The 72089-nt window shown below is 44.3% G+C and overlaps 1 protein-coding gene and 1 pseudogene across 1 annotated transcript; both read left to right on the plus strand.

Moving 5' to 3' along the window:
* Window positions 1–26433: 26433 nt before the first annotated feature.
* LOC115850089 (nuclear RNA export factor 3-like) lies at window positions 26434–47519 on the plus strand. The gene is made up of 21 exons (XM_060292573.1): window positions 26434–26490; window positions 36780–37005; window positions 40528–40684; window positions 40905–41058; window positions 41682–41765; window positions 41873–41977; window positions 42102–42182; window positions 42289–42358; window positions 42513–42601; window positions 42724–42831; window positions 42996–43105; window positions 43983–44019; window positions 44384–44452; window positions 44538–44593; window positions 44737–44844; window positions 44950–45008; window positions 45117–45232; window positions 45328–45370; window positions 46002–46074; window positions 46613–46769; window positions 47493–47519. The coding sequence occupies exons 1-21, from the start codon at window positions 26434–26436 to the stop codon at window positions 47517–47519; spliced, it is 1986 nt and encodes a 661-aa protein (XP_060148556.1).
* A 15546-nt stretch (window positions 47520–63065) lies between these two features.
* On the plus strand, window positions 63066–71048 carry LOC132594447 (nuclear RNA export factor 2-like; annotated as a pseudogene).
* The last annotated feature ends 1041 nt before the right edge of the window (window positions 71049–72089 follow it).

Raw genomic sequence — 72089 nt, forward strand, 5'->3', positions numbered from 1 at the left:
CTCTGTGAATCTGTTTCTGTTTTGTAGATATGTTCATTTGTGTCGTGTTTTAGATTTCACATATAAGTGATATCATATGGCATTTGTCTTTCTCTTTCTGACTTACTTTGCTTAATATGATAATCTCTAGGTCCATCCATGTTGCCACAAATGGCATTATTTCATTCTTTTTTATGGCTGAGTAGTATTCCATTGTATGTGTACCATATCTTCTTTATCCATTCATCTGTTGATGGACATTTAGGTTGTTTCCATGTCTTGGCTATTGTAAATAGTGCTGCAGTGAATATTGGGGTGCATGTATCTTTTCAAATTAGAGTTTTGTCTGGCTATATGCCCAGGAGTGGGATTGCTGGATCATATGGCAACTCTATTTTTAGGTTTTTGAGGAACCTCCATACAGTTTTCTGTAGTGATTGCACCAATTTACATTCCCACCAACAGTGTAGGAGGGTTCCCTTTTCTCCACACCCTCTTCAGCATTTATTATTTGTACTACCATTTCTTTGATACACAATTATCCACTCTTCCATTCACTAATAACTAAATATATATTGAGCTCAAAACCCATACTATTCCATTAGAGGCATCTCATTAACTCTAAAGTGGAGATAAGAGGGAAATATGGGAAAATTCAATGGTTAAATCTGAGATGATATGGCTCCTGCATATTAACTTTGAAACTTTCAAGGAACTGAAGGTTTTTAAAAGAATCCTTCCTTGGGACCCTCATCTCCATGCAGCCACAAGCCTTTCTGTCTCCATCTCGGTCCCTGTCTCTGTCTATGTCTCTCGCTCTCTCTTTTCCTCTTTAAAATCAAACTTCCAGAGTTTTCTGCATTCCTTATTAACATCAGAAAGTTTTCTGCTTTCCCTGTAAACATTCCTCATTCGCACTGTCTCCTTGTCTCACTGTAGATCAATTCTGCCCCCATGATTACAATGAACATGCTCATGTTGTTGATACAATGAACAACACCAAGGTCACAAGCTACTTTTTGTCACTAAGTCCAGATATTTTATATAAATATATTAATATATGAATACTACTACTTTTAATGATGCCCAATGTAAATGTGCTTGTATAGACTGCTCCTATCACATAACAAATCTTTGACAGTTTCCCAAGCTCTGGAGCAGGAGGTGCTGGGTACAAATCCAAGCTGTCCTGCTCCCTAACTGTGCAGTCCTGGGCCAAGTCCTTGTTCTCCCTGTTTCTCAGTTTTTCATCTATAAAATGAGGATTGGTGGGACTTCCCTGGTGGTCCAATGGTTAAGACTTTGCCTTCCAATGCAGGGGGTATGGATTCGATCCTTGGTCGGGGAGCTAAGATTCCACATGCCTCGTGGCCAAAAAACCAAAACATAAAACAGAAGCAATATTGTAACAAATTCAATAAAGACTTTAAAAATGGTCCACATCAAAAAAATCTTTAAAAAAATGGGGATTAGCAACAATATAATCAATACATAAAAATCAATAGCACCTAGGGCTTCCCTGGTGGCGCAGTGGTTGAGAGTCCACCTGCCGATGCAGGGGACGCGGGTTCGTGCCCTGGTCCGGGAAGATCCCACATGCCGCGGAGCGACTGGGCCCGTGAGCCATGGCTGCTGAGCCTGCGCGTCCGGAGCCTGTGCTCCGCAACGGAAGAGGCCACAACAGTGAGAGGCCCGTGTACCGCAAAAAAAAAAAAAAAAAAAAAAAAAAAATCAATAGCAACTAAGAGAAATTTAGTCATATTAATCTTTAAAATATATCTTTTTTGGCATTACTGTCCCCATAGACATGAAAAAATAGGATACAGTCTGATGTTTATTCAATGACATTTGGGATATGTAGTTAGTGAGTGTATTAGTTTCCTTAGGGCTGCTGTAACTAATTATGTACCAGGAACTTCGTGGCTTAGAACAACAAAAATTCATTATCTCATAGTTTTAGAGACCAGAAATCTGAAATCAAGGTGTTGGCAGGGCCAAGCTTCCTCTGAAGCTTCCAGAGGAGAATTCTTCTTTTCCTCTTCCAGCTTCTGGTGGCTCCTGGCTTCCCTTGGTTTGTGGCAGCATAACTCCAGTCTCTGCCTCTCTCTTCACATGGCCTTCTCCCCTGTGTGTGTGAAATCTCCCTCCTTTCTCTTATAAGGACACTAGTCATTGGGTTTAGGGACCATCCTAAATCCAATCATCTCTCGAGATCTTTAACTTATTTATATTTGCAAAGACCCTATTTCCAACTAAGGTATGGGGGTGTTATGATTTGGAAATATTGGGGGTCACACAATTTAACCCACTACAGTGAGATAAGTTACAAAATTAAATGTAAGATGAGATCTTATGCTTTGTATGTAAATATATAAATGTATGCATACATGTATAAATATATAATACCTGCATAAGAATAATTCTGGAGGAATATAATGCAGATGAAAACATTAGAAGAGCTTTTCTTTCAGTGCTGGGCTTTGAGGTATTATTATTTTGTTTACCTTTCTATATCACCTATTTTAAACTATAATGAATACGTATTGCTGTTGCAATTACATAAAATATTAAAATGGCTGGAGAAACATAAGCATTTTCTGCCCCAAGCACAGGAAAAACCATTCACTTTAGAATAGGAACATCCCAGAGACACAGGAAGGGAGCAAGATCTGGAGGAGCCCCTTCCACAATGTAACAGGACACAGGTCCTCAAATTCCAAACCACACTGATTAAAATCAATATTTTAAACTTTTGCCTAGTTAACTGAGAACAAAACCATGGGACCTTAATTAGTGTTATTTTGCTGTGCCCTGATGAACAGTAAGGTTGAGTGTCTCATGAGATGAGAAGCGCTAGTGTACACTAGTTAGATGTGGGGTTCAGCTGCCACACAGAATCCGTTCATATCCTTAGTCTTGTGACTGGCTAGCACTGCCATCACTGTGCCTCAGTTCCGTGATGGTTAGTCGGGCAACAGGAGCTCCTCCTCATAGGTTGTGATGAGGATTAAATGAGCAAGTACAGGTTTAGCACTTGCCACAGTGTGGGGAACTGAGGGAGTCAGCAGTTATAATTAAAATTCTTATGATTATCATATATAAATTGGCCATTAGTGTTTCTACTGCCATTTTTATTATTATGTGCATTTATATTGATTGGCATGAATTGACCTTCATAATATGATATTTATATTAAAAAGTCATTTTACAAAAGTTTAAGGATATTATCTCATTTACATTCTTAAATTCAGTAACATTTGCAAAGTAAAATTTCTGAGAAAATATATGAAGAAATGGTAACAGTGCTTATTCATAAGTAGTAGGCTTTAAGGGTTTCAAACAATTTTTCCCGTCTCCTGCACTTTCTATTTTTATTTACAACAAAAGTGTCTTAGTTGGGCTTCCCTGGTGGCGCAGTGATTGGGAGTCCGCCTGCCGATGCAGGGGACACGGGTTCGTGCCCCGGTCCGGGAGGATCCCAGGTGCCGCGGAGCGGCTGGGCCCGTGGGCCATGGCCGCTGAGCCTGCGCGTCCGGAACCTGCACGTCCGGAACCTGCGCGTCCGGAGCCTGCGCGTCCGGAGCCTGTGCTTCGCAACGGGAGAGGCCATGGCAGTGAGAGGCCCACGTACCGCAAAAAAAAAAAAAAAAAAGAAAGAAAAAGTGTGTTAGTTTGGGAAGTGAAAAAATAAAAAACAACAACTCCAGCCCAGGAAACTGGTCAGCGTCAGAATGAGGAACATCCCTAAGCCAAGGGAATTAGGTAATCGCATGGTTCCAGAAGTAGTTCATGAGTATACCACATGACAGTCCCAACTGTGCAGCTTCAGGGACATAACAGATGCCTAGCGGAGGGGCAAGTATGTCTCTCAAATAAACCTTACATTCAGCAGTGAGACAATGTCTCCACTTCCCAGGATTTTAGTGAAGGTCAAGAGATGAAAGTAAATTTCACAGCATGCTTCTTTCTGTTCCCTCCAAATAAAGCCCCTTGAATTGAAAGCATTTTCATCAGTTTTGCCACCCATTTAGCAAAGCAGTAAGTGCCACAGGGGAGGGAAAGGGTGAGGAACTGCATGAGATCACCCAGCACTCGGCCCCACAGTTTCCAGAGGGGAGAATTCAGGGGAAGTTTAGTCACAGGATCATTCAGGTAAGTCCCCAGGAACAATCAACACAGGTGAATGAAAACACCTTTGAAGTACTTCCTTGTGCAAATAAAAATAATAAAAGGAAAGGAAAATATACACATGGCCAACACTTGTAATACAAATTCAGCTCAAGTTCTAAACAGCCTGCCTCCCTAAACCAACTGAAGGATCTGGGTGTTAATCTGGACACAGGAAAACTAACTCCCTGCAATCAGTCTTCTTTCATCCGGTTGGCTCATATTAGGTTCTAGATGTACAGGCCTAGATAAACAACAGTGTGAATGAAAGACAGAAAATTAGGCCTGGACAAAGGGAAGAAGTTTCATGTTCAGGAGACACTGCATCATTGTTTTGGGCTACCTGGCACCTGGGAACTCTAAGATTTTGACACCGCGGATAAAAAAGTGACTGAAAATAGTATGTGGTGGATAATAGTATTCTATAGGTGCCACCTACAGCATATAAAGTGAGACAATGGGTGTGTCCATTTTAGAAACTCTAGAAAGAGAATTCACATGGCAAGGAAGCATAAATGGCAGGCCACACTGTTGAGAGGTGAATGTGGATTTGTCCTCCTTATGTTTCTTCCTTTCTCCTTTTCCATTAGGGAGCCAGGCATCTATGAGTAAAACATGCAACAAAGCAACACTATACTTCACTTGAGGAGAAAATGTAAAGAAAGATTTCAAGAGTAAAACCCCCCATATCTTGATAACGGTTACCTCTGGGAAATCATAGAAGGGTGCACCAGTGACTTTCACCTCTACATGTAATGTTTTATTTCTTAATGTGAGTATACTGAAGTCTGATATACTATTTTCTTTTTTTTTTAAAGAAGGTGTTTTAAAAAATTTTTATTTATTTTTAAATTTTTCTTACAGTTCTAGAGGTCAAGATCATGGTGCTAGCATGGTTGTTTCTGGTGTGGTAAGAGATCCCCGGTGTCTGTTTTTGTTTTGTTTTGGCTGCACTGCACAGCTTGTGGGATCTTAGTTCCCCGATCAGGGATTGAACCTGGGCCACAGAAGTGAAAGTGCAGAGTCCTAACCATTGGCCACCAGGGAATTCCCTGATATACTATTTTCTATACTATCTCTATGCCTGAAATATTTCCTACCAGCCGCTGTTTTCATGAGCTTTATTTTGTTATTTTTTATCTTTTTGGCTGTGCCGCACAACATGCAGGATCTTAGTTCCCCAACCAGGGATCGAAACCATGCCCCTTGCAGTGGAAGCACAGAGTCCTAATCACTGGACTACCCAGGAATTCCTCCATACGCTTTAATTTTGATTTTGAAGATGATCCATACTAATTTAGAAAAAGTGAAAACTATAGCCAAACCCAGATATTAATAAACAATTTGCCATCTACCACTCATTAAGTTTTTTTAAAAAAATATCATGTTTGGGGCTTCCCTGGTGGCGCAGTGGTTGAGAGTCCGCCTGCCGATGCAGGGGACACGGGTTTGTGCCCCGGTCTGGGAAGATCCCACATGCCGCAGAGCGGCTGGGTCCGTGAGCCATGGCCGCTGAGCCTGCGCGTCCGGAGCCTGTGCTCCGCAACAGGAGAGGCTGCAACAGTGAGAGGCCCACGTACTGCAAAAAAAAAAAAAAAATCATGTTTGTGCATTTCCTCCCTATATTAGATTTCTAGGGCTTTCATAACAAAATACCACAGACTGGGTGGCTTAAACAACAGAAATTTATTTTCTCAAAGTTCTGGAGGCTAGAAGCCCAAGGTAAAAGTTTCAGTAGGTTTGGTTTCTCCTGAGGCCTCCCTCCTTGGCTGACAGATGCCCACTTTCTTGCTGTATCCTTACGTGGTCATTCCCAGGTCTGTGTTTTCTGTGTCCTAATCTCCTCCTTTAAGGAGACCAGCTATATTGGTTTAGGGCCCTTCCATATGAACTTATTTTACCTTAATAACCTTTTTAAAGGCCATATCTCCTCAAACAGCCACATTCTGAGGTACTAGGGGTTAGGATTTCAACATGAATTTTGGGGAGATACAATTCAGTCCATAACTCTCTCCTTATAGTCTCCATGTATGCATAAGTAATGCATAGACATTACATTTGGGTCTCATCTATCTGGAGACTCAACATTTGCTAAAGATCATGAAACCAGTAATTAAATGTGCCCAAGTTTTCCCCCCACTCTAACCATTGGGCTATGCAATGTTTTTCTGTTAGGGCTGAGACCAGACAGGGAAAATGATTATCCATGGTCCTGTAGGCAAAAACCAATCTGATATTTGGGACTCAAGTCTCCTGTTTTCAGTCTATTGTACAGCAGACCCATCCTTACACTCCGTTATTGTCCTTTCTCCTTTCTGGGGATTAATGGGAGGCTGCTACTCCAATGTCAAAATGAAAGGTAATAAAGATCAGCACCCATCAAATAAAAAGTAATGATATCTGATAAGGGGTTAATATCCAAAATATTTAAGCAACTCATACAACTCAACAGCAAAAATATCCCAAACGACCTGATTTAAAAAAAAGGATCTGAAAAGAAAATTTTCCAAATAAGACATAGAGAAGGTAACAAGTACATGAAAAGATGCTTAGCATCATTAATTATTAAGGAAATGCAAATCAAAACCACAATGATATATCACCTCACACCTGTCAGAATGGCGATTATCAAAAAGACAAGTAATAACAAGTACCGGCGAGGGTGGGAGAAAAGGGAACCCTTGGGCGCTGTTGATGGGAATGTTAATTGGTGCACATACTATGGAAAACATCATGGAAGTTCCTCCAAAAATTAAAAATAGAATTATCACATGTTCCAGCAATTCCACTTTCTTGGGATATTTATCCCAAGAGAACGAACACACTGACTTAAAAAGATATCTGCACTACCATGTTAACCTGCAGTATTATTTACAATACCCAAGACATAGAAACAATCTAAGTGTCCATCGATGGGTGAATGGATAAAGAAACTGTTTATATACAACGGAAAATTACTCAGCTTTAAAAAAGGACGAAATCTTGCCATTTGGGACAAAATTGATAGACCGTGAGGGCATCATGCTGAATGAAATAAATCAGATAGAGAAATACAGATACCATAAGAACTCTGTTATATATGGAATGTGAAAAACAAAAAATGAAAACGAAAAGCAAGCAAACCAACAAACCTGAGCTCATGGATATAGAGAACAGATTGGTGGTTGCCTGAGGTTGGGGGTGGGGATGGGCGAAATGGTTGAAGGGGGTCAAAAGGTACAAACTTTCAGTTGTGAAATAAGTAAGTCAGGGGATGTAATGTACAACATGAAGACTACAGTTAAAAATACTGTATTGCATATTTGAAAGTTGCTAAAGAGAATGGATCTTGAAAGTCCCTATCACAAGAAAAGAAATTGTAACTATGTTCAGTTGATGGATGTTAACTAGACTTATGTTGTGATCATTTCACGATATATATATATATATATATAAATATAAATATTGAATCATTATATTGTACATACACACAAAATAATGAGGGGATGATTTGCTTCTTCCTCACCATAATTAGCTAACTCATCTACAAAGAAATGGCACAGAAGCTAATCAATCATATAAATATGTATACATTTCTTTTCCTGCTACTGCAAATCCCAATGATCTCTATGAATTGTTCATGTGTAAGTCATCTCTTTTGTTGGGGGAGAACACAGGAGAAACCATACATACATTTGTTGAAGTTTTACATTAGTGTGTGTTAGATATCATCTATTGGGTTTTTTTTGAAGTATAATTGATTTACATTATTATGTTAGTTTCAGGTGTACATCAAAGTGATTCCGTTATATATATATATATATATATATATATATATATATTCTTTTTCTTTACATTCTTTTCCATTACAGGTTATTACAAGATATTGAATATAGTTCCCTGTGCTATACAGTAGGTCTTTGTTGTTTATCTATTTTATATAGAGTAGTGTGTATCTGTATCTGTTAATGCCAAACTCCTACTTGCTTTCTCCCCCCGCTTCCCCTTTGGTAACCACCAGTCTGTTCTCTATGTCTGTGAGTCTGTTTCTGTTTCATAGATAAGTTCATTTGTGTCATATTTTAGATTCCACATATAAGTGATGTTATGTGATATTTGTCTTTGTCTGACTTCACTTACTATGATAATCTCTAGATCATCCATGTTGCTGTAAATGGTGTTAATTTATTCTTTTTTTATGGCTGAGTAGTATTCCACTGTATATATACCACATTTTTTAACACCTTTATTAGATTATAATTGCTCTACAATGGTGTGTTAGTTTCTGCTTTATAACAAAGTGAATCAGCTATACATGTACATATATCCCCATATCACCTCTCTCGTGTCTCCCTCCCACCCTCCCTATCCCACCCCACTAAGTGGTCACAAAGCACTGAGCTGATCTCCCTGTGCTATGAGCCTGCTTCCCACTAGCTATCGGTTTTACGTTTGGTAGTGTATATATGTCCGTGCCACTCTCTCACTTCATCCCAGCTTCCCCTTCCCCTTCCCCATATCCTCAAGTCCATTCTCTAGTAGGTCTGTGTCTTTATTCCCGTCTTGCCCTTAGGTTCTTCATGACAAGAAGGAAATAAAAACAAATAATAATAAAACAACAACAAAACGAACAAAACATTAAAAACTAGTAATAATTTTATTTTCCTGGGGTCTCAGCTGTCAGTATCCTTGCCCCTACCATGAGTCACAGCCACCCTCCACCTCCCTACGAGGCCCTCCAAAACCTCTAGGTAGGTGTCTGGTCCCTCTGTGGGCACTGTAGGGGCAGCTCAGACTCTGACCTGGCCCATCTCCTGTGTGTACTAGTCCCCAAAGCCCACAGCTGCTAGAACTAGACTGGTTTCAGTTTGGGGAACACTCATTGTCCATTCAGATATTCCATAGATGCAGGGTTTACCAAGCTGATCATGGGGATTTAATCTGTGGTTTGTGCAGCTTCATGGAAAGATTTTTGTTCCTCTTCCTTAATCACCCTGCCCCTGGGGCTCAGCTGTGTTTTTTGCCCCACCTCTGCCTGTGGGCTACCCACATTATTCTGCTCCCGAGGCTTCCCTGGAGCACTCAGGTCTGCCCCGGCAAGGGCAGGGTGTGGAGATGGCACAACTGCCTGGGTCGCAGGGGCCCCGGTGGCGACAGCTGCGTGAGAAAGCCAGCGGCCACGTGTGCGAGAGATCCAGCCCTAGTGGGAGCCTTTCCTAGTGCCTGGCAGCAGGTGTGAGAAGGCCCGCCCTGGTGGGAGCTTTTCCTAGCACCTGGGGGGGAGGGGTCGGTGCGTGGAGAAAGAGGCTGCAATGGTGACTCCACCCCCTGCGCGTCATTCAACAGTGGAGCCTTGCTTCTATGGCAGTCTGGGTTTCCTCCACAAGCATTCCCGGTTGTGGATTTCCTCCCTCCCATCCCCTCAGGCTGTCTCCTCACAGGCAACAGCAGTCCTCCCCACAGTTTGCTCTCCAATCCCCAGGTTCCAGCTCTCAGACCCCATGTACGGTGGACACACATCCCAGTCTGGGGCGCACAGGGCTGTGGCACGGACCATCTGTGTAAGTCTCACTCTGTCCTGTCTTCCATAGACCGGCTGTTTCACCCTTCTCCAGCAGCCTCAGATGCTCCCCCTTCTGTCCCAACTGATTTCCCCATTGGTGAGGGGGCTTCCTCGGATGCAGGAACCTCCCCTCTGCTTTAGCTCCCACCCCCCTAGGGGTGCAGATCCCATCCTGCCTCCTCTCCTCTTCTTTTTCCCTTCTTTCTTTCATCTTACCCAGTTATGCAGGGATCTCTCTTGTCCTTTCCAGTGTCCAAGGTCTTTTGCTAGTGTTCAGCTGATGTTCTGTGAGAATTGTTTAATCTGTAGATGTATTCTTGATGCATTTGTGGGGAGAGATGAACTCCACATCCCCCTACTCCTCTGCCATCTTGGTTTCCTTCATGATTACTGTTTTTGATACCATATTTTACACTTAAGTGTTTTGTGTAGCCCTTAACTGCTTATTGTGGATACAGATGATTTTAATACTTTTGTCTTTTAACCTCCCTACTAACTTTGTGTGTGTGGATGATTTCCTACCTTTACTGTATGTTTGCCTTTGCCAGTGAGCTTTTCCATTCCATAATTTTCTTGTTTCTAGTCGTGACCTTTTCTTTTTCACCTAGAGATGTTCCTTTAACATTTGTTATAAAGGTGGTTTGGTGGTACTGAATTATTTCAGCTTTTGCTTATCTGTAAAACTTTTGATTTCTTCATTAAATCTGAATGAGTGCCTTGCTGGGTAGAGTATTCTTGGTTGTAGGCTTTCCCTTTCATCACTTTAAATATATTGCACCACTCCCTTCTGGCCTGCAGAGTTTCTGCTGAAAAATCAGCTGATAGCCTTATGGGAGTTCCCTTGTATGTTACTTGTGACTTTTCCCTTGCTGCTTTTAGTCTTCTCTCTTTATCTTCAATTTCCGTCATTTTGATTACAATGTGTCTTGTTGTGTTCCTCTTTGGGTTAATCCTGTATGGGCCTCTTTGGGCTTCCAGGACTTGGGTGACTATTTCCTTTCCCAGATTAGGGAGGTTTTCGGCTACTATCTCTTCAAATAGTTTCTTGGGACCTTTCTCTTTCTCTTCTCCTTCTGAAACCCCTATAATGTAAATGTTAGTGTGCTTGATGTTGTCCCAGAGGTCTCTTAAACTGTCCTCATTTCTTTTCATTCTCTTTTCTTTTTTATGTTTTTCAGCAGTGATTTCCACAACTCTGTCTTCCTGCTCACTGATCCGTTTATCTGAATCATTTAGTCTACTTTTGAGTCCTTCTAGTGTATTTTTCATTTCATTTATTATATTCTTCATCTCTGTTTGGTTGTTCTTTATATTTTTCTAACACTTTATTAAAACCTTCTAACTTCTCACTCTGTGCATCCATTCTCCTCCCAAGTTCTTTGATCATCTTTACAATCATTACTCTGAACTCTTTCTCAGGTAGATTGCCTATCTCCACTTCATTTAGTTCTTCCAGGGTTTTAACTTTATCCTTTGTCTGGAACATATTCCTCTGCAGCCTCATTTTGTCTAAGTTGCTATTTGTATTTTTATGTATCTGGTAGGTTAGTTATGTTTCTCAGCCTTGGAGAATTCACCCTCTGTAGGAGGCATCCTATGTGTCCCAGCAGTGCACTCCCCTCTCATCACCCAACGTATATGCTCTAGGGGTTCCCCCTAAGAGGGATGTATGGGTCCTTTTGTTGTGGTGGGCTGACTTTGTGGGTGGCCTGGTAGGCCTGGTTGGCCCTAGTCTGGTTGGTTGCCAGGTCCTGCCTTGTACTGATGCTGCTGGCTGCTGTTTAGCAGGGTCCGATCATGAGGTGGCTCACTGAGGAATCCTAGGGGGCCCCAGGGCTAGTGCTGGCTCACTGGTGGGTGAAGCCAGTGTCCCAAAGCCTCTGGGGCTATTGCTCACCCATTGGCAGGTGAAGCTAGATCCTGGGGTTAGTGCCACACTAGTGGCAGGCAGAGGTGGTTTCTGGAGTCTGGCTGCAGGGCCCAGGGATCCCAGAACTTGTTTCAGATCATTGATGGGGAGGGTGGTTCCTGACACAGTTGGGTATGGGGTCCGGGGTGTCCTGAAGGTTGCGTAGGCCTGTTAGCATGCAGGGTCAGGGCCCAGCTGGTACTGGGGTAGGGTCTGGCCTGCATGGTGGGATTGTAGTTTTCTTACTTCTGCTGTCTACCCCCTGGTGGTTGAGGATGGTCTAGAGGTTTGTGTAGGCTTCCTGGTGGGAGGGTCTGATGCCTGTCCACTGCTCAGTGGAGCTTGATCTTGGCACTCTGGTGGGCTAGGCTGTGTCTAGGGGTGTGTCCAGAGGTGGCTATGGGCTCTTTATCCTTTAGGCAGCCTGTCTGCTGATGGATGGCACTGTGTCCTGACCCAGTTGGATATTTGGCCTGAGGTGTCCCCGCACTGTAGCCTATAGGCTGTTGGTTGACACCAGGTCTTGGAACTAATGAGCCAATGTATCAGCTGCCAGGAGTGTTCACAGGGTTGAATATTCCCCAGTATGTCTGACACCATGTCCATGTCCCCAGGGTGAGCCACAGCCACTCCCCCCCCCCCACCTCTACAGGAGACTCTCCAAGCCCAGCAGGTAGGTCTGGCCTAGGCTCCTATCAAATCAATGCTTTTGTCCTGGCCCCGGCACGTGTGAGATTGTGTGCGTCCTTTAAGACTGAAACCTCTATTTCTGCCAGCCCTGTGGGGCTCCTGCAATTAAGTCCCATTGGCTTACAAAGACAAATTCTGGGGACTTGTCTTCCTGGTGCCAGACCCACAGGATGGGGAGCCAGACGTGGGGCTCAGAACTCTCACTCCTGTGGGAGAACCTCTGCAGTATAATTATTCTCCAGTTTGTGGGTCACCCACCCATGGGGTATGGGATTTGATTATATTGTGAATACGCCCCTCCTACCCATCTTGTTGTGGTTCCTTATGTCTTTAGTTGTAGAAGATCTTTTCTGGTAGGTTCCATTTTTTTTCATTGATGTTTTTTCTGCAGATAGTTGTGATTTCGGTGTGCTTATGAGAGGAGGTGAGCTCAGGGTCTTTCTACTCCACCATCTTGGGTGCTCTCCTCCACCCTGGGTTGTTTCTATGTCTTGCCTATTGTAAATAATGAACAATGTACTATGGACATTGGGGTACATGTATCTTTTCAAATTAGTGTTTTATTTTTTCTGGATATATATCTAGGAGTAGAATTGCTGTATCATATAGTAGTTCTATTTTTAGTTTTTAAGGAACTTCCATATTATGGACCATAGTGGCTACACCAATTTATATTCCCAGCAACAGTGTATGAGGGCTCCCTTTTCTTATTGGTTTGTTAATTTCTCCTCACAACAGACCTGCGAGGTAAGTATCAATGTACCATTTTATAGATGACCCACTATAGTGTCACACACATCTACTTAGAGGCTGTTGTGTAATCCCACTGCTCCTTGAAGAATTCATGTGTATAAAAAGAATGAAAGGACATATAGGTAGCTTTCACTTCCTGCTTACTCCTGCATCTGCATCTCATTTCTTTATTAAATATGAATTATGTGTCTACTGTGTACCAGGCATGGTCAGTCCAATTCCACATCTGCATCCCATACCTTCCCCCTCCTGATCAGTAGATCTGGGTAACTGGAAACATCCACAGGCAGCAAGGTGGATGCTAGTGCGCACACCATGCGGTGGTGAGGTATGACCTCAAAGGGACTCCATTCCAAACAAGTTTAGTCCAAGCTTCACCCTGAGTCCAGGAAACCTGGCATCTAAACAGGGAATAATGCTGTTGAGAGGAGAGAGGTTGTACTTGGGAAACCGAGGCAACTCATAACCCACACCTTTGTTCTCTTGAAGAGCCCTAAGAGGCTACTACATTCTCCTGACAAGATTTCCCTCCCAGAAGGACAGTGAATGTCAAGGTAATAACACTGTGTGGTTTCAGTCTTGGTTCTGTCATGGGTGCAAGCTAGAGGGTTATTTTCTCTTAGCTCTTGGCCAGGTTGCATGATAGATTTCGAGAGTGATTTTGTGTCTGTCTTATCTCTAGGAGGGTGGTCCCTCCCATTTAGTTATCTGAGGGGCCCATCAGAGGTGACATGGAGTTTCTGCTTCATTTAGGACCTTGTCTCCCAGTGGCGGGGGCCTGGACCCAGATCCACAGGAGACAGAAAGCATAGAGACCAAGTTCTCAAAGACAAGCCCAGACCGGGACCCTGATCTGCACATCTAAGTCTCCTGATTTAGTGGGTAGTTTTCACAGATTTCTCACAAGATGGACCTCCCCTCTGGGTTGCTCTTATGCCTGACATGTCCACCAACAGAGGTCTGGATGATCACCTATGGTCCATCTACATCTGGTGGATTATGCAGTTATAGAAGCAATGAGGACTCCCTCTCTGTACTGCTACAGAGTCATCTCCAGGATATATTGTTCAGTGAAAAACCAAGGTGCACAAAATTGTGTAGAGCTGCTGCTGTCTAATACAGTAGCCACTAGCCATACTTAACTATTTACAATTTAATTAGATTAAATTAAATAATTTAAAAGTTAGTTCCTCAGTCACAGTAGACACATTTTAGGAGCTCAGCCTCTTAAGTAGCCAGTGGCTACTGTGTGGGACACACAGATACACAGCATTTTCATTTCTGCAGAAATTTCTATTGCACAGCACTGGAGTATAATATGCCACCTTTTATGTATGAAAAGGGGAGAAAACTAATATACATGTTATAATTGATTATATTTTTTGGAAAGGTTAAAACAAAACTGATATGAATGATTTCTTATAGGTGACAGAAGAGCAGCCCAGGATGGAAGGACATGATACATAGTTTCATAACAAATATAATACATATTTACCAGCTCCATGAACTTAAAGGACAAGAAACAAGAACAACCCAGTAGCAATGAGCAACTCTTGTCCCAGACTGAATGTTATAAAAACATTTCCCACTAAAAGGAACCAGGTTTCCTTAGAGAAATGGCTGATACCAGGTCTGGATAGGGATTGTACCAGATGAGTCTAGACCAGATTCCATTACCAGAAAGTATGTCAAGGACACAAAAGACACAAACAATGGGGGTTACAGAGACTGAGGAAGGAAGAATTTGAACACCAAAAACATTAATGACTGCAATGTATTAAAACATGAAATATATGAACATCTATGAAAGAACAAATAAAACCAACTCGCTGTTCACCTTTGGAGGATCCCAGGGAAACAAATCACTATTTTTGAAAGTGGAAATACTGTAAAAGAATTAAACATTCATCGTTCCCTTCTGTGTGGACCAGACCTCAAGGTAACCTTGTGGTTAAGGAGGGGAAGTTTGTTTTATAGAAGAATCCTAGCTAATAAATTATAAAATTAAAACATCATCCTTTACAACCACTAATGAAATGTAGATCTAGGCCATAATTTTTAGGGGGCTACAAAAGCCATGAGTTAAAAGGCAGATGGGAAATTTCATAATGGGTGGACCAGGCTGATAGCACCTGGACCCAGTGATCAGTCTCAAGGGCACAGGAGGAGAGACAGCCTGACATGATGAGGCTCCTGACGTAGGGCTATAAGAAGTACACCACTTCTCAGGTACTCTTTCCACAAATCTGAATCCGAACAAGCCTCTATATGTACAGTAATTACCAATTTAAAGGAAATAGGATGGGCCAGAGGAACAGAACAAACAGCACAATAGAGATACAATCAGCATAATTCAGAATGCAAACTTTCACATGAAAAAGATCCAGTTGAAGTAAATAAATGGAGATTAAAAGAAGAGGAGGGTATTTGGATGTAAAGAGACTTAAGATTTTAGAGAAATTAAACTTTAAACCACATAATATTCCACCACATGCCTACAAGAACAAAAACAACTAAGAAAGACGGAAAATAGCAAGTGTTGGCAAGGCTATGGAGCAGAAGAACTCTCACACACTGCTGGTTGGAATTTTTTTTTTAATTATTATTTTTTTACATCTTTATTGGAGTATAATTGCTTTACAATGGTGTGGTAGTTTCTGCTTTACAAGAAAGTGAATCAGTTATACATATACATCTGTCCCCATATCTCTTTACTCTTGCATCTCCCTCCCTCCCACCCTCCCTATCCCACCCCTCTAGGTGGTCAAAAAGCACCGAGCTGATCTCCCTGTGCTATGCGGCTGCTTCCCACCAGCTATCTATTTTACGTTTGGTACTGTATATATATCCATGTCACTCTCTCTCTTTGTCACATCTTACCGTTCCCCCACCCCATATCCTCAACTCCATTCTCTAGTAGGTCTGTGTCTTTATTCCTGTCTTACTCCTAGGTTCTTCATGACATTTTTCTTTCTTAAATTCCATATATATGTGTTAGCATATGGTATTTGTCTTTCTCTTTCTGACTTACTTCACTCTGTATGACAGACTCTAGGTCTATCCACCTCATTACAAATAGCTCAATTTCGTTTCTTTTTATGACTGAGTAATATTCCATTGTATATATGTGCCACATCTTCTTTATCCATTCATCCGATGATGGACACTTAGGTTGTTTCCACCTCCGGGCTATTGTAAATAGAGCTGCAATGAACATTGTGGTACATGACTCTGTTTGAATTACGGTTTGCTCAGGGTATATGCCCAGTAGTGGGATTGCTGGGTCATATGGTAGTTCTATTTGTAGTTTTTTAAGGAACCTCCATACTGTTCTCCATAGTGGCTGTACCAATTCACATTCCCACCAGCAGTGCAAGAGTGTTCCCTTTTCTCCACACCCTCTCCAGCAATTATGGTTTCTAGATTTTTTGATGATGGCCATTCTGACTGGTGTGAGATGATATCTCATTGTAGTTTTGATTTGCATTTCTCTAATGATTAATGACGTTGAGCATTCTGTCATGTGTTTGTTGGCAGTCTGTATATCTTCTTTGGAGAAATGTCTATTTAGGTCTTCTGCCCATTTTTGGATTGGGTTGTTTGTTTTTTATAATTGAGCTGCATGAGCTGCTTTTAAATTTTGGAGATTAATCCTTTGTCAGTTGCTTCATTTGCCAATATTTTCTCCCATTCTGAGGGTTGTCTTTTGGTCTTGTTTATGGTTTCCTTTGCTGTGCAAAAGCTTTGAAGTTTCATTAGGTCCCATTTGTTTATTTTTGTTTTTACTTTCATTTCTCTAGGAGGTGGGTCAAAAAGGATCTTGCTGTGATTTATATAATAGAGTGTTCTGCTTATGTTTTCCTCTAAGAGTTTGATAGTTTCTGGCCTTACATTTAGGTCTTTAATCCATTTTGAGCTTATTTTTGTGTATGGTGTTAGGGAGTGATCTAATATCATACTTTTACATGTACCTGTCCAGTTTTCCCAGCACCACTTATTGAAGAGGCGCTCCTTTCTCCACTGTACATTCCTGCCTCCTTTATCAAAGATAAGGTGACGATATGTGTGTGGGTGTATCTCTGGGCTTTCTATACTGTTCCATTGATCTATATTTCTGTTTTTGTGTCAGTACCATACTGTCTTGATTACTGTAGCTGTGTATAGTCTGAAGTCAGGGTGCCTAGTTCCTCCAGCTCCGTTTTTCGTTCTCAAGATTGCTCTGGCTATCGGGGTCTTTTGAGTTTCCATAGACATTGTGAAATTTTTGCTTCTAGTTCTGTGAAAAATGCCAGTGGTAGTTTGATAGGGATTGCATTGAATCTGTAGATTGCTTTGGGTAGTAGAGTCATTTTCACAATGTTGATTCTTCCAATCCAAGAACATGGTATATCTCTCCATCTGTTTGTATCATCTTTAATTTCTTTCATCAGTGTCTTATAATTTTCTGCATACAGGTCTTTTGTCTCCTTAGGTAGGTTTATTCCTAGATATTTTATTCTTTTTGTGGCAGTGGTAAATGGGAGTGTTTTCTTGATTTCACTTTCAGATTTTTCATCATTACTGTATAGGAATGCCAGAGATTTCTGTGCATTCATTTTGTATCCTGCTACTTTACCAAATTCACTGATTAGCTCTAGTAGTTTTCTGGTAGCATCTTTAGGATTCTCTATGTATGGTATCATGTCATCTGCAAACAGTGACAGCTTTACTTCTTTTCTGATTTGGATTCCTTTTATTTCCTTTTCTTCTCTGATTGCTGTGGCTAAAACTTGCAAAACTATCTTGAATAAGAGTGGTGAGAGTGGGCAACCTTGTCTTGTTCTTGATCTTAGTGGAAATGCTTTCAGTTTTTCACCATTGAGGACGATGTTGGCTGTGGCTTTGTCATATATGGCCTTTATTACGTTGAGGAAGGTTCCCTCTATGCCTACTTTCTGGAGGGTTTTTATTATAAATGGGTGTTGAATTTTGTCGAAAGCTTTCTCTGCATCTATTGAGATGACCATATGGTCTTTCTCCTTCAGTTTGTTAATATGGTGTATCACATTGATTGATTTGTGTATATTGAAGAATCCTTGCATTCCTGGAATAAACCCCACTTGATTATGGGGTATGATGCTTTTAACGTGTTGCTCGATTCTGTTTGCTAGTATTTTGTTGAGGATTTTTGCATCTATGTTTGTCAGTGATATTGGCCTGTAGTTTTCTTTCTTTGTGACATCCTTGTCTGCTTTTGGTATCAGGGTGATGGTGGCCTCGTAGAATGAGTCGGGGAGTGTTCCTTCCTCTGCTATATAGTGGGAGAGTTTGAGAAGGATAGGTGTTAGCTCTTCTCTAAATGTTTGATAGAATTCGCCTGTGAAGCCATCTGGTCCTGGGCTTTTGTTTGTTGGAAGATTTTTAATCACAGTTTCAATTTCAGTGCTTGCGATTGGTCTGTTCATATTTTCTATTTCTTCCTGATTCAGTCTTGGCAGGTTGTGCATTTCTAAGAATTTGTCCATTTTTTCCAGGTTGTCCATTTTATTGGTATAGAGTTGCTTGTAGTAATCTCTCATGATCTTTTGTATTTCTGCAGTGTCAGTTGTTACCTCTTCTTTTTCCTTTCTAATTCTATTGATTTGAGTCTTCTCCCTCTTTTTCCTGATGAGTCTGGCTAATGGTTTATCAATTTTGTTTATCTTCTCAATGAACCAGCTTTTAGTTTTATTGATCTTTGCTATCATTTCCTTCATTTATTTCTGATCTGATCTTTATGATTTCTTTCCTTCTGCTAACTTTGGGGTTTTTTGTTCTTCTTTCTCTCATTGCCTTAGGTGCAAGGTTAGGCTGTTTATTGGAGATGTTGCCTGTTTCTTAAGGTAGGATTGTATTGCTATAAACTTCCCTCTTAAAACTGCTTTTGCTGCATCCCATAGGTTTTGGGTCATCATGTCTCCGTTGTCATTTGTTTCTAGGTATTTTTTGATTTCCTCTTTGATTTTTTCAGTGATCACTTCGTTATTAAGTAGTGTGTTGTTTAGTCTCCATGTGTTTGTATTTTTTACAGATCTTTCCTGTACTTGATATCTATTCTCATGCCATTGTGGCCGGAAAAGATACTTGATGCAATTTCAATTTTCTTAAATTTACCAAGGCTTGATTTGTGACCCGTGATATGATCTATCCTGGAGAATGTTCCATGAGCACTTGAGAAAAATGTGTATTCTGTTGTTTTTGGATGGAATGTCCTATAAATATCAATTAAGTCCATCTTGTTTAATGTATCATTTAAAGCTTGTGTTTCCTTATTTATTTTCATTTTGGATGATCTGTCCATTGGTGAAAGTGGGGTGTTAAAGTCACCTACTATGAATGTGTTACTGTTGATTTCCCCTTTTATGGCTGTTAGTATTTGCTTTATATATTGAGGTGCTCCTATGTTGGGTGCATAAATATTTACAATTGTTATATCTTCCTCTTTGATCAATCCCTTGATCATTATGTAGTGTCCTTTTTCTCTTCTAATGGTCTTTATTTTAAAGTCTGTTTTATCTAATATGAGAATTGCTACTCCAGCTTTCTTTTGGTTTCCATTTGCATGGAATATCTTTCCATCCCCTTACTTTCAGTCTGTATGTGTCTCTAGGTCTGAAGTGGGTCTCTTGTAGGCAGCATATATATGGGTCTTACTTTTGTATTCATTCGTCCAGTCTGTGTCTTTTGGTTGGAGCATTTAATCCATTTACATTTAAGGTAATTATTGATATGTATGTTCCTATTCCCATTTTCTTAATTGTTTTGGGTTCGTTATTGTAGATCTTTTCCTTCTCTTGTGTTTCTTGCCTAGAGAAGTTCCTTTAGCATTTGTTGTAAAGCTGGTTTGGTGGTGCTGAACTCTCTCAGTTTTTGCTTGTCTGTAAAGGTTTTAATTTCTCCATCAAATTTGAATGAGATCAATGCTGGGTAGAGGAATCTTGGTTGTAGGTTTCTCTCCTTCATCACTTTAAATATGTCCTGCCAGTCCCTTCTGGCTTGCAGAGTTCCTGCTGAAAGATCAGCTGTTAACCTTATGGGGAATCACTTGTGTGTTATTTGTTGTTTTTCTCTTGCTGCTTTTTTTTTTATTTTTTTTTTTGCGACCTTGCTGCTTTTAGTATGTTTTCTTTGTATTTAATTTTTGACAGTTTGATTAATATGTTTCTTGGTGTGTTTCTCCTCGGATTTATTCTGTATGGGACTCTCTGTGATTCCTGGACTTGATTAACTATTTCCTTTCCCATATTAGGGAAGTTTTCAACTATAATCTCTTCAAATATTTTCTCAGTCCCTTTCGTTTTCTCTTCTTCTTCTGGAACCCCTATAATTCGAATGTTGGTGTGTTTACTGTTGTCCCAGAAGTCTCTGAGTCTGTCCTCAGTTCTTTTCATTCTTTTTTCTTTATTCTGCTCTGCAGTAGTTATTTCCACTATTTTATCTTCCAGGTCACTTATCCGTTCTTCTGCCTCAGTTATTCTGCTATTGATCCCTTCTAGAGTATTTTTCATTTCATTTATTGTGTTGTTCATTGTTGCTTGTTTCATCTTTAGTTCTTCTAGGTCCTTGTTAAATGTTTCTTGCATTTTGTCTATTCTATTTCCAAGATTTTGGATCATCCTTACTATCATTATTCTGAATTCTTTTTCAGGTAGACTGCCTATTTCCTCTTCATTTGTTAGGTCTGGTGGGTTTTTATCTTGCTCCTTCACCTGCTGTGTGTTTTTCTGTCTTCTCATTTTGCTTATCTTCCTGTGTTTGGGGTCTCCTTTTTGCAGGCTGCAGGTTTGTAGTTCCCACTGTTTTTGCTGTCTGTCCCCAGTGACTAAAGTTGTTTCAGTGGGTTGTGTAGGCTTCCTGGTGGAGGGGACTCGTACCTGTGTTCTGGTGGATGAGGCTGGATCTTGTCTTTCTGGTGGGCAGGTCCACGTCTGGTGGTGTGTTTTGGGGTGTCTGTGGCTTATTATGATTTTAGGCAGCCTCTCTGCTAATGGGTGGGGTTGTGTTCCTGTCTTTCTAGTTGTTTGGCATAGGGTGTCCAGCACTGTAGCTTGCTGGTCGTTGAGTGAAGCTGGGTGCTGGTGTTGAGATGGAGATATCTGGGAGACTTTCGCCGTTTGATATTATGTGGAGCTGGGAGGTCTCTTGTGGACCAGTGTCCTGAAGTTGGCTCTCCACCTCAGAGGCACAGCACTGACTCCTGGCTGCAGCACCAAGAGCCTTTCATCCACACGGCTCAGAATAAAAGGGAGAAAAAGTAGAAAGAAAGAAAGAAAGAAAGAAAGGAAGGAAGGAAGAGAGAGAGAGAGAGAAAGAGGATAAAGTAAAATAAGATAAAATAAAGTTATTAAAAAATTATTAATAAGAAAAAAAAATTTTTTAAGAAAAAAAATGGACGGATAGAACCCTAGGACAAATGGTGGAAGCAAAGCTATACAGACAAAATCTCACACAGAAGTATACACATACATACTCACAACAAGAGGAAAAGGGAAAAAATAATAAATATTGCTCTCAAAGTCTACCTCCTCAATTTGGGATGATTCGTTGTCTATTCATATATTCCTCAGATGCAGGGTACATCAAGTTGATTGTGGAGCTTTAATCTGCTGCTTCTGAGGCTGCTGGGAGAGATTTCCCTTTCTTTTCTTTGTTCCAACAGCTCCTGGTGCTCAGCTTTGGATTTGGCCCCGCCTCTGCGTGTAGGTCGCCGGAGGGCGTCTCTTCTTTGCTCAGATAGGACGGTGTTAAAGGAGCAGCTGCTTGGGGGGCTCTGGCTCACTCAGGCCAGGGGGACGGAGGGGTACGGAGTGCGGGGCAAGCCTGCAGCGGCAGAGGCCGGCGTGACGTTGCACCAGCCTGAGGTGCGCTGTGCGATCTCCCAGGGAAGGTGTCCCTGGATCCCGGGACCCAGGCAGTGGCGGGCTGCACAGGCTCCCCGGAAGGGAGGTGTGGATAGTGACCTGTGCTCACACACAGGCTTCTTGGTGGCGGAAGCAGCAGCCTTAGCGTCTCATGCCCATCTCTAGGGTCTGCGCCGTTAGCCGCGGCTCGCACCCGTCTCTGGAGCTCCTTTAAGCAGTGCTCTTAATCCCCTCTCCTTGCGCACCAGGAAACAAAGAGGGAAGAAGAAGTCTCTTGCCTCTTTGGCAGGTCCAGACATTTCCCCGGACTCCCTCCCACCTAGCTGTGGTGCACTAACCCCCTGCAGGCTGTGTTCACGCCGCCAACCCCAGTCCTCTCCCTGCGCTCCGAGCAAAGCCCGAGCCTCAGTTCCCAGCCCTCTCGGACTGGTGAGTGCCGGTCGGCACTGATCCTCTGTGCGGGAATCTCCCCGCTTTGCCCTCCCCACCCCTGTTGCTGTGCTCTCTCCTGCGGCTCCGAAGTTTCCCCCCTCCGCCACCCGCAGTCTCCACCCGCGAAGGGGCTTCCTACTGTGTGGAAACTTTTCCACCTTCACAGCTCCCTCCCACTGGTGCAGGTCCCGTCCCTATTCTTTTGTCTCTGTTTATTCTTTTTTATTTTGCCCTACCCAGGTAGGTGGGGAGTTTCTTGCCTTTTGGGAGGTCTGAGGTCTTCTGCCAGCATTCAGTAGGTGTTCTGTAGGAGTTGTTCCACGTGTAGATGTATTTCTGGTGTATCTGTGGGGAGGAAGGTGATCTCCTCGTCTTACTCTTCTGCCATCTTCCCCCCAGGCTTCTATTGGTCCTGTTTCTGGCTAATACAGATTTTGGTACCAAAAGTGGTTCTAAAGGAAGAGAAATTTAAGCATGAGTTTTGTGAATTGACCTTGGATTTCTGGAATTGGCTCTCTAATCTGATCAGATTTAAAGGTGCTATGGACTGTATTTCCAGTAGTAAAGAGAGCTCTGATAGTCCATGGTGTGATCTGGGAATAGATTTTACCCAAATGTCTCCACTGTAGACACCTAATCAACCACTTATAAGAAGAAAGGATGTGGGGTGACTGTGTATATGATACTTTCAAAAAGTTTTGCAAAATAACAAATGAGATTGGCTGATTGCTCCTAATGTCACTAGACGAAATGGAGAAAGAAAAGGATGAGCTCAGGGATTGGAACTCCCAGCTCAAGCACTTCATAAATGATCTGTAAGCTTCCATATTTGCCCTGAAGGCAACCATTATTTCCTGTAGCCACAAGGTGAGATTGCTGAAAATCAAATGCAAAACGTCATCCTGCGAAAAGGCAAGCCACTGACTGAAGGAAAATATTTGTAAATCATGTATCTGATAAAGGACTTGTACACAGAGTAAAGAATCAAAAGTCGATAAGAAGAATACAGACACACTCACAGATAAATTGACAAAGGATTTCAAGAGATACTTCAACAGAGAAGATATAGTCATGGCAAAGAAACACATGAAAATATGCTCATCATTATCATCATTGAGGAACTATAATTGAAAACTACAATTAGGTACCACTACACCTGACAGGGAATGGTCACGAGGAAAAAGACTGACCAAATCAAGTTTTGGCAAGGTTGTGGGGAATGGAACTCTCACACACTAATGGTGGCAATGAAAATTGTGTGACCACCTTGGAAAACAGTTTGTTTCTTACAATGTTAATATTTCATCTACCATATGATCCAGCTGTTGCACTGGTAAGGATGTATTCTAGAGGAAGAAGGCATATGTCCATGCCAAGACTTTACACACCAGTGTTCACAGCGGCTTTATTTAAGAGAAACCCAATTTGGAAACAACCCAAATGTCCCTCAAGAGGTGAATGAATAAAGCAAATGTGGCATATCCATATACTGGATTACTACCCAGCAATAAAAAAAAAAAAACTATTGACACATGCAACAAAATAGATAAATCAAAAAATAAATAGGTATCCAGTTTCTAGCCTGACGTGTAAGGAGCTTCAAAGTCGGCACTCCATCCTAACAAGTAAAAAGCCAAACAAACTGAAAAATCAACTCTTCTCAGATCTATCAGAGACGTGAGGTCACAAGGCGAATTTGTCTGCAAAATTGAATACAGAGAATACAACCTACCAGAGCAAAAACTCATCAGCAGAGACCTCCGTGGGAACCAGTATCAGTGTAGGAAAACCCAAAATGTAAATGTTGGGGTCTCCTGGAAGCCACTGCCTTTAAACCTGGAGTAGAAGCTCCAGCAGCCATCAGGACACAGATCCTCAGAACCTGCCTCCTTCAGACACCTGCTATGAGCTCGGCCACTGGCATGAGGAGCTGCACAGGGAGAGACAGATTCAGCACATGTTATAATGTCCTTCTCACAAGGCCCATTTCTTCTCCTTTCCTTGTTTGTACCCTAAGAACAAAGTGGAAAACGAATAAGAAGTGGCCTGAATCCATGCAAACATTCATGAGCCTGGAATAACGATAAGGCCATCAGCTTATTCACGTGTTATCATTCAATGTTCTCAGCAATCCTGTGGGTAAAGCATTCTTCTCCCCATTTTACAGAGGGGGGAAGCTGAGGCTTAGAGAGCGTTATTACCTGTGTCAACTACAAATTGGCACTTGCCATGGTCACTTGCCATCTACCTCTATAAGGATTAAATCAGTTGCCGCTGCAGCTGATTACCTTCAACACCCCCTGAAAGGAATTCAGGGTGGAGATCAGGAATGAGACACTCTGTGCTCTGAGAAAAACTGGGAGAACAGATCTTCAGATAGTTAGGTATTTTCAGGAGCTGATTTTATGAGCCCAATTCTTGCATCTCCTCATATCTAGAAAAGCACTAAATTCCTTAATGGTGACCTCTGCTCCTCGTGACTAGCAGTAACCCTCGCGAGACCTGCAAAAAAACCAAATATGTGCTTTATTGCATGTACTCCCCCTTTACCAAAATCACATATATACTGACCTTCACCCCGCCTACCTCTTTAGAGTAGTTTCTCAGAGCTATCTGAAATGCTGTCTCCCGGGCTATAGTCCTCATTTTCCCCCAAATAAAACTTAACTTGCAACTCTCACGTTGTGCACCTTTTTTAAGTCGACACCTATCTCACCTCCTGTGCCCTTCCTTTAGAAAGAAAGTGGCTCCCGGACACCCCTGGAGCAGGACACCACACTCACTGGGGCCAGGAGGGACCGCAATGGCTTTGCCTACGAGACAGCGGAGGCACCAAGCCCCAAAGCGGGAAAGAGGTGACCTGGATGTGGATCCCTTTGTCTTCCCACACACCAGCGTGGTCCAGCCCCCACCAGGGACCCACACCCTCAGATGAGTCCCAAACACCTGAAGGTGGGAGCTGCTCTTTTCCCCAGTTTATGTCTGTCTCCCTTAAAAATTCGTCACGGTTGCCGCCATGACTTTAGGTTTCCACAGCAACTGCGATGCGCAGCCCTGTCCTCCACACTGAAATGCCTCCTATGTTGTGGCCATCATTTGCAGTCTTGAGAGGCTGCATCCTCTCAGCCACACAACACCACGGGTTCTGTCATCTGCGTGAGGAGCTCTGCACTGGGACATAAAAATCTGTGAATACCCAGCACATGTTTGACATATCCTCATCCATCCATCTATTCATCCAGTTAACAGGCATTAAGACAAAACTTTACACGATCTCTTTGGTTGAGTTTTAGGCTTCTCCAGAATGGAAACAAGGAATTAAAGTGTGGAAAGGCAGGTGTGGTAAGCTCAGTTGTTAAATCTAGGAAGAGATGGCTCCTTCCCATTAAGATTTCAACCTGCTCAAGTTTCTTATAATTGATGATTTTAAAATATGCTTCAAGCCCTATCCCCCCTCCACATCTCTAGTTACTGTCCTCTTTACATAGATTCTCCCCTCGCACCGAAGTTCTACCAAGAGTTCTGCACACTCAGTTCACATCTCCCTGCACCTCCCTCCCAACTCTGTCTTCATCCCTCATCTAACAGGGCTGTGTTCCCCGACGCTTCCACTGACATTACACTTGCCAATTCAACCACCACTTACTTGTCACACTTATACTGTAGATCCAGAATGTGGAAATAATTTTTCAAATAGAGACAGATAGGTATTTCCTCAAGAGGAAAGGATTTCCCTTCCACAGGGCAGAATTCAAATACTTGGGTACAGACAAGGAATTACATTACAGGGCAATCAGTTACCGAAAAGTTCAAGCTGTAACATACCTTCCATGGAGTTAGAGTTAGATAACATGAAGGCTGTGCTTTTGACAATTGGCTTTCAAATGACGCACACATTTTCTCGGACATATCTCATAATTTTACTTCATTGAAATGGATTTTGCAAATATGTTAAGTGAAAGTTAGCAATAATTATTTTTATGGTCACTTCAATAACCTTTGTTTTATCTGTTTCTTTCTCAAGGGATTACCAAGTATGGAATAAAATTGTCTGAAATTATATTGTTGTTCCAGGCTCTGCCATGAAAATATATTGTCTGAAAGCACTGTGTGATATACCATATTTGGACAATATATTGGTAGGTATAGGGAACTCTTTTGCTGTTTCCTGACTGATAAGTCAAAATTCTCTTACTGCATTGTAGAAATTATGATGCTTGACTTTCTTTTGGGATGTATCCATTAAGTAAGAAAAAAAAAACAACGTACAGAATCCATATACATCAATCCATGTGGATATCAATAAATGTTTGAATTAATAAAGAAATGGGTGATGAGAGTAACTGTGTTTATCAAACAATTCCAAATAATACATGGTGATAGCCTGCCTCTGTGAAGTGAACCTGAAATCTGCCTTCCACCTCTGAGAGTAGGGCAGACTTAGTGACTCACTTCTGAAGAACAGAGGAGGAAAATGGAAAACAGTTACTGTACACTGGAGAAACTGGGCAAACAGCACCTTAACCCACTGATGAAGGTCGACATCTCCAGTGACCCAGTGATGTCACGTGTGTACCATGTCCTCCCAGATATGATGTGACGGGAAGGGCACTTCAACTCTGTGGTATTCTTTCTCAAAACCCACAACCACAGGCTAATCACAAGAAAAATAAGACGCTATGCCTGTACTCCTCAAGACTGTCAGGGTCATGAAAACAGTGTGGCAGTTCCTCAGATGGTTAAACAGAGAGTCACCATATGACCCAGCAATTCCACTCCTAGGTACACAGCTAAGAGCAATGACAACATATTTTTACATAAAAACCTGCACACAAATGTATGTAGCATCATTATTCACAGCAGCCAAAAGTGGAAACAATCCAAATGTCCACCAATTAAAGAATGGGTAAATAAAATGTGGTGTACTATTTGGTAATAAAAAGGAATGAAGTACTGATACATGCCATAACATAGATGAACATTGAAAACATTATGCCAAGTGAAGGAAGCCAAATATGCAAAAGACCGCATAGTATATGATTCTATCTATATGCAATGTCCAGAAAAAGGCAATTAGTATAGCTGTACCCAAGGAATTCCCCGCTTTACACCCAGACTTCCAAAAGGCTCTTTGTTGTGGCTTTTTGCCACAGCCCCTCCCTCCCACTTTCCTGTCCTGCAATGTTCGAGTTGCAGTTCAGGCTTCTGTCACCAGGCGGCACTAAAGAACCGCCATTTGCAAATTTCTTACAAATAAGTTTATTCAAACAGCAACGAAAAATACAGTACCTTCCCTTAACATTCAGCCTATGAATATATGTACAGAATGATTCTAATTCTGTCTGAAAACACTGGTAGGTGTAAATGAAGATTGTGAAAGCATATACTCCAGAGCTTGCACACGATGGAACACCAAGTGGCAGCAGCGAAACTTGTCAGTTGGTGGGCAGGCAAAGGGCAGGAAGGAGGTGACTGAGAGAGGATGGGGCTTTGGGTGGTGGTGTGGGCAGCCTGCACAGTAGTGTTCTGTGTCCTGACAGGGGATGACAGAGTGTGTGAGACAAGGACTAGGCAGCCTGTACAGCCTGTAGGGTTATGGAGGTTAACACGTGTTCGCTGGTAGGAACCCTCTGTAGAGTCCACAAAGTACATCAGCAGACATTAATGAGGGAAGAGATAAATCAGTGCACGCGACATAGATTTGCAGTCAACAGCAGATGGAACTGCTTCAACATAAATAGAAATTCTCCGAATAGAGCTGCTATCATAGTAAACAGTTTCATATTTTACTCTTTCCAAATACACGCTTTTTCACTTAAAAAGAACAAAAATGGAGGTGGATATGATGCCACCTGACATCTGTCATCTTCCTCACCCAGAAGGGTTGCTGAGTGAGTACCCGCGGGGCCACAATAGCAGGGAATGTGATCCGACCATTTCTCCAGCCCTGGAAGCCCATCTTCTAAAAGGGAGGCTGCTCTGTGTCCTCTAGGGCGGGTGAGGGCAGGAGCCTCATCCCGTCCTGCCACTTACTGGACAGGTGACCTAGGCTCTGTCAGCCTGAGCTTGGGCATCTGTGACAGGGGACTCACAATACCTGTGTCACAGAGCTGTCCTGAGGGGTGAATGAGAAAACCTGCCCAAAGTATATGGCATACTGTAGAACTTCAAAGGCTCTTTAAAAAAGTCAACACTCAGTAGCAGGGGCTGGCTGAGCCTTAGGGCTAAGGCAGGCACTGTGGAAAGGTGTTTTTCATTGTTTCTCCTAATGAGCATATAGATATCTTTATGAAGGAAGCAAATCTCTCTCTGGTATGCCTTGAGTTCAAAGTTTTAAAGACAGAAGGATCTCTAGCTTCTTGGGAGACTCAGAAGCTCCTAAGAGCTGCCCAACATCGTGCCTCTGAGCAGACCCTAACCCAGTTCCCCACGCTGGGAAGACAGGCTTGCCTTTGACTCACCTGGTGAGCTCAGTGAGAGATGGCACCAGGGCAGCAAGCTGTAGTGTTTGCCTAACTGCTGCTCCTGGACTGCTGCGCATGTTAATACGTTTATAGGAAAATTCTGAATCCGACCCACAGCCACCAGGACAGGAGTCCTCAGATCATGTCACCCCAGAATTTCAGCCACCCGCTGCCTCCCTGAGAGGCAAAAATCCAAGAAGTACTAGCGTTGTTGGACACAATTGTCCATTCTTTAACTATTAATAACTAAAAATTTATATTATAAACCATCCTGTTTATTGAAAGTGTTTCATTAACTCTATTGTGAAATAAGAAGGTAAGAAGATAAGGAAATGAACATGTAGGAAAATTCAAGGGTTAAATCTGAGATGAGATTGCTCCTTCATATTAAATTTTAAACTTGCTCAAACTTCATGGCGTTGAAGATTCAACAACAACAACAACAACAAAACCCTCTTAGGGCCCCTAATCCTTATGCAGACACAGGTGTCTCTCTGTCCTTCTCTCTCTCTCCCTCTTCCCCTTCAAAGTATAAGTTCCACAAAGAGAAATGATTAAGCTTAGCGAGGAAGGCATGTCAAAAGGCAAGACAGGGCAAAAACTAGGCCTTTTGTACCACACAGTTAGTCAAATTGTGAATTAAAATGAAAACTTCTTGAGGGAAATTAAAAGTGCTACTCCAGTGAACACACAAAGGACAAGAAAGGAAACCAACCTTATTGCGGATGTGGGGAGAGTTTTAGTACTCAGGAGAGAAGATGAAAACAGTCACAACATTCCCTTAAACCAAAGCCTAATCCAGAGTGAGGCTTTAATTCTCTGCAATTCTATGAAGGCTGAGAGAGGTGAGGAAGCTGCAGAAGAAAAGTTTCAAGCTAGAATAGGTTGGTTCATGAGGTTTAGGGAAAGGAGCCATCTCCATAACATCAAAGTGTGAGGTACAGCAGCAAGTGCTGATGTAAAAGCTGCAGCAAGTTATCCAGAAGATCTAGCTAAGATAATTAATGAAGGTGCCTACACTAAACAACAGATTTTCCATGTAGACAAAACAGCCTTATATTGGAAGAGGATGCCATCTAGGACTTTCATAGCTGGAGAGGAGACGTCAATGCCTGGCTTCAAAGCTTCAAAGGACAGGCTGGCTCTCTTGTAATGGGCTAATTCAGCTGGTGACTTTAAATAGAAGTCAACGCTCATTTACCATTCTTAAAATCCTAGGGCCCTTAAGAATTATGCTAAATCTACTCTGTGCTCTATAAATGGAGCAACAAAGACTGAATGACCGCACATCTGTTTACAACATGGTTTACTGAATATTTTATGTCCACTGTTGGGGACCTACTGATCAGAAAAATAAAGAATTATTTCAAAATATTACTGCTCATAGACAACTCACATGCTCACCCAAGAGTTCTGATGTAGAGGTATAGTGAGACTAATGTTTTCATGCCTGCTAAAATTACATCCATGCTGCAACTCATAGATCAAGGAGTAGTTTTAACCCTCATGTATTGTTATTTAAGAAATACATTTCATAAGGCTATAGCTGCCATAGACAGTGATTCCTTTGATGGATCTGGGCAAAGTAAATTGAGAATCTTCTGGAAAGGATTGACCATTCTAGATGTCATTAAGAACATTACTGGTTCATTGAAAGATGTCAAAATATCCACATTAACAGGAGTTTGAAAGAAGTTGATGGATGACTTTGAGGGATGCAGGACTTTAGTGGAAGAAGTAACTGCAGATGTGGTGGAAAGAGCAAGAGAATTAGAATTAGAAGAGGAGCCTGAATACGTGATTGAATTGCTGCAATCTCATGATGAAACTTTAACCGACGAGGAGCTGTTTCTTATGGATGAGCGAAGAAAGTGGTTTCTTGAGGTGGAATCTACCCCTGGTGAAGATGCTGTGAAGATTGTTGAAATGACAACAAAGGATTTAGAATATTACATAAACTTAGTTGATAAAAAAAGTGGCAGGCTTTGAGAGGACAGACCCAATTTTTTTTTAAACATGTTTATTGGAGTATAATTGCTTTACAATGGTGTGTTAGTTTCTGCTGTGTAACAGTGAATCAGCTATACATATACATATATCCCCATATCTCCTCCCACGTGCATCTCCCTCCCACCCTCCCTATCCCAGCCCTCCTGGTGGACAAAAGCACCGAGCTGATCTCCCTGTGCTATGCGGCTGCTTCCCACTAGCTATCTATCTTACATTTGGGAGTGTATATATGTCCATACCACTCTCTCACTTCGGCCCAGCTTACCCTTCCCCCTCCCCGTGTCCTCAAGTCCATTCTCCACGTCTGCGTCTTTATTCCTGTCCTGCCCCTAGGTTCTTCATGACCTTTTTTTTTTTTCTTTTAGATTCCATATATATGTGTTAGCATACGGTGTTTGTTTTTCTCTTTCTGACTTACTTCACTCTGTAGGACAGACTCTAGGTCCATTCACCTCACTACAAATAACTCAATTTCGTTTCTTTTTATGGCTGGGTAAATATTCCATTGTATATATGTGCCACATCTACTTTATCCATTCATCAGTCGATGGACACCTAGGTTGCTTCCATGTCCTGGCTATTGTAAATAGAGCTGCAATGAACACTGTGGTCCATGACTCTTTTTGAACTATGGTTTTCTCAGGGTATATGCCCAGTAGTGGGATTGCTGGGTCGTATGGTAGCTCTATTTTTAGTTTCTTAAAGAACGTCCATACTGTTCTCCATAGTGACTGTATCAATTTACATTCCCACCAACAGTGCAAGAGGGTTCCCTTTCCTCCACACCCTCTCCAGCATTTAGTGTTTGTAGATTGTTTGATGATGGCCATTCTGACTGGTGTGAGGTGATACCTCATTGTAGTTTGGATTTGCATTTCTCTAATGATTAGTGATGTTGAGCATCCTTTCGTGTGTTTGTTGGCAATCTGTCTATCTTCTTTGGAGAAATGTCTATTTAGCAGACCCCAATTTTGAAAGAAGTTCTACTGTGGGTAAAATGCTTTCAAACAACAGTGCATAGAAATCGTTTCTGCCAAGGAGAGTCCATTGATGCAGCACACTTCACTGTTGTCTCATCTTAAGAAACTGCCACAGCCACCCCAACGTTCAACCACCACCACCCTAATCAGTCAGCAGCCATCAAAACTGACACAAGACCCTCCAACAGCAAAAAGATTATGGCTCACTGAAGTTTCAGATGATTGGTAGCAACTTTCAGCAATAAAGTATTTTTTAATTAAGGTATGTACATTGTTTTTTAGACTTCATGCTATTGTACACTTAATAGTCTACAGTATAGTGTAACCATAACTTTTATAAGAAATGGGAAACCAAAGCACTTGTTTGATTCACTTTATTGCAATATTTGCTATGTTGCTGTGGTCTGCAACCAAGCTCACAATATTTCCAAAGTATACCCGTATCTATAATTGAGGCAAGGCTGAGTGAATCAGTAGGAAGAGTAAAGGCCTCGGGTTCAGAAGACGTGGGTTCCAGTCTGGAATCAGCCAATGAGTAGGAGCATGACATGGGGCAGTGTGGGACATTAAGGTCCCAAACCTCAGGTTCCCCATCCCGGGAGTGAGGATTCTTCCCCTCATAGTGTCCTTGTCAGGATTTATTGAAATCACAAGACAGTGAAGGTCACAAAAGTGCCTTAGTCTCAGCCAGGCCTGAAATCTGAGGCTCGGTTTCCTTATCAGTAAAGAATGAGTCACAATATGGAGTTTGTAGTCATGTCAAAAGGATTAAGTGTTATGTGTAGATTAAAAGATAAGCCAGTGTCCTATTATGCACATAATTAATGAGAATATAAAAATGATGATAACTCATCCTGGGTTAATGGAACGTTTTGCTTCCTTCCTTAATTTTTCTTTTACTATTTTCCAAATTCATTTAAATGTTTTGAAATATATTTAAGAGTATTCCATGCAGCAAATTATTCAGAAACTTTCAAACCTGGAATTTTACCTCTGGAAGGTTCATTTGGTCTTTGCCATGCAAAACTATGCCTGCTAAAAATCACAGCCTCTCGTTGTAGTACTCTCATGGGCTCTTGTAGAGGAAGGAGCATCAATCCACAGCCTCCTCAGCTTCTCTGAACTGCACGTTCCAATTGCTGTCTGTGGAAGAACTCTGCATTTCCGTTGCTGAACTGACCTGTGTCCCCAGCATCCCTCTCAAAAGTGGCAGAGAGAATCTGAGGCAACTCTTCAGACAAGATATTTGAAAATTTCAGCATCTTAAGTCCACTGTGTGATGCTACAGCCTATGAAACATTGTGAGCTCACAGTCTTTGGTCCCCTTTCACATGAAACATGTGTCTGGAGATGGTAAAGGTGGTGGAGTTACTAGATGCCTCGTGGTAATCACACCAGTAGGGTATGTCTGAGACTTCTCACGTGAAGTGAAGTTTAAGCTGAGATCTGAGCCTAAGGAGGCTTTAGCCAGCAGAAGAGGAGAGGGTGGAGACTAGCCAGATAAAACAGGAAGGAAATACCCTGTAACCTGGTTCATCCATTTGGAAAATCCAGAGTGCAAATCCCTTACCCAGAAGTTTGTCACGCTGGGAGAAACTTTGTGAAACTTAACAGGACAGTTGTAGAAAGTACCTGAACCCCTTCTGCCCTCCTTGCTCCCACCTCAGGCCTTTACTGACCACCAGCCCTCTAAGAGGAGTCCTATATTATTACTATGATTTCTATCTGTGAAACCATAGAGAAGAAGAAAGTCGTTAGGTAAAACAATTTGAGTATGATTTTATTTTACGTGTTCTTCCACCACTCACTATGCAAGCAACTTTTAATAAATTTTTCTTTCCTCTTCCCAAATTTTCCACTGGAGGAAATTCAGAAATTGGCGGTCCATGATAACTGGTGAACATATTGTCAACCAAGAAATGCAGAAGGCTGCAGATAAGAAAAATAGCTTTTACTTAGGGTCTTATGAATTATAATTTGTGAGGCACCGATTTGAGTAGCAACTCAAATGTGCTCATAGGGAAACAAAAATGGCAAGAGTTTATAAAGGTGACATATAAAGACATTCCAGAGAAGTTATATAGGTTATCTTTACAGAACTATGATTGGTGCTGGCAGGCATTCAGTCACTTGAGGCACCAGATTGGTCGCCATGCTCTGGTCTCCAGGGAATAACGAAAACAAGTTCCAGTCGGTCTCAGGTTGGCCAGGTCAAAGGTTTATGTTGCATTTGGGGGTAGAAATATGTAAGTCCTACTTCCTTACTAGCCTCCTGGCTCCATTTTCAATCCCTTTGACTTAAGTAACCACATTTTGTTGTCCATGGTCCACGTGTCTAGAATTGCAGCTTAGACATCACTCAGCAGGAATCTTTGGAAGGATGGAGGGAGCCAGTTCTCATTCAGAGTGACATTTCTGGAAGATTTTGTGGCAAATGAAGCATTAAGGGTAGCCCACGTACATTAAAACTAGTGGCAAAAACATTTCTTCTGCCTCTCCCTCCCAACTATGATGGGCAACCTATATGTGTGTAATTGAGAGACAAAAGTAATGTGAAAAAGCATATAGATGTAGAAATATACCGTTAATCCACACACCTATTATTTTTGTAGTGAAATTCCCAACCAGGTATGTACTACTATGCTATAAAATTTTACATCAGTTATTTTTCTGATTTCAAACTGCTATCTTTATAAACTAATGAAGTGCAAGAATGTGTATTAGAGAAAATATTTTTCTATATTATTTTCATCTTGTTACAGAGCAAGATGTACATCCTTGATAGTTTAGTTTATATTCCCCAGATATATTTCTCTGTGTACAGTACTATATAAACAGGTTTACATGATATATGTATTCTTCCAAATTTTTCTCACAGTATGTATACACTTTTCCTCATGTTATGTATGTTTATGTGCATATGTAAATATATGTACACACTTACATATTTTTGTAATTGTTTTTTTACTTGTTTAATCTTTATATGTTTGTGATGTATAGATCTTACTTAATTTTTTTCGATAGACTTTGAAAGACACTCTTACTACTAATCAGATTTATTTATGTACGAGAATATTAAACATTTGCCTATAAAATATTTTTCCTATAATTTGCATTCCTTTCTATGTGACATGTTTGTTTGGGATTGACAAGGTTTTCTTTTTCTAACTTCCCTTCAATTTCTCAAATAAATTTGTAACAGATAAAAGGTTTTTTGGGTCACATATGCAGTTTTGAATTCCCCTGGTGTCAATGCCACGCAGATAGGGTACTCAAACAACCCTCTCACCCATGTCTTGGTCTTGGAAGTTCATGATGGAGATAAAATACCCTCCCTTAAGCCTGGTGTGCCACAGGGATTGAACTGTCTGGGGGCGGGTGTGCTGGGCATGTGGGGCCCAGGTAGAAGCAGAGGAAAGTTAACCTCCATGGAGGGGAGAAAATGATCCCCTCCATGAGATCCCCTCCATGGGAGGGAGAGGCAGAAGAAATGTTTTTGCCACTAGTTTTAATGTACGTGGGCTGCCCTTAATGCTTCATTTGCCACAAAATCTTCGTTTGCCACAAAATGATGACTTACAGAATTATTTTAGGCCAGAAGCACTTTACATGGTATCTCCTGTAAGCAAACATATGTTCAAATATTTTGGTCTAAAGCCCTTTTCCATTGTGCCCTGAAACTCTCAAGGATTTTTTTTTTTTTTTCGGTACGCAGGCCTCTCACTGTTGTGGCCTCTCCCGTTGCGGAGCACAGGCTCCAGACACGCAGGCTCAGCGGCCATGGCTCACGGGCCCAGCCGCTCCGCGGCATGTGGGATCTTCCCGGACCGGGGCACGAACCCATGTCCCCTGCATCAGCAGGCGGACTCTCAACCACTGCACCACCAGGGAAGCCTTGTTTGTAGATTTTTTGATGATGGCCATTCTGACTGGTGTGAGGTGATACTGTCATTTGCTCTTTGCCATCTGTATGTCTTCTCTTTTTTTTTTGCGGTACGCGGGCCTCTCACTGTTGTGGCCACTCCCGTTGGGGAGCACAGGCTCCGGACGCGCAGGCTCAGCGGCCATGGCTCACGGGCCCAGCCGCTCCACGGCATGTGGGATCTTCCTGGACCGGGGCACGAACCCGTGTCCCCTGCATCGGCAGGCGGACTCTCAACCACTGCGCCACCAGGGAAGCCCACCCTCAAGGCTTTGAATCTAGAATTCCCAGTGGGCTAGAATTCCCAGTGGACTAGTATTTGATGCTACCCTATGTATTTCTCATTTTCTTTTCTGTCGTAGCTGCATTATTTTAAAGTAAAAAAATCCATGAAAATTAAAGCAATTTCTGTACTGTCAAAAGAAAAAAACTAAAAGCCTGGAAATTTGGGAGACAACATTTCAAACATTATTACAGATTTTGTACTCATGTGCAAGAACCAAAATGATTTCTGTTAATCAGTAGAGAAAGGGACAAAAAATTGCAAATAATTCGCCTAAGAAGCAAAATGCTTCTCCAATAACCTCTGGAAAGATGACAAACTATTAACTGCGGAAATGAAAATCTGAAGATGTCATAATAAGTGAAAAAATGAATTTGCATAAAATTACTTATGTAATTGCAAACTTTAAAAAGAATATGTATAGAACTACATAACTACACAAATGCTTTAAGTCAGGTATTCACATCACCTAAAGGGAAACACATCTGGAAAATGTGCACCAATCCTCTTACATTGGATATCTTGGGTATTTGTGAGTCAGGGCGAGGGGATCATGTAGATGGAAGGTGCAGAATGATTTTATTTTCTAAGTATACATTTTTAATGTTTAATATTTTGTGATTAGGCTAATTTGTTGAGAGGAACACTCGAAAATATCGAATAAGCAACTAACAAAAAAGTTCACATATATTTACCATGTTATCAAAGAGTTCACATGACACTGTTTCATAAAAAATAAAGAATTTCAATTTTTTTTTTTTTTTTGCAGTATGCGGGCCTCTCACTGGTGTGGCCTCTCCCGTTGCGGAGCACAGGCTCCGGACACGCAGGCTCAGCAGCCATGGCTCACGGGCCCAGCCGCTCCGCGGCATGTGGGATCTTCCCGGACCGGGGCACGAACCCGTGTCCCCTGCATCGGCAGGCGGACTCTCAACCACTGCGCCACCAGGGAAGCCCCAAAATTTCAATTTTTGACTTGACAGTTTATCTGTGTGGTATGTGCATTTCTGTCTTACACTTCTTTTACCCCCAAATGTTCACACACTTATGTGCAGATTTTTCTTCACCTCTCTCAGTGGCTGGACTTTTCTCAGGGCATAGAGATCCAGGAAGGGATTGTGGACATGGTGTGGAAAATTCCAGAAAGTAGTGGAAAATTCCAGAAATGTCTAACTGATGCACTGGAGCCCAATCTCCTCTCTCCTTCCCTCTGCCTTGAAACCTCTCTGGTCTGGAACTTTCAGAGCTACAATTCCGGCTCTGACCACTAGGAGTATCTATCTACATTGAGGACATTTTTTTTTTTTAAAGGAAAATACATGATTTGTTTTCTTTTACTGTCATTACAGTGACCCACAAAACTCTGCTTGCTATTTCGATTATAGTTTTCAGGTCTGTTCTTTGTTGTTTGGTTCTTGTATTTTTTTTTTGTTTGTTTTTTGGTATTATCTCTCTGAGGTGGGCTGAGGTTAATTCCAGCCATTTGACTATTTTCAGAAAATTCTGTTACTTTGTACTAACTTAAGAAAATCTCCCACACTACAGCAATAACTTAGTAAATCTGTGCTTGGAGAAGTCATCTTCCATTCCGTGGAGCTCAATTTCAGTCTCTGTTTCCCCAGGTAGCATCTGAATGACCCTAGACAAGCTCCAGCACCTCAGTAAGCCTCAGCAACCTTGGAAAGTTGGTGATTCTGATATCAGAGTCCCCTTGTGAGGAATTCATGAAAGAACAGAGGCAATGTAGCAAGTACAGAGTCTGGCCTACAGCTGGCATACAGAGTTATCTGGGTTTGCAGAATGAAGGAACACAATGTAGTGTAGCTGATCCAGAGTCTGGCATACAGAGCTCCCTGTGTTTGTAACCAGAAGTATCAAGGTCCCCTAAGCCTCCTGATTCCAGATGGCCTCCTCTGCAAGGGTGGTACAGTTGGAGAGAGTGCCCTGGGTGTTAGGCTGGTAGCAAACTCAGGGGGCAGTAATTACAGGAAGTTAAGTCTCCTCTGGCCCCCAGGGCTCTCCTCCTCTGTGCCCTTGGGGAAGGGACTTCCTGTTAGGACTCCATCTTGTTTGTGTGGCTCTGACAAAGTGGTTTGGGGCTTGCACTCTCCTTCTTCAGAAGCCCTTCCTGATATTCTCCAAACCTCCAGCTCCAGACCCACAGATTCTCTTCACGAGCAGCCTGTGAGGAGGGTGGTGACAGATCACTGCCTTCAGGCCACCCCATGGGTGAGTTGGTCAGCATGAGACCTTGTCCTCAGATCCCCACAGGGCAGGAGGGGTTCTGGGTTCCCTCCCTAACCCCAACCCACAGGACCCCCAACAAGCTGACCCCCCCTTTAGAGAAGGCATGCAGAGGGCTCAGGCTCACTATTTCCCACTCTCTTGAGGAAATGGGCCAGGTGGGCTCTGACACACCCGTCCTGATTCCATGTGGAAAACCTCCCCTCTTATGGAAATGGCCATGGCTGAGGTGAATTATTTCCCCTGGCTGAGAAAAAGGCACAAGTCATGTGATCTTCTCAGGTCTAGGATTTGGAGAGTAGGGAGGGTCACCTAGGTGGGCGTGGGATTGTGTAAACTAATATCCCTTGGATTTATACGAGGTGGGGGAGGGGCAGAAAACCCACCATTACCGCTGACTATTACATTAACTAGTCAGGGTAAATTGTATTAGTCCATAGAAGCTTACTGAGGCTTGCTTTGTTGCCCAGCATATGATCTATTCTGGAATGTTCGATGAGTAGTTGTTATGTGCATTGTTCTATGTCAATTAAATACATTTGTTAACTTAAGTAACATTTTGAAACCTTCTCCCTCTAGCTGAGTTTTTGTCTGCCATTTTGTGCATCACTCAGTGAGCTGTGTTAAAATTTCCCACTGTGACTGTGAATTTGACCATGCTCTATTTCTGTTAGATTTTGCTTTGCATATTTTGGCTCTATTTTAAGACATGCATACAAATTTAGAATTTTATATTAATATCTCCTTATTGCATTGAACCTGTTATCACAAAGAAATCTCCTTCTTTCTCTAGTGATGCTTTTTTCTTTAAAGTGTACCTTTTCTTTTACTAATAGGGTTATACAAGCTTTCTGTAGGTTACTGTGGAAAAGGTATACATTTTGCCATTTTTTTTATTTTCAACTTTTCTAGATGATTAAAATTTGCATGTGTCTCTTTTCAGGAGCATTTGATGGAAGGTTTCTTGTCCAGTCTGATAATAGCTGTCTTTCTGTTTGGAATACTAATCTGAAATTTTTAATGTAAAAGTAGATGTAATTTGGTTTATATATACTATCTTACTGTATGTTTATTTTTGCCCCTTCTCAGTTCTTTTGCCTTTCCTCTCCTTTGAAATGATTAACATTTTATAACTATTAAATTGTTACCTCATGTGGCTAGGTAAACATTCTTTTGCCATTCTTGTAGTGTTTACCCTTCAGATTACAATGTACATTTTTGCCGTTTCAGTCTAATGTTAGTTAATTAGTTCTTTAAAACTCCTCAGACAATTAGGGGACCTTGAGACACTTTGATTCCATATACCCTCCAAATTTATTGTCATGCATTTTCCTTCTCTCTGTATTTAAATCCCCAGAAGAAATTACTATCATTGTGTTATATAGTCAACACTCATTTAAATTTGCCTACGTATTCACAAATGTCATTAGTCTTTCTTTCCTGTATCTATGTGCCTCCACCTGGGAGGATATTTCTTCTGCCCAAAGAAGAGCCTGTAACATTTCTTTGAGTTTGAGTCTTCTGGTCACATATTTTCCGAGTTTTTCTTACATGATGATGAAATGAATGCATATTTTAGGACTGTTTTTCCTTAAAGCATACTTTATCTCCTATTACAATAATACTGTTACACTGAGTTGATATCTTGTTACTTTTGGAAACTTCTCAACCAAGATCTCTTCAAATACCACTTCTCCACTCTTCCCTCCCGTTCTTTCCGGGACTCACATTAACCATGTGTTAGGTATGTTCACTGCATCTCCTTTAATTATCTCCCCCTCGCTTTTGGTATTCTCCATGTTATGTCTCTCCAGGCTCCATTCTGGATCTTTTCATCGGACCTATCCTTCATATGTCTAATTCTTCTGTCAGGCAGGGAGGTCACCTTTGACCCTTGAACCATCACACCAGGGTAGATTTCAGGGTAGGTTTTATTGTGTCCCAAGAGCCGGGCAGAGAAGAGAGACTTAGAGATGAAAAGCCACTTGTCCCAGGTCACATAACCGGATCCAAGCAGAGCAGGGACTAACATCACAGACTAAACCCTGGGTCCAGATCCTTTCCTCTGAGCTTGTTTTCTTCTTGGCTGTGAATGCTGCCCACCTCTCATTTCCTGAGAAGCAGAAACACAGTGAAGTTTCTAAGCCTTTTTTAGCACTGTGATACATTTCTCTTTAGATTATAAAGCCAGTGATATTTCTTCATTAGCCATGAGAACTTTCCCAGGAATTCTTCTGGTACTGGGCCCATTGATGTGTTGTTCTCAATTTCAGAGAACATTGATCAAGTGAACACTTTACAAAGAAAAGCAAGATGCCGGGGTATTTACCGAAGGAGACACAACTATTGGTCTCAACAGGCCACTTCCCAGCAGCAGCAATATAGAGAATCACTAAGAAGTGATGCTCACGTGGACATCCAAGCAAGATAGTAAGTGACGAGGCAGCATGGCTGACCAGTATCAACCAGTGAAAAACAAAACCTTGTAGTTAAATATGTCATTCTTCTCTCTAACCTGGAAGAGTGAGGAATGATGGGATCAGGTTAACGGTTGAGCAGTCTTTATTGTAGCTCTGCTATCATTGGCGAAAATGTAGGGAAGACTTCCCAAGACTATACGGACCACATTCTTCTCTCCACTTCCCCACAGTGCTCCCTATGCCATTCCATCCTGTCATCGGAGAGGCAATTTTCAGGAACAAGACGAAACCCATGTTAGCAAGGAGACAGAGCAAAAGCCTCCAGAGAGAAGAATGGAGAGAAGCAGGCAGGATGAGACCTTGGGGAGCTGGTTCAAGATCAGAGTGAGTGTGCTGGCTAAATGGACCTAACATGTAGAAGAAGATGACAGAGAGAGTCATGTTGGGCGCGTGTAGAGATGCTGGGAACTTTTCCTCTCGTGGCAGTGGAGTTGGTAATCTGTCTTGTTATTCCTAGGAGTTAACTTCCTAGATCATGTGAGGGCAGGTTCAGAGAAGCAATATAAAGGGAGCAGACTGACTGCAGGGAGCATGGGAGAGGCTGTCTAAAAGCAAAGGAGGAAACTACTGCCAAGGAGATGGAGCAACTCCACACCAGAAGACACAGTTTGGCTCAAGCTGAGTGCGGGAGGAGGTTGAGTCTCTGGGGTCCTCGCCAGAGGGGCGGGCCAAGTCTGCCTTAGGTAGGATCTCTTAGAACTTTATAAAAGTAAGCACATGTGAAAGATATGAAGTCGATTATTTCAGGAAAAGTATTTAAATGGAAAGAAAGGGTATTTAGGAAGTCCTTGTCTGGTGTAAAAGTTAGCGATAACAGATATTGTCCTATCTTAAGAAAGTACCTAAAGCCTGAAAAAGGTCCTAAAGCAAGACACAGCTGGGTCTTATCTTAACCTTGGATTCCATTGTATCACTTTTCTTTCCCCAATTATTTCTTTGGCTCCTAGATTCCCTTCGGTATTAAATATGATGAGAAGTGGCTGCTGAATTTGATTCAGAAGCAATGCAGTGTCCCCTTCACCCCAGTCGAAGTAAGAGAGGACATTGAGGCCGATGAGAGGAAACGGGGTAGATGGCAGGCCCAGATGAGAAATGGCTCTGGTCTCATACTGTGCTTCTCTTGTCACTCTCCCTACAGTTTCACTATGAGAAAATGCAGGCCCAGTTCTTCGTTGAGAATGCCAACATTGCCTTCGCACTGAAGAATGTCAACGGCAAGATTTACAATGAGGCTAATGAAAGGGTATGTATCAAGGGCATGAGCAGGGCTAGCTGGGGGCAAGAGGGCAGGACAGGGGCATGGTCTTGCTTGATCCCAGGGCTCAGATTTCCTGGAGCTTACCCAGCCCCTCTTGTGTTCTCAACAGATATCTATCTTTGTTGATCCCTGTGATGCACCCCACTCTGTGCTGAAGGAGCTGAGGTCAGAAAAGGTGGAGCAGATAAAGGTAATGCAGACTCAACACAACCTGTGCACTCACAGCCAGACCCACCTATTGCCCCCGATCACCACCTCAGACTCAGAGCCCCTGAACCCCATCCCTAACTCTGCAGCTGCCCGTGAAGGAACAATATGATGCCTCCCAGCAATCTCTTGACATCCAGAGAGTCCGCTCTGACCCTGGTATGGCTACAGCAGTAATTGTAGAGCAGGTGAGGGCAGAGGGGTCTAGCTGGAAGGGATACTCAGGAATGGTAACTCGGGGAGGGGTTGGTGCTGGAGCTGTACCAGCCAGGAGCCTCTCAGTCCCCGTTTCCCTCCTTCTGTCTTCCTGGAGACTTGATGACCCGTGATACTGGAATGGCACGAAACCCTAGAACTGGCGTGGCCGCCTCCCTGCAGATCCATCCAGGGAATACGCCCAAGGTGAGGACCTTAGACCCAATGTTGGGGCAGGTGGTGATGGTGGGAGAGATTAGGTAGAAGAGGCAGATTTGTCTCAGGTGTCCCCTGCTGGGGTCCTCACTCTAACTCTTTCCTCATCATAGCTTTTGGCCTTGGACCTGAGCAATAAGAAACCCTACCAGCTGCACAGCCTGTCCAACACTATGCCGAATGCTTCCAACACCAAGAACTTGAACCTCTCCAACACTGAGGTGAGGTGTGGTACCCAGATCCGTCTTTGAAGGGAAAGTGGGAAGGCGCATGTGGTGGTGACAGAGGAAGGGAAATGGATTTGTAGGAAAAGGAAGCGACTAGGGGTGCACGGCCATCCTGGCTCTGTTTCTCTGGCCCATGTGGTTCCTCCTCATAATCACAGGTGGAGTCTGCAGGGGAGATGGACAAGGGTGAGCGGCTGGAGCCAGAAGGGATGTGTGCAGACAGAAACCCCCTGTGCACCACCTTCCCTGATATGTCAACCAACATAAGGTCAGATGCATCCTCTGTTACCCGGTGGCAGCCTGAGCTACTCCCGAAAGTGCCCGTTTGCAAGGGGCAGCTGACGTGGACCTCAGGGAGGACTACAGGCCCTATGCTCTCCTCTCTGCATCACAAAGCTGCCAAAGTTTCAACCAGCACCCAGTGGGCCCCCAGCCCAACATGTGCATATTTTACATTCTTACGTGCTGTGTCTGAGCCATTCTGGGGCAGGTGAAGAGCTGCAAATGGGGCGCCATTTCCCCTTTCTCCTCTCTTCTTCCCTTACCCCCACCACGGGAAAGCTTCTTTCCCTTCCCTTTGTTTTCTCTCTCTCCCTTGTGTCTAGGCCCATATGTCTCTCTCATCTATCCCCTCGTACCTTCACTCCCTTTCTGTCTTCATCCCCCTCCATCTCCCTCCCTGAGCCCCACCTCACTCACCTCCCTGCCCCAGCACCCTGGGCCATCCAAGGGGGAAGTCCAGGTCTTGGTCCAGGTCTTGGCAGAGTGCTGGACCGCCAGTGAGGTAGCAGAGCCTCGGGCACACACCCCATTCCCTCTTCTCTCCACAGCCTTCAGTGGGGCTCTGGAGGCAGGAAGGGAGGGGAAGGAAGCCCTGCAACATGGGTTTGAAATGCTGGTCCCTGTGGCACTGGAGAAGAGAGTCCAGGCAGTCTGCGGGGGAGCTACCCAGGGGAAGGAGAGGAAGGGAGGGAGGGAGGCGGGGAGGGAGGGAGGGCCTGCCCTCCCTCTGTGTCAGTCGATGGGGGACATGTTCAGGGCCCTGGAAGCCTGGGACGCTGTGGTGTCGGTGCACTTGCTCCCATGAGGAAGAGGGTCACCGCCACAGTTTCACTGACTTTTCTGTTCTGTCTTGATTTTGGCAGCTCCATTCTGGAATTGTTCCCCAAGTTACTAACCTTGGTAAAGTGTATTCCTTGTTCACTGACTCCTCTAACTGGCACTGACAGCACCCACATACTACTCTGAACCCCATTAGGTCTTGCCCCAGTTACAGTTTTGAAACTGACCCTTCAAAGTCCTGGGTGGAGGGGGATGGTACAGTCCCTGTGGGAACCTGACAAACGCTCTGGATCTTCTTCAAGCACATTCTTCATAGGCTTTGGGGAATCCACGGTGATGATCCAAACTGTAGTCCTGCCCATGGAATTTCCAGGGCCCTTTCACACCTGACCTCTGACCCTCACCCTCCTGGGCCCATCCTTTTCCCTGATCATCTAGCACCACCTCCTGGTCTGCACTGCTGACATCCTCTTCTCTTCCCCAGGATGACCAGGAGACATCCCCACTGGCTAAGTGTGGTTTTGAAGCCTGCAAGCGCTTACCAAGCTGCAAGGTGAGGACGGAGGATCAAGCCGGGTTTGAAGTGGTGCCTGAGAAGGGGGTGTCAGCCATGGTCCTGAGGACTGTTTTGATTCCAGGGAAGCTACTTTGGATCTGATGAGCTGAAGAGCCTAGTCCTGCAATTCCTGAAGCAGTAAGTATCTCTGGGAAGCTGAGCAAGGGGGGCAGGTCTAGGACAGGTGAGGCCACCTGAGCACAGGTCTGCTCAGGGGAGTTTTCAAGTCTCATTTGAGGTCCAGACCACAGAGATAGACTGTCCTCATTGCTCCCCCTCAGGTACTACTTGATCTATGACTATGGAGACAGACAGGTTCTCGCGGGTGCTTATCACGAGGAGGCCTGCTTCTCCCTGACGATTCCCTTCCACCCCGAGGACCCAGCCCCGTGAGTATGACAGTACAGCCTCTGCTCCCGGTCCGTGTGGCCACCCAGCAGACACAGGCAGCTCCTGCAAACACCCACCACCCACTGTTGCTCTTTGTCTCCTAGAAGCAGCTTGTGCGAGTATTTCAAGGACAGCAGGAATATGAAGAAACTCAAGGACCCCTGTGAGTGTGTCATGGGAAGACTGGGTGGGAAAGGGCGGTGAAGGGGTCAATCATAGGGCCCAGGGCGTGGCAGCCCCTGACCTTCGCTCGCTTCCCCTCCCCTCACAGACCTGCGGGTCCAGCTGCTGAAGCACACAAAACGTGTCATTGTGCACACTCTCTGTGTGTTGCCCAAGACTCAGCATGCCTTCAGCTCCTTCGTGGTGGACACGTGGTTCCAGACGGTGAGCGCCTGCTTCCTCCCTCGCGTGGGCCCAGGAAGCTGCAGGTGGGTGGGAGGTGGAGGTGGTGACTGGGCGCCTGGGCTCTTCCCTTTCAGGAAACGATGCTCTGCTTCTCCGTCAGTGGGGTGTTCAAGGAAGGTGAGTGTGTGTAGACCCCCAGCGCAGATGCCCCACTGCTGCCTCCCCCTGGCCAGGCTCACACCCAGAACCACCCAGCGTCCCTGACCCCTTCCCTTCCCTTCGCTTTCTTTCCCCTTCCCTTCCCTTCCCTCCCCTTGTATTCCCTTCTGTTCCCTCCCCTCCCCTCCCCTCCTCTCCCCTCCCCTTCCCCACTGTGTTCTCCTGCCCTCAGGCTTCCCACAGACAACCCAGGTCTGAGCTGTGTCCATGCCTGTCTGCCCTGCACACCCTGGGCGTTGGGGACACAGGCTGTGGATTTTGGTGGCTCTCATCCCAGATCCTTACTCTGAGAACTTGGGCCATTACTGAACCTCTCAGTTTCCTCATTTGCAAAATGGGGTAGTAGTATCCACCTCCTGGGCGGCTGTGAAAAATGCATCCCCGTGAACTTGGGCAGTGGTCGTCAGGGACCCTGTCACTGGGTGCAGACTGCTCCTATAGTTGTCCTCCCCATACCCAACACCCTGGCCCCCGTGAACAACTGCCCTCTCAGCATGAGTGTCCAGTCACACCCTGACTGGGGACCGCTGTGTGAGCGTGTACAGCACGTGCAGCTGTAAGGGGTACTGTTGTTTGTTTGCTGTTGAAGTGGAAGGAAGTTCTCAGGGCTGTGTGCATGCTTTCACCCGGACCTTCATTGCTACCCCTGCCCACGACTGCAGGTGAGAGCCCTGTGGTGGGCGTGAATGCCCATCCCCGCCTGGGCTCAGGGGCGTGGGAATGTGGTGGCAAAGACCTTAGGTTTACTCAGTATTGTGGAAAGCCAGCAGGGAGATCCCAGGAGCAGTGTAGCCTAGTGGTTAGGAAGAGCGTGGGCTCTGGAATCGGCCTATGCGTTCACTCCTTGACCCAACACTCACTCGCTGTGTGACCTTGGTCAATTCCCATGACCTCTGTGTGACTCAGTGTCTTCTTCTGAGAATGGGGATCAGACTGTCCACCCCTTGCACTGTGGTAAAGGGTAAATGCGAAATTGCCCCTGGGTTGGGGATGAACCTATAAATCAAGTGAAAGTAGTAGACAGTCTCTCCAAAGGTGGGCTCTGTGGGGAGGGGCAGAGGTACCAGTCAAGGAACCTGGGAGACAGACACAGGAGGGACGTGGAAGGAATCTGGTTGCTGAGTGCCAGTGGGAGCAGAGTCAGTTTTGGGGGTGTGGGTGTGCATCCACCAGTTGTCTGAGGGCCCATTTTTCCTTCAGTCTGTGCATCGTGAATGACGAGCTGTTTGTGAGGGATGCCGACCCCAGTGAGACCCAGAGTGTGTTCTCCATCCCACTGCCTATACCCACCTCAAGCTCCATGCACCCCTCTCCCAGCAGCAGCAGGACATCATGCAGGCATTCCCCACCCCATCTGGGATGAACCTCTAGTGTTCTCAGAAGTGAGTGCTGGGGTTGCATGGGGATAGGAGGGAGCTGGGAGGAGTAGAGGAGTGATTAATGGGAATTTTCAGGTAATTATTTTAAATCTATTTTTTCTTACAAACGTTTACTTGTGAGAAATACCCTAATTTCATACTAATACATTTCCATGTATTATAAAATACAGGTATCCTATCTTATATACTGTTTTGAAACTTCTTTTATTATTAGTGCCAGCATAGTTTCTTCTCAGTATATGTGACGCTACATTATTCTTTCTAAGATCAATATATTAAACAATTGAATTCCAGGAAGCCATAAGCTATTATTGATAGGCATTTAACTTTTCGCCTCTTTTTCAGCATTACATGCAGTGGCATCTGCTCATTCTAGTACATAAATGTTGGTAAACTTGAAGGCTTGCTCTTGTAGCATAGATGTAGCAGTGAAGTTGTGTGGTCAAGTGTCTCCAGTTTGGTCCTAAGGGAGGTCATCTATCCTCCCCCACTAGAGGTGCTTTCAGTACAATGACTAGACTATACCAGAACTAAAAATTTCTTTACTCATCAAAAAGTGAATTCTGAGAATTCAGAGATAAGAAGAAATAGACCTCTAGGCTTTCAGGAAGGTGAAGGTGGACAGAAGTCAGGTGCCCTGGGGTTGACACTCATGGCTGCTGGCTCTGCTGACATCCCAATTCTTTCTCTTTACTTTCTTCAGTCCACGGGCAAAATTCCACATGTGACCCTCATCCACTGACCTGGGATCTTGAGAACAAAACTCTGCAAATGAGCCTTTAGATGTCATTTTCATCCTCATCATATTTGTCACCTCTCTTCTCTTAACTGAAGCCATATCCATGACTAAGCTTGCAGTCCAGCTAATCAGGAAGCCGAAGTTTACCGTGTAGGCCTGCCCATTGTTTTTTATTTTTCCAACGCATGATCCTTGTTTATCTTTATATTAAAGAGTAACATTGCACATTGTATATTGTGTGTCTTGGATTGCTCTTCCCTTGACCCAACCATGAGTTAGTGGGGCCAGGACCAAAAGGTCCCATCTCCCACATCATCCCTGGCAGTCTCTAGCATTTATATCCGACCTACACAGTGCTTGAAAATTATAGAGTAAGGACTCCATTCCTGGACAACCCTAAAATCCAAGCTTTGCCTCCCGATAACCTTCTCCCCACCACTTCAGTATTCACAAGTTGCGACCGTTCTGATGTTCACTTCTATAAACAAATATAACGTATTTAGCAAGTAAAGTACCATATTTACTCCATTAATTATGGATTTCTTAATTATTTAACAGGTCTAAAACTGTGTTAACATATTTATTAGGTTCTTAGGTTCTGTACCTAAGAGTATTTTCCCCACAACTCCAGTGTTTTTTTAACTATTTTATTTTGAAATAATTATTGATTTACCAAAAGTTGCAAAAAAATGTGTAGAGAGGTCATGTATACCCATCACTCACCTTCTCCTAGTGATAACACCTTGTAGTACAGCGTCGAAACTAAGAAATGGACATTGGTACAATCCACTGAGCTTACCACAGTTTCGCCATTTTACATGCACTCATTTGTGTGTTAGAACACTTGTGTACACTTATATATATAATTTCATGCACTTTTACCAGCAGTGTAGGTGTTCTAACTATCACCACAAACAAGATCAAAAACTGTTTCATCACCACACGTTTCCCTCATGTTAGCCTTTATAGCCACACCCACCTTCTTCCTGATCCCACATCCCTAAACTCTGTCAAACACTATTAATAATTAACTAAATGTCATAGAAATGGAATCATATAGTACACTACCGTTAGGAATGGATTTCTTTCACTCAGCATAATTCTCCTGAGATCCATCCAAGTTGTAAAGTGTGTCTATCGTCTGTTCCTTTTTATTGCTGAATAGGATTCCACGGTGTGAATGTACCCCAGTTTGCTTACCCATTCCCCCGCTGAAAGACATCTGGGCTATTTCCACTTTTTACCTATTGTGAGTAAAACTGTGATGAACTTCATGTAAAGGTTTTTGTGTAAACATAAATTTTCATTTCTGTGGGTAAATTGCCCAGAGTGCAACTGCTGTATCATTTGGTAATCTCATGTTTCGTTTTGAAAAACCTGCCAAATTGTTTTCCAGACGGCCTGTACCATTTTGCATTGCCTTTGGCAATGTGTGAGTGACTCAGTTTATCCAGTGTTGCCTGCATTTGGTTTTGTCACTGTTTTTTTCAGCCATTCTGATAGGTGGGTTTAACATTTCATTGTGCCTTTAATTTGCATTTGCATGATGGCTAAAGATGTTGAATAGCTTTTCCTAAGCCTGTTTGCCCTCTGTTCATGTCTTTCATCCATTTTATAATTGGATTAAGAGGCAAGAAGTTACCTCTAGAGAGCTGCCCTGGCTCTGGCTAACAGGCAGAGTAAGAGAATGTGAGGCCCCTCGAGACTCACTTTTCTTGACAGGGAGGGCAGAAGTGGGGCTGAAGCTATTAAATGTTCCTTAAATTAGGACTGAACTTGGATATGGAACAGGATTAAGAGGTGGGGGCATCTCTGGGTCCATCTGTGGAGATCTGGATAGGGCAGAAGAAGAAGGGGGATATGGGGTAGAGGAAAAACAGTGGAAGGAGGGAGATACGGGGGGATGCCTTCTAAATGATGCTAGATTCATCACTCTCAGCCTGCTCAATGGAGTGCAAAAAACTATTCTCCTAGACGTGTGGTTTTCAACTCTGGATATCCATTAGGATCCCCTCTAATGCTCAGATTCAACCAACTGAATCAGAGCCTCTAGGGATAAGCCCAGTCATCAGTATCTTTAAGGTTCACCTCAGTTGTTTCTAATGAGCTGTCAAACTTGAAAACCTTATCGGATGGTGTATTAGTTTGCTATGGCTGCCATAACAAGACACCACAGGCTGAGTAGCTTAAACAACAGAAATTTATTTCTCACAGTTTTAAAGGTTGGAAGTCCAAGATCCAGGTGTCCACAGGTTTGGTTTCTTCTGAGGCCTCTCTCCTTGGCGTGCAAATGGCCTCCTTCTTACTCCTTCTTCACATGGCTGTCCCTCTGTGCACACACCCTGGTTATCTCTTTATGTGTCCTAAACTCCTCTTATAAGGAAACCAATCATATTGGATTAGTGTCTACCCTAACAGCCTCATTTTAATTTAATCACCTCTTTAAAGGCCCTATTTTCAAACACAGTCACATTCTGAGGTACTGGGGGTTAAAGCTTCAACATATGAATTTGGGTAGGACACAGTTCGGTCCACAACAGATGGTATGAGAAATACCTTGGTCTGAGAAATTCATCTCCCTTTTAGCCACCTTCCTGGAACTACTATACAACACTTCTGCCATCACCTCATTAGGTAGAAGTCGGTCATGTGACCATTCTTGGTGGCAAAGGAGGCTATAAATGTGGTCTTTTACTGGAAACATTACTGTCCCAAACAAATTTGGGATTCTTTTATTAAGAAAGAAGGAGAATAAGTATAGAACATATGCTACACTTTCATACCCAAGGCAGCTAGAAGCACTACCTCAATTATCATGTCCTTTCTACCCAGTTTTCCAACCACAGTTTTCATGGGTTTAAACAAAACTGCTGCTTCAGAGACACCTGAGCTCACTCTCCCATCCTCCCAAATCCCGTGTCCCAGAATATGCCTGAGTCCTCACAACTTAGCATGCTTAATCTACGTCATTCACTCACTCAGTCATTCATTCAACAAATATTTATTGGTTACCAATGATATGTGAGGCACTGTGATAGGCACTGGAGATAAATCAGAGAACCTGACAGACAGGGTCATGGTTCTCATGGAGCTCACATTCTACAGGGGTTGATACACTCAAGATTTGAGAGCCATTAAGAAAATAATATGGGAGAATGTGACAGAGAATGACTAGGGTGGGGAAGGCAAGGAAGGATTTTCTGAAGACGTAACTTAGATTTAATATTGAAATAACAACAAGTACACAGTCAGCAGTGGGAAGATATAGGAGCTGAGCCCTTGAGGCAGAGGGAAGAGCAAGACGAAAGGCCCTAAGATATGGGCAAGCTTGGCAGTTTTAAGGAACAGTTTGTATGCAGTGTGTATTGGGAGGACAGTGTTAGAAAATGAGATGAGAATGGTAGGAGGGGCCCAATAACAGAAGGTCCTGTGGGCCATAGGAAGGACTCTGGGTTTTGTTCTTATTATGATGGAGCCACTGGGTGCTTTCTGAAAGGAAGGAAATTATTATTATAATCTACCTCATTAAAGCTCATTCTAAATGTTCCTTGGAGGACAGACTGAAATAGAGCAACTGTAAGATCAAGAGACAAGATTAGGAGGCTACTACACACATGACAGTGAGAGGTTACAGTCTCGTAGACCACAGTCGTAGCAATGGAAGGGGTGAGATGGGGTTTGAAATGAGATGTATCTTGGAAGTACTGAACTTGTTGATGAAGTCCACGTTTGTGGTAAGGATAGAGAGGAATTAAGTGTGTCTCTTGGAATGTGGATTTTTGCAGCTGGGTTAGGGCGGTTTTCTTCGATGGGGAAATGAATGGAGGACCAGCTTTGGTGCAATGCCAGGAAACTAACCGTTCAGTTTTGACCACGTCGTTTGTGGAGCCTATGAAAAATGTGGGTGGGGAGCATGTGGTTGGATGTATAAGTCAGGAGATCCTGAGAATATTCTTGGCTGTGGCAAAAAAACCCCAAAAGAAACAAAAAAAAACAAGCATGCAAGCAAGCAAACGAAAAACCCAACTGTACAGTTCAATCTGAAAATACTTGTTGATTCCACATATGAGCATGACACAGCTCTAGATTCTGGAAGGGTTACAAAGACATATTAAATCCAACTTCACTGAGCTATAATTTGTGTTCAACATAATGCATCCATCTCTTTTCATTATTTTATTTTTTGGCTGTGCTGCGTGGCTTGCAGGATCTCAGTTCCCCATCCGGGGATCGAACCTGGGCCCCTTGCAGTGAGAGCACCGAGTCCTAACCACTGGACTTAGTTGTAAGCCTAAGGCTCTGACCTGCCAGGGGCTACGAACTGTCAGACAAGAAAGATATATGTGTGGAATATAAATATCATTCATCCACTTATTCATTCATTCATGTACCTAGTGCATGTCAAGCGAAGTGCTAAGAAGGGAAGATAGGACCAGGAAAAAATTCAGACAGTGTCTCTGTCTTCTGGAAGATTAGGAGTCAAAATAGGGAACTGCACGTGGCTCTGGTTGCTAAATAGTAAGGGAGGTATTTGGTGAGATAATTGGGGCCCCAAAAGGTCTAACCCCAGTGCACAGATGCAACTCTTCCCCTTCTGCATGTCTTATTGACAATGCTGTGGCATGACCTAGAACATAGAGCTGTTAGAATAGAATAAGCCTGAACATTCTGTGCATAAATGGCTGAGGAAACAGCTTTCCAAACCTTCCACCCAGCAATCAGCCCTGATTATGTGCAGAAGTAGATCTCAATTTCATTTAATTCTCACAGTTGGAGTTGTATGACTAATTATTTTGTCTCTGTATCTAATTAAGAAGCTGAGGATAAGAAGGGTGAACTATCTTGAAAGAAAATAGCAGATCTATTGATAGGAAATCTAGGAAAGTGTTAGATTTTATGCTGTGAGCTATTAACAAGTGTGGAATACTAGTTCCCATCCTTTAGGTCCAGGCTGAGGTAGTAGCAATGCAAATTTCTCAGTCAAATGCCTGGGATTCATTGGCCATTCGAGAATTTTAGGAACTGGAGAAGCTATAGGAAAATGAAAGCCTAACATACCATCCTCCTGCCTGCTCCACATCATTGTTCCTGCCTCTGCTCTCTTGTTTTCTATGATAACGTCATCTTAACATTAGGTTTTGTTATTGACTGAACTGTGTTCTCCCAAAATTCATATCCTGAAGCCCTAATTACCAGTGCCTCAGAATGTGACTGGATTTGGAGATAGGGCCTTTAAACGGTGATTAAGTGAATTTAAGGCTGTTAGGGGATACATTAATCCCATCTGACTGGTGTGCTTATAAGAAGAGGAGTTTAGGACACACAGAGAGACAGCAGAAGTGTGTATACAAAGAGGGACAACAAATTTCTGTTGTTAAGCCACTTAGTCTGTGGTATTTTTGTTGTGGCAGTCTGAACAGTCTAATACAGGCATTATGAACGTGTTTCAGTAGTTCATGAAGCAGGTAGAGTAGACTGTCAGAAAGGATGAAAATAAAGTGATGGTAAAAAATACCAATGATCAGTAAAACTGAAAGAAACGTGGTTAATTTGTATTACTATCAGGCAAAATAGACATCAAGCGATTGCAACCAAGAAGGCTACTATCAAATCATAAAAGAAAATGTATTAAGAAGATAACAAATTCTGAACTTACATTCACCTGATAACATATCTTCAAAAATATATATAGCAGTAAGTAACAAAGTTACAAGTAATAGAAAGTAAAATCCACTTTTGTGTATACGATAAGGAAAGATACTTGCTTATATAACTGAGAGCCCAGAGGTAGAGGAGACTTTAGGTTAGTTGATCCAGTGGCTCAAAGATATAAAGACTCAGGCCCAATCTTGAACCAATGACTGTGGCTAGGGACATAGGGTTATTGCGTGAGATCTAGAGTAACTCTGGTCTCACCCTTGGAACTAGCAGGCAAATTCCCCCCAAACATGTGACTGTATGAGGGAGGAAATGCACTAATGAAAGTTTGAGACCACTTAGGAAGATGAGGAATGTATATTGCGTAGGTAAAGAAAAATATTCACCTTCAGGCACCATTTGAAAGCACAATTATCAGTATGAGCATAATACCCACAGTACTCAAGCTCAAATGGTTTTCAACTACTATGTCTTTCCAGGTAACAAATACTTCTATTCAGGAAATACCTACATTGAATTAGCGAATGGGTAGCTACAAAGCACTAGAGCTCTCACCCCTGCAGTAAGTTTAGGAAGGACCACAAAGGCATCCATGGTAGCGTACTGAAATCTCTTTTTCTTTCTCAAAGTTTTGGCAAAGCTTTCTCTTTACTATCGTACTTTGATATTATTGTGTCAGGATAGTTTGACTAGAAGGGAATGGATTCTTTATAGTTACAATTTCATCAAGTATTACCATTCTGTACACATACAACACAGAGTTCATAAAGGTATGAAAGGTGAGAAGCAAGAAAATTGTCAACATTTATGATCAGCAACAATTTTCTTTAAAGAGCACCATTAAATTTCAATATAGAATATCTTTAAAAGCTTCAAGCTTTTAGAAGAAATTCAGTCTCATGAAAATGTAATAAAATTAAAGAACATCTTCTGTTAATGTACATATTTGTAAATATGCAAAAAGGAATATTCCTCTGGGAACACTAGCCCAAGAACCACCGCAGCCCTGTCGCCTGGCATACCAGGACCCAGGCCATAACACCAACAGGCTGGCACCAGCTCTTCACGTGTAAGTGGTCTTCACGTGGATGGGATTTTCAAAGTGTATCAGAGAATCATACCATCACAAATGACATAGTTTATGAGCAAAAGCCCTGTAAGGAATCCCTGCCTTCTCGCCCCTTTCCATTCTTTGTCCTCAAAAGAAGTTTTCACGGTGGATGTAATTTTCTGTTTCCAGGCTGTGGTACTCCCCAGGAATGGGCTCATCACCTAGAGCTGTTAAAATTTACACTGTGCTGGGGGAAGGGAGCACACTGAGTACTCTGACAGGAAGCACTACCTACAATTGTTTCTCTTCTTTCCCATTGCTTGACACTGACAGTAAAGTCACTTCTAGTTAATTAATGAGCTTCTTAAAGGAACAAAGAAAAACATGTTTCGATTACCATTTCTATAAAGGCACAGCAATATCTCATAAGTTCTCTTGGATAATGTTACCAGATTAAGTCAATTTTACTTTCTGAAAGTAAATTCACATAGGATCTCTACTTGAGTTGTACATATTTGTGTTTGAACCAAAAGCATTTGAGTATTTGTGTTTAATTTAGCAGCATCACAAATGTCTGTTATTCTCCTTTCCCATTTCTCTGTGTTAAACAAATCCACTAGCACTGACCTCCAAAACGTCCAGCCCAAAACAGAAATATAAAAGAAGTAAAAGTAGTTCCCGGTAAGCCTTGCCAAACAACATTCAAGAAAAATAGCTTATCAGCCTGCCTCACCTAAACAGACGGAGCACCTGATACATGCAGTGCCTAAACTGCCTAGCTCATATAAGCTGTGTTCATACAGGTGTTTACCCATAGCCTTAGCGTCCCTTCCCCAATGTATGTTACAAAGAGCTGACGGGCAACCACTGGTGTAACTAAATATATTTTTAAATCCTAAAATAACTCCTGGTAATCATCGCAGGGAAAGAATAAATGATACGACCATTAGTTCTGGCAGGAGAATATCTGACCCTTCCCAAGAAAAGTTATAATTAGAACTCCAGGGTTTGTCTTTTGGTTAAAGAAGTTGACCTCAATCACCATTAGTGGATTTGTCCATTAGAGAAACTACAGTTGGGACAGACATCAGGTCTTGATGTCGGATTCCATCCAGTGATTGTATACAGATGCTTCCTAAATGCATCTTGAGGTTTCATAATAGGCTCTACTGTAAACACGTGGCTCCATTTTCATACCGTGCATTTACATGTGTCCCATAAATAATTTTCCAAAATTATCCAAGTAACAGCAATGTGCCCAAACAGAGTCACTCCAAAAAATCACTACTTCCTTCAACAGGCTTAGAACTACAAACACAGTCTGTTATCGTTACTAGTATATTCAAATTTAACGGTGGTGCAAAATTTGGTCTGCTGTATTTTCTTCAGGTTATTTATGTAGCCATGCCACGTTGCAGGGTGCCGGCATAATAATCCCACTGCTTGTATAGCATTAAGTTTGCCTAAGCCAGCAAACGGGCAAGATCACATCAAATCTCTTTTGGATATACAGACAGATCTTCAGTTTTCCGCACCAATCAGCAAAAGAGGCGTTTGTAAAACTGCAATTAAAAAAAAACCCTAAAACTATATTGTATATTCTCCTTTCTCTGTCCTTTCTAGGAAGATGCAAACAAAATATAAGTGCAGTAATATCTAATTCAGATTCTGCTCATTTTTGACCTTTGAATTCCGTTAAGAGCCATAAAGTCTGCAATATTTCTCTTAGAATGTTTAAAAATAAAAGAAGGAAATGTTTTCAAAAAATGTATAACATTTTATACCACCTTTTATATACACAAATACTTCACTTATTAAGGATAAGTTTATATTTATACCTTAAAATGAATCCGAGGGCCTTAACTGGCTTCTGCTTTGATTAGTGAAAACTGGAATAATAATCATAGTAACTAGTCTATAGAATTGCCAGTATTAAAGGAGTTGATGTTTTAAAGTGCCTGACACATAGTAATCATTATATACATTTGTTTTTCAAATTAACAGCTAAAATTCACTTATTGAGTTTGCTTTCATTTCTCTTAGACTTGCATGAAATTACGGCAACAAAGCTTACCTGTACCCACCGCTTAGGTTTTTGAAGCGGTCCCTAAAATATGGCAATGGTTATGGATTTAGGGAGGACCTAGTCCATTGCTATGTGTTAATTTATGTGTTAAATTTCACGTGTTATAGGGAAACAGAATTAGCACACGAAAGAAGCACATTAGCACATTAAAAGGGGGCTGGGGCAGGTGAAGCCAGCCTGTGTTCTGAGGAAGATCATCGGGAGGCACCACCATCAACGGGAAGCCCAGGAATGTGGGCAATCTCAGGTCTCCAGGTCTCGTGAAGAGAACGGCCTCCTGAAACATGCAGCCGGGAGAACCCTGCTGTCACTATCCTACACTCAGGAGGCTGACCCAGCTTTTGAGCACCGTGGGCTCCTAAGGCTATGGTCACGCGGATGCGGCCATCAAGTGGCAGGCCCTGACAGATATGTGGCAGGCCCAGACCTACTGGCCATGTCAGCACCATGAGCCCTTAAACCCTGAGCTCGTGTAGTCTCTCTGGACCTATTGCCACTATGATCATGTGGTAGATCCAGCTTTTCAAGTCGCTAGAGCATGGCAGACTCCTAAACCCTGCCCATCATGTGGGTTCATCCTGTCATGTGGCCCTCACTAGCTAGTGGCATGTGGAAGCCTCAGCCCTCCAAGTCACACAGGTGACCTGCTTCTGAGAGTCGTATGGATGCTATGGTCGGTCACACATCCCCCTTGGTCACACATCAGGCTCAGCCATCTCTGTCTCGTGAAGATTGCTGGCTACCAGAATCTTCAGATCCCTGAGTCAACACGGATGTGGCCGCTACCATCACATGGCAGGCAAAGCGCCTGCCGTCATGTGAACACCGCACCTACCCTTCGGCTGTTGGTTGTGTATATTCTACGGTCATGGGACATGCTGTGGTCTCCTGAGGCTCACTTCTCTCGGTCACAGTTCACGATAGAGGGCTCCTGAACCCTGAGGTCACCTGCGTCCTTCCACTCTGTGGCCTCCGCCAGCCAAGCCCCTGGAAGTCAGGTAGGGCCCCACAGCGGCGCGTTGCGTTACGTTACGTCAGTCCCGCAGTCACGTGACGCCGTAAGGTCGCGACCGAGGGGGGCGCCCTTTCAGCGTGTGGAGAGCCTGCCGAACGGTGGGTAGCTCGGCTTAGCCTTCTGAGGAGTCAGACCGAGAGGTGAAGAAGACCTTTAGAATTAAGGTACTTGTCCTGGCTGAGGGGGAACTTTGATGAGGCTCTGGCTCCGATGCCAACCTTTCCACCGACTTTCATATTCTGCCACGGTAGGCGGTAGACGGTAGGCGGTAGTCGGGTAGGAGGGGCACCCGCCGGTACTAGAGGTTTACTCAGAATTGGCGGGACAGCGGGCGGCAGGCGTTCATGGGCTGCTCTCGGCAGCTAGGCTCGGGAAACTGGGTGGACCCCTCCCTTCCCCCTTCCTTCCCAACCCCCACATTAAAGCTCTACTCTTGCTTATCTCTCTTCCATATTCGTATTCACTGCCTGCCATGTGATGGCGTCCTCTGCGCTCCTCCAACCACGTTTGTTATTAGGGACACCAGAGAACTCCTAGATGCCAGTTCGTGTCAATGATTTCAAATCTGATCTGAATTTCTGTCTCTTAATTTGTTCTGTAGAGAGAGGCAAGGAGAGAGACTTTGTTTAATTTGATATTTTTTCAGTAAAAGTGTGAAAGTAGCCAGCACGTTAAGGTTCAGAATTTGTTTTCTGTCTTTACTTTGCCAATCAGTAGCTTTGCAAAGTGTGTGGGGGGTGGGATGCCATAATCTTTTTCTGCTTGGACTCTCTAAATGGCTTAAATTAGTCCAGCCAGACACTATTGGCTTCTGATTTTCCTCCTGATTTTCTAACCCTTCCTTGTTACATTCCTTGAAAGCTCTCCCCTTTCCTTCATGTGGGAAAAAACAGTGAATTTATTTAAGAAAACCATATTAAGTAAAATTATAGATGATACATTTCATAAAAATCACGTAGATGGTACTTAATGAGTAAAATGCAGCAAGTAAAAGATGGTGTTTACATTTGTGAGGGGTTTAAATATGGTTTGAGAGATGGTTAAAGGGGTGATATGTATATTTTGTCTTATATAATAGCCATTTCTTTCCTCTCATTTCAGCACTTTCAGGTTTGCTCTACAAGACACTATGTCTGAGAGACAGCAGCAACAAAAATGTTTTTATCCATTGAAGAAATATGGGACATACAATAATGAAGGTACAAAGGATTTCTGTATTGTCATATTTTTAAGATAATATGCCACTTGAATCTCAAAGAATAGGATAGTGTCTTGGCTTGTTCAGGCTGCTGTAGTAGAACACCGTGGACCAGGTGGCTTACAAATTACAAGAATTTATTTTTCATGGTTCTGGAGTCTGTGAAGTCCAAAATCAAGGCACCAGTAGGTTCAGTGTCTGGTGAGAGCCTGCTTCCTGGTTCATAAAGGGCTGTCTTCACGCTGTATCCTCACATGGCAGAAAGGGCAAGGGAGCTCTCTGGGTCCTCTTTTGTAAAGGCACTAATCCCATTCATGACGGCACCTCCCTCATGACCTAATCACCTACCAAAGACTTTACCTGCAAATACTGTCACCTTGGAGACTAGGTTGGTACATAAACATTCAGTCTGTAGCAGGTAGTTTCCTTAAGCTATATGGGAATGGAACATTTTTCCACAGACCACTGTGGAAAGTACTAGTGTTCCTCAGGAAACATTTTGGGAAAGCCTGTTCAAAGTAAATCTCTTCTGCCGCATTAATACCTTGTACCTTTGTTTACTAAGAAGAATGCATGCTTACTAATAATTATAATCTGTTCTTCTCATTAAGAAACCACTTATTGCTAACTCATTTTATCTTATGTCATTAGTCATTCTCTCTTTTGCTTAATCTTTCCAGTTTTTCATTCTTTACATATAACCTCAATTTATGTTTCTGATATCATGACGGCAAGCAATAAGTGCATATGTGCTAGTCATTAGGAAGTCTTAAAAATAAAATAAAATGCCCCACTCTTGAAGCGATGATACAACTTACCCGTAAGGATGAGTGGATGAAATAGCTCTCATTTTATACCAATTTTCCACACTTTTTCAAAACTAGTTTGTTATTATTATTTAATCATTATAGCTGCCATTTTTTGAGTTCCTGTTTTATGTCAAGCACTGTGGCAACCTTGTCATACCAGTTTTCTCATTTAATCCTCAGAAAAATCCTGAGAGGATGTTATTTTAATTCACAGATAAGATACAAGAGTCAAGATAGGCTAGATTATGCTGTGGTAATAGACAGTCCCCGTATCTCAGGGGCTTATTCCTCACTTCGACTACATGTCCATGGCAGGTGCATGCCCCTCACAGGATGGTGGATTTTGGGGGTCTGAGCCATTCTTACTGGAATGACTTGGAGACCCAAACTGACAGAGCAGCCATCATCTAGAAAGTTGTCAGTCTCTGTGCCTGAGGGCAAGAGGACCCTGCAAGGTCTCAATCCAACAAGCATATGTTCTGGCCCAGAAATAGCACATGTCACTCACAACCCATTAGCCAGAACCAGTCACATACACAGTCCTGTCCAAACAAAGGAGGTCAAGAAGTACAGCTCTTCCAGGTCGCCGGAACAGGGACAAATGGAAACACATGGCAAACAGCACTACCGCACGATGGAACTGAGGCTCAGAGAGGTAAAATACTCGCCTAAAATCACATACGCAGTAAGTGACAGAGCTTCACTGGATTATTCTATCAAATACTTGACAAGTCGATGTCTGAGATTGCTTGTGTCTGAATCACCTTGATGAGGGAGGTCTCTAGCCCTGTTCAGGCACCCGACGTAGTTGGTCAGCCGGGGGACTGCGGTAGCTGTTATATAGCTCCCTTTTACGCTTTCCCCTCGGCAACGTTACTTCGGAAGGAAAGTGGGTTCTTACAAATGACTCTGACTCTTCCTATACACCGTACGTAGACCACATGCCCTTACTGCTCCCTTTAAAATGTGAATTTTTCCCTTTCATTGCTGGATTTTCCTGAAAACGCGTTGGTTGCCCGGCATTCTCCAAAGGTCACCAGTAAGGTTCCTCTTTGTTGTTGTTATTGTTGATGAGTGTCATTATGAACTCCTGGCTTTTGAACATGTTGGTGGGCTTCAAACCATCGTTATGTGGTGTTGAGCAGAGGAGTGAAATGATTTGACTTGCTCTCTGCTGCTGGGTTGAAAAGAGACAGGTAAGGGAGCCAGGATGAAAGCAGAGGGGCCAGCTGGACAGCAGTACAGTCCAGGAGGTAGCTGTTGGTATCTTGGCCAGGGTGGTGGTAATGAAGGTGGTGAGAAGTGGCCGGCTTCTGGACATACTTTGAGAGAGGGGCCGAGAGAATCTCCTGACCAGTTGGATGTGGAGTGTGGGAGAAAGAGAGCACGCCAGGCCCCCTCCGAGGTTTGGGGACTGAGCAAGTGGCATTTGTGGGTCAAATGCCCTATCTGTGTTTCCTTTCACTTCCAGTGCCACACAGGGAAAGTCCCAAGGTTGTGAGTAGCAGGATTGTCCTGACAGCGGGCCACACAGGGAAAGCAAGGGCTCCCCAGAGGAGTTCATCTGAGGCCTGGTCGTAATCAGTCCATCGTGGAGTGATCAGCAGTGGGCGGATCTTTACTCATAAGCGTGCCCTGAGACAACATGGAATAGTTAATGTACAAAAGGCACAGCACACAAACCTAGAGAACCTTAAGTATTACAACCCAACGGAAGCTGGTTTCTAACAGTGTAATTACCATAATCCTCCCTCCCCACAAGCCACTAGTATGATTATCTGCTGGTTCACTGTTTCAGTGGAATGTGTTAAAAATAAAATACCCTTAGTGAATCCACCCATGGGGAAGAGAATTGACACGATCTTATTTTGCAGGTGCGGAAAAACTTCCAAATCTTTTGACATGGTGAATTAGATATGCTGGAGGGGAGAATTTGTGGGTGGAGGGGTGAACAGCAACACAACTGCTAGGAGTGAATACAAGGTGAGGTACACCCAGGACACTTTCTAAGCGTGGCTGTAGCTTCAGTATCCAGTACAGTAGATGTCAGAGCAAAGAAAATGAGCAAGAGCCAAAGAGAGGCCTTACAGAATGATGAAAGGATCAGGACACCAGGGAGACATAAAGTTCCTAAATGTGTACGCACCAAACAACAGAGCCTCAAGGTACATGAAGCAAAAACTGATGGAGATGAAAGGAGAAAGTGCCAGATCTATAATTATAGTGGGGGCTTTCCACACCCACCTCCCCCTTAGCAAGTGACAGAATTACTAGAGAGAAAATCAGCAAGGATATAGGAGTCCTGAATAACACAGTAAACTAACGAGATCTGCATGACATAAAGAGAACAGTCCGCCCACCAACAGCAGAGAAGAGGTTTTTCCCCGAGGGTCTCTGTAACATTCACCAAGTTAGACCATCTCCTCGACCATCAGACAAGCATCAGTAAACTCAGAAAGAATTGAGGGACTTCCCTGGTGGTGTGCTGGTTAAGAATCCGCCTGCCAGTGCAGGGGACAGAGGTTCGAGTCCCGGTCAGGAAGATCCCACATGCCGCGGAGCAGCTAAGCCCGTGCGCTTCAACTACTGAACCTGCGCTCTAGAGCCCTCGAGCCACAACTACTGAGCCCGCGTGCCACAACTACTGAAGCCCGCGTGCCTAGAGCCCAAGCTCCGCAACAAGAGAAGCCGCCGCAACGGGAAGCCCGTGCGCCACAACGAAGAGTAGCCCCCGCTCGCCGCAAGTAGAGAAAACCCGTGTGCAGCAACGAAGACCCAACGAAGCCATAAATAAAGAAATAAAATTATTAAAAAAAAAAAAAAACAACACTTGAAATCTCCCAGAGTGTGTTCCCTGGCCATGATGGAATCAAATTAGCCACCAGTAATAGAAAGCCAAAAGAAGAATCCCTAAACACTGGGAAATGGTGGTTGACACATCATTCCAGGTTATCATTCACACCCTTGTTATAAAAGGGCTGAAGTTAGGAAGAGTTGCCTGCTGAGCTGAAAGGCATTTCAGGCTGGCCCAATAGAGAGGTCACTCTGGCTCTTTCCAACAGAGTATTGTTCAGGGCAAGGCTGGAGGGAGGGAGACAGTTCAGGAGGCCGTTACCTCAGTGCCACCTGACATTAAAGCTCCAAGTGCACTGGCAAAGGAAGTCCAGCTAGCTTGCTGGTTGTTAGTGGAATCGGTTTGGTGGCTCATTGGATTTGGGAAGCACGAGAGAGGTATTGGTGTGGTTGCTGGAAAGTCCTCAGAGAAGGCAAGATTCGGGTGCCTTCCTGGTATATATGACTGGTGTCCAGTCTAGCCCATGGACGCATACACCTCGGTTCTTTATCAGTCCTGCTCCACTGTTTTAAAAGTTTCAGTGCAGTTGTCCTCTCCTCCTTCCTCCCTCTTTGTCCTCCTTGTCGTCCTCTTCCTCATCCTGCTCCTCCTCGATTCTTCCCCTGATAGTGCCATCTGTCGGATAAGGCTGTCCTCTCTGGACAGGCAGAAGAGTGTCCTTTCTGAGGCTTGTGGGACTGGTCCCTTAGGCCAGGTTGGCACTTGGCCTGCCCTACCATGCTGTTAGCCTAAGACATGGTACGTGGTAAGTGGACCACAGATGTGTCTGCAAACTTGTATTTTTGTTCCTCTTTTCAGAATACAGTGATGGTGGTAGATCACCTCAAGGAAGAAAGAAAGGTTGGAGTTCTTTCCCAGGTAATTCTGGCGAGAGGAGCCCTCGTTATGAACACGATGGGTGTGAGCCTCAGCCCTCACACCTCCAGAAGGATGATGGAAACGTGGTGAAGAGGGATGTCCAGGAGGACCCCGAAGTAAGACAGTAAGTGGCCAGGCAGCAGGGTTTGTGCACAGCAGCCCCTGGGACTATGCACCTCTCTCACGCTCCGTGGACTTGTTTTTCTTCTCTCACTGCAAAACTGAAGCATGCTAGAAGTGAAATAATGGTTGAGCAATCCTAATTGTAGTGCTGGTGTCAAAGAGACGAGGGTGTACAGAAGACTTTCTTAGCACTTATGGCCACTCACCGTCCTTCTCTCCACATCCCCCCTGCAGCTCTCCCTGTACCATCCGAGGCAACAAGAGAGGAGTGAGGTGGCACAGTGAAGGCCACATGCATACTACTGTGTGGAGAAACAGAAAACCTCTGGAGAGAGAAATGGGGGAGAACACACAAGAAGGAACCCCAGGGAGCTGGTTCAGGGTCACAGTGAGTATCCTGAAAAATGTATGGAATGTGCAGGAGAGAAAAGGCAGGGGGAGCTGTGTTGGTCTCATGTAGAGATGCTGGTTTCTTTCACTGGGGACAGTTTGTAATCTGTCCTTTTTATTACCAGGAGTTAACAGTCTTGTTCATCTAAGGGCAGGTTCAGAGAAGCAATGTACAGGGAGCAGGCTGACCGTGAGGAGAACGGAGGAGCCTGTCTCAAAGCAAAGATGGAAACTACTGCCAAGGATATGGAGCGACTCCACATTGGAGGTCTCAGCTTGGCAAGCTGAGTGTGGGAGACAGAGGGTCGAGCCTCTGGAGACCTTGTCTGAGGGGCAAGCAGTGTGTGCGCTGGGTAGGATCTCCTGGAAATTGATAAAAGGAAGATCATCTCTGACACCTTGATTATGTGGAAGAGAGTTTGACTGGAGAGAAAGAGTACTTAGGAAATCCATATTACGCACACCCATAAGAAATCATGCCAGTGGTCCCTTCTTTACAAGCCCTTTCAAGCTCAGTAGAAGGCCGGGAAAGAACAGGAAAAGGTTCGTCCTCCAGCCTAAATTCCCTGTTGTCTGTCCTCTCTCCCATGCCTTCTTTTCATCCTTAGATTCCTTGTGGGATAAAGTATGACAAGACATGGCTAATGAAGTCAATCCAGAGCCATTGCAGTGTCCCCTTCACTCCAGTGGACGTAAGAGAGGATGCCGAAGCCAGACGCGTGGGCACAGGGAAGGGGGAGAGAGAGACCTGGTTCAGCAGGGTCTGTTGGCTTCTGATTCTATTGCTGTTGTATTCAATCCCTGTAGTTCCACTTTATGCAAAATGGGGCTCGGTTCTTTGTCCAGGAAGCTAGCACTGCCTCTGCATTGATGGATGTCAGCTACAAGATTCGTGACGAGGAGAGCCGAAAGGTGTGTGTCGAGGGCGTTACGTGTACCTCATCCTGAGGAAGGAGTACAGGCCAGGGGCTGGTTGTCTTCTTTGGAACTAGAGTTCCTGGTGCTTACCCCACCTCTTCTTCCTGCAGATACCTGTCTTTGTCAGCCCCTCCGCTGTTCCCTACTCTGTGCGGGATAAGTTGAAGCCAGAAGAAATGGAGCAGCTAAAGGTAATGGAGACTCACGGCGAGTAGTGTGCCAGCGCTCAGACCCACCTCTCCTTCTTCCAGTCCCCCGTCCCCCTCGCCCCCGATTTCCCTGCCACCACCACAGCCTCAGAGCGGCTCTCTCCATCTCTCTCTCCGCAGCTGACCTTGAGCAAACGATTTGATGTCTCCCAGCAAGCTCTTGACCTCCAGAGGCTCCGCCTTGACCCAGGTACGGCTGACAGCAGTAATTCTAGGGCGGGTGAGGGCAGAGGGGTCTTCCTGGAGGGAGAACTTAGGGATGGTAACGTGGGGAGGGGCTGGTGCTGGCCCCACACCCCACTCAGCCATCCTATTCCCTCCCCTCTCCTTCCTGAAGACTTGGTGGGCTATGATATTGATATATTTCTGAATCGAAGAAGCTGCATGGCTGCCACCCTGCAGGTCATCGAAAAGTATTTCCCTGAGGTAAGGCTGTAGGCCCAGTGCTGGTATTAGGGTAGGGGGTGGAAGAGATGGGGAGGAGGGCAGATTTGTCTCCAAGGTCCTAGATAGTAACCTTCACTCTCCCTCTTCTTGCCCCAAAGCTGTTGTCCTTGAACTTGAGCAGCAACAAACTGTACCAGCTGGATGGCCTGTCTGACATTATACAGATGGCCCCCACGGTCAAGATCCTGAACCTCTCCAAAAATGAGGTGAGAAGAGGGAGCCAGGTCAAAGTTGGGTTGAGAGTGGGGGGTGGGGCATGTTAGTGTCCAACAGAGTGGTGACAGGAGGCAGGTGAAGGTACCTGTGTGGGAGGGAGGGGTCTGGGGGTGCAGGGATCCAGATGTCCCTCTTTCCCTGGGATTCCTTTTCCCACTTCTGCCCCATATTTCTCAGCTGACGTCTGTGTGGGAGTTGAACAAGATGCAAGGGCTGAAGCTTGAAGAGCTGTGGCTGCAAGGGAACCCATTGTGTGACACTTTCCCAGACCAGTCCACCTATGTAAGGTCAGTGTGAACACCCTGTCACCCTTCTTGGTGACCTTCACCCATGGGAGCCTAGACTATCTGTGACAGTGCCCCTTTGCCAAAGGTGGCAGCCCTGGTCTTCTGGGAGGATCACAGGCCCCACCTTCTGCTTTCTCTGTGCCTATCACCGGTGAGGAGTTTCCTTCCCCTGACCTGCTCACCTCTGCAGGCGCTCTGGGGTCTGTTTCCAGCTCTCTGTGCCCAGATATATTCCAGCAAGACCTCCCAAGAGTGTGCCCCAGGAAGCAGGGCTTCTCCTCCTCACCAGGACCAGGAGCGACCATCCTTGATCCAGATGCTGGCGCCCTGGACTGAGAAGGGTCCTCCAGTCCAGGGCCTCTTGCTGAGAGAAGCCTTCCTTCTTCGTGCTGAGATGGGGTTTGCCTCCCCCGTTCTGAGAGGGGCCCTCTTCCCCTTCCTCCAAAGGGATCCCCCCTCCTCTCCCATGTTGACATGGGGGCTTTCCTGTGCCATGCTGAGGGCTGAGGCCATGGGTGGCTGCTGTCATGTCATCCATTCTGCTGGCCCAGTGCCAGGAGCTGGACCCTCCTTGGGAAAAAGCAGGGCTCCCTGAGTCAGGGGCCAGACGTGGGCCCCCGCCAGTGATCAGAGGGCTTCCTGAGGCAGGAGTGGAAGGCAGAGGGCAGAGGTGGTAGAGGAGACCGAAGGACAGGCCTCTGAGGGGCACTTCCCATCCCTCCCTGCACACGTCACATCATCCCGCCTGGTCCTTCACAGGAGCCCTGGGCAGCCTGAGACAGGTATGATTCCTCAGATAAAGAACCAACTCAGAGAGGTGCAGGGGTCATCGGGAGAGAAGACGGTGATCATCAGAGGGGGCCACGGATCCTCAGCCCCATACTGAGCTGGGACCTGACCCTTTCCTCCTTCTGGGGAAGATCTGCCCCCATGGCTGCTCGGTTTCCCATGCCCAAGTCTGGCTGAGCTCACACAGGTGACAAAGTTTCAGCCAGCATCCAGTGGGCCCCCAGCCCAACATGTGCATATTTTCCATTCCTACCTGGTGTGTCTGGGCGATTCTGGGGCAGGTGAAGAGCCGCAACAAGTGTGCCGTTTCCCCTTTCTTCTCTCTTCTTCCCTGACCCCGACCACGGGAGAGCTTCTTTCCCTTCCCTCTGTTGTCTCTCTCCCCCCTGTCTCTGTGCCCCTATGTCTCTCTCATCTCTCCCTTCCTACCTTCACTCCCTTTCTGTCTTCATCCCCTCCATCTCCCTCCCTGAGCCCCACCTCACTCACCTCGCTGGCCCAGCATCCTGGGCCATCCCTGGGGGGTGTCGGGGTCTTGCCAGAGTGCTGGACCCCCAGTGAGGTAGCAGAGCCCCGGGCTCCCACTCCATCCCCTCTTCTCCCCACAGCCTTCAGTGGGGCCCTGGAGGAAGGGAGGGAGGAGAAGGAAGCCCTGCAGCATGGGTTTGAAATGCTGGTCCCTGTGGCACTGGAGAAGGGAGTCCGAGTAGTCTGGGTGGGAGCTACCTAGGCGAAGGAGAGGAAGGGAGGGAGGGAAGGAATATTAAAGTGAAGGTACTGAGAGAGATGAGGAGACAGTGCCTTTCAGACAGTAAGATGACAGATGCTCAGTGCTCAACAGGCAAGTGGACCGAAAACCCTTAAAATCAGGAGCAGAGGTGGGCAAAGGGTGCTGCTGGATTGGCCAGAACACACTGATCTCTGTTTATGGTATTACTGTTTTAACTCAAAGGAAGCATTGCAACCTTGAACTATCAACCACCTCTTCTCTATTTTTGGTTTTGGACAGGGCCATCAGAGAATGTTTCCCGAAGTTGTTACGCCTGGTAAGTGCCTACGTAAATCATTGTCTCTTACGAATGTCGGTGGCCTCTGCACCTGCCCTCAAGCCCTTTGGGTCTTGCCTAGATCACATATTAGCATCAGAACCTTAACCATTTTGGGGGACATGGACTCCTGAAAATGACATGGATATACTTGCTGGAAAAATGCCCATAAATACACACACGCACGCACACAAGTTGAATATAACACTAGAGACTTCCAGGACCTCATGATGAAGACATCCACTGTAAGCTTTCCCATGGAATTTCCAGGGCCCTTTCACACCTGACCTCTGACCCTTACCCTCCTGGGCCCATCCTTTTCCCGGATCATCCAGGGCCACTCCCCTGGTCTCCACTCCTGACTTCCTCTTCCCTTCTCCAGGATGGCCAGGAGTTACAGTCACCAGTGACCGTTGACGTTGACACTCCCTACATAGTAAAGCTCTGCAAGGTGAGGAAAAGGATCAAACAACATTTGGGGTGTTGCAGGGAGGCTTTATCTACTGCATAGTCTCAAGTGCCATTTGATTCCAGGGAAGCTACTTTGGATCTGATGAGCTGAAGAGCCTAGTCCTGCAATTCCTGCAGCAGTAAGTACCTCAGGGAAGCTGAGCAACGGGGGGAGGGCTAGGACAGGTGAGGCCACCTGAGCACAGGTCTGCTCAGGGGAGTTTTCAAGTCTCATTTGAGGTCCAGACCACAGAGATAGACTGTCTTCATTGCTCCTCCTTAGGTACTACTTGATCCATGACTATGGAGACAGACAGGTTCTCGCGGGTGCTTATCACGAGGAGGCCTGCTTCTCCCTGACGATTCCCTTCCACCCCGAGGACCCAGCCCCGTGAGTATGACAGTACAGCCTCTGCTCCCGGTCCGTGTGGCCCCCCAGCAGACACAGGCCAGCTCCTGCAAACACCCACCACCCACTGTTGCTCTTTGTCTCCTAGAAGCAGCTTGTGCGAGTATTTCAAGGACAGCAGGAATATGAAGAAGCTCAAGGACCCCTGTGAGTGTGTGATGGGAAGACTGGGTGGGAAAGGGCGGTGAAGGGGTCAATCATAGGGCCCAGGGCGTGGCAGCCCCTGACCTTCGCTCGCTTCCCCTCCCCTCACAGATCTGCGGGTCCAGCTGCTGAAGCCCACAAAACGTGTCATTGTGCACACTCTCTGTGTGTTGCCCAATACTCAGCATGACTTCAGCTCCTTAGTGGTGGACACGTGGTTCCAGACGGTGAGCGCCTGCTTTCTCCCTCGGGCGGGCCCAGGAAGCCGCAGGTGGGTGGGAGGTGGAGGTGGTGACTGGGCGCCTGGGCTCTTCCCTTTCAGGAAACGATGCTCTGCTTCTCCGTCAGTGGGGTGTTCGAGGCAGGTGAGTGTGTGTAGACCCCCAGCGCAGATGCCCCACTGCTGCCTCCCCCTGGCCAGGCTCACTCCCAGAACCACCTAGCTTCCCTGACCCCTTCCCTTCCCTTCCCCCTCGCTTCTCTTCCCTTCCCCTCCCCCTCCTGTCCCTTCCCTTCCCTTCCCTGCATTCCACCCCTCCCCTCCCCACCTGCCCTCCCCCACCTCCCCTCCCCTCCTCTCCCCTCCCCTTCCCCACTGTGTTCTCCTGCCCTCAGGCTTCCCACAGACAACCCAGGTCTGAGCTGTGTCCATGCCTGTCTGCCCTGCACACCCTGGGCGTTGGGGACACAGGCTGTGGATTTTGGTGGCTCTCATCCCAGATCCTTACTCTGAGAACTTGGGCCATTACTGAACCTCTCGGTTTCCTCATTTGCAAAACAGGGTAGTAGTATCCACCTCTTGGGCGGCTGTGAAAAATGCATCCCGTGAACTTGGGCAGTGGTCGTCAGGGGTCCTGTCACTGGGTGCAGACTGCTCCTATAGTTGCCCTCCCCATTCCCGACACCCTGGCCCCCGTGAACAACTGCCCTCTCAGCATGAGTGTCCAGTCACACCCTGACTGGGGACCGCAGTGTGAGCGTGTACAGCACGTGCAGCTGTAAGGGGTACTGTTGTTTGTTTGCTGTTGAAGTGGAAGGAAGTTCTCAGCGCTGTGTGCGTTCCTTCGCCCGGACCTTCATCGCTACCCCTGCCCGCGACTGCAGGTGAGAGCCCTGTTGTGGGTGGGAATGCCCATCCCCACCTGGGCTCAGGGGCGTGGGAATGTGGTGGCAAAGACCTTAGGTTTACTTAGTATTGTGGAAAGCCAGCAGGGAGATCCCAGGAGCAGTGTAGCCTAGTGGTTAAGAAGAGTATGGGCGTGGAATTGGCCTATGCGTTCACTCCTTGACCCAACACTCACTCGCTGTGTGACCTTGGTCAATTCCCATGACCTCTGTGTGACTCAGTGTCTTCTTCTGAGAATGGGGATCAGACTGTCCACCCCTTGCACTGTGGTAAAGGGTAAATGCGAAATTGCCCCTGGGTTGGGGATGAACCTATAAATCAAGTGAAGGTGGTAGACAGTCTCTCCAAAGGTGGGCTCTGTAGGGAGGGGCAGAGGTACCAGTCAAGGAACCTGGGAGACAGACACAGGAGGGACGTGGAAGGAATCTGGTTGCTGAGTGCCAGTGGGAGCAGAGTCAGTTTTGGGGGTGTGGGTGTGCATCCACCAGTTGTCTGAGGGCCCATTTTTCCTTCAGTCTGTGCATCGTGAATGACGAGCTGTTTGTGAGGGATGCCGACCCCAGTGAGACCCAGAGTTTGTTCTCCATCCCACTGTCTACACCCACCTCCAGCTCCATGCACCCCTCTCCCAGCAGCAGCAGGACATCATGCAGGCATCCTCCACCCCATCTGAGGTGAACCTCTAGTGGTCTCAGAAGTGAGTGCTGGGGTTGCATGGGGATAGGAGGGAGCTGGGAGGAGTAGAGGAGTGATTAATGGGAATTTTCAGGTAATTATTTTAAATCTATTTTTTCTTACAAACGTTTACTTGTGAGAAATACCCTAATTTCATACTAATACATTTCCATGTATTATAAAATACAGGTATCCTATCTTATATACTGTTTGAAACTTCTTTTATTATTAGTGCCAGCATAGTTTCTTCTCAGTATATGTGACGCTACATTATTCTTTCTAAGATCAATATATTAAACAATTGAATTCCAGGAAGCCATAAGCTATTATTGATAGGCATTTAGCTGTTCGCCTCTTTTTCAGCATTACATGCAGTGGCATCTGCTCATTCTGGTACATACATGTTGGTAAACTTGAAGGCTTGCTGTTGCAGCATAGATGTAGCAGTGAAGTTGTGTGGTCAAGTGTCTCCAGTTTGGTCCTAAGGGAGGTCATCTATCCTGCCCCACTAGAGGTGCTTTCAGTACAATGACTAGACTATACCAGAACTAAAAATTTCTTTACTCATCAAAAAGTGAATTCTGAGAATTCAGAGATAAGAAGAAATAGACCTCTAGGCTTTCAGGAAGGTGAAGGTGGACAGAAGTCAGGTGCCCTGGGGTTGACACTCACGGCTGCTGGCTCTGCTGACATCCCAATTCTTTCTCTTTACTTTCTTCAGTCCACGGGCAAAATTCCAGATGTGACCCTCATCCACTGACCTGGGATCTTGAGAACAAAACTCTGCAAATGAGCCTTTAGATGTCATTTTCATCCTCATCATATTTGTCACCTCTCTTCTCTTAACTGAAGCCATATCCATGACTAAGCTTGCAGTCCAGCTAATCAGGAAGCCGAAGTTTACCGTGTAGGCCTGCCCGTTGTTTTATATTTTTCCAACGCATGATCCTTGTTTATCTTTATATTAAAGAGTAACATTGCACATTGCATGTTGTGTGTCTTGGATTGCTCTTCCCTTGACCCAACCATGAGTTAGTGGGGCCAGGACCAAAAGGTCCCATCTCCCACATCATCCCTGGCAGTCTCTAGCATTTATATCCGACCTACACAGTGCTTGAAAATTATAGAGTAAGGACTCCATTCCTGGACAACCCTAAAATCCAAGCTTTGCCTCCCGATAACCTTCTCCCCACCACTTCAGTATTCACAAGTTGCGACCGTTCTGATGTTCACTTCTATAAACAAATATAACGTATTTAGCAAGTAAAGTACCATATTTACTCCATTAATTATGGATTTCTTAATTATTTAACAGGTCTAAAACTGTGTTAACATATTTATTAGGTTCTTAGGTTCTGTACCTAAGAGTATTTTCCCCACAACTCCAGTGTTTGTTTAACTATTTTATTTTGAAATAATTATTGATTTACCAAAAGTTGCAAAAAAATGTGTAGAGAGGTCATGTATACCCATCACTCACCTTCTCCTAATGATAACACCTTGTATTACTTTAGTACAGCGTCGAAACTAAGAAATGGACATTGGTACAATCCACTGAGCTTACCACAGTTTCGCCATTTTACATGCACTCATTTGTGTGTTAGAACACTTGTGTACACTTATATATATAATTTCATGCACTTTTACCAGCAGTGTAGGTGTTCTAACTATCACCACAAACAAGATCAAAAACTGTTTCATCACCACACGTTTCCCTCATGTTAGCCTTTATAGCCACACCCACCTTCTTCCTGATCCCACATCCCTAAACTCTGTCAAACACTATTATAATTTCCTAAAT

The sequence above is a fragment of the Globicephala melas genome, chromosome X (genome assembly GCF_963455315.2).
Source record: "Globicephala melas chromosome X, mGloMel1.2, whole genome shotgun sequence".
In the NCBI taxonomy this organism is placed as follows: Eukaryota; Metazoa; Chordata; class Mammalia; order Artiodactyla; family Delphinidae; genus Globicephala; species Globicephala melas.

Bases quoted from the DNA above. Each gene is read 5' to 3' on its own strand.
- LOC115850089 (XM_060292573.1), top strand. From the start codon at position 26,434: ATGAAAATATATTGTCTGAAAGCACTGTGTGATATACCATATTTGGAC. The intron at 43,106-43,982 runs GTCAGATGCATC...TGATTTTGGCAG, and splicing joins GATATGTCAACCAACATAAG to CTCCATTCTGGAATTGTTCC. The intron at 44,594-44,736 runs GTAAGTATCTCT...GCTCCCCCTCAG, and splicing joins GTCCTGCAATTCCTGAAGCA to GTACTACTTGATCTATGACT.